The 72,089-nt window shown below is 41.7% G+C and overlaps 3 protein-coding genes across 5 annotated transcripts; 2 read left to right on the top strand and 1 right to left on the bottom strand.

Annotated features, from left to right (window-relative positions):
- The first annotated feature begins 8,650 nt into the window (after positions 1-8,650).
- Positions 8,651-15,549, top strand: LOC110499943 (uncharacterized). Of its 2 annotated transcripts, none has more exons than XM_021577000.3 (8): positions 8,651-8,937; positions 9,181-9,377; positions 9,499-9,603; positions 9,712-9,807; positions 10,542-10,652; positions 10,830-10,950; positions 11,531-11,788; positions 14,047-15,549. In XM_021577000.3, the coding sequence occupies exons 1-8, from the start codon at positions 8,904-8,906 to the stop codon at positions 15,024-15,026; spliced, it is 1,902 nt and encodes a 633-aa protein (XP_021432675.3). In that variant the 5' UTR covers positions 8,651-8,903; the 3' UTR covers positions 15,027-15,549. The 2 variants fall into 2 exon arrangements, with proteins under 2 accessions (XP_021432675.3, XP_021432674.3); XM_021576999.3 differs by having other exon boundaries at positions 8,661-8,937; positions 11,531-11,806.
- Positions 15,550-23,245: 7,696 nt separating this feature from the next.
- On the top strand, positions 23,246-27,984 carry LOC110499944 (uncharacterized). Its single transcript, XM_021577001.3, has 8 exons — positions 23,246-23,598; positions 23,738-23,934; positions 24,734-24,838; positions 24,947-25,042; positions 25,362-25,472; positions 25,651-25,771; positions 25,882-26,181; positions 26,791-27,984. The coding sequence occupies exons 1-8, from the start codon at positions 23,565-23,567 to the stop codon at positions 27,852-27,854; spliced, it is 2,028 nt and encodes a 675-aa protein (XP_021432676.3). The 5' UTR covers positions 23,246-23,564; the 3' UTR covers positions 27,855-27,984.
- Positions 27,985-28,817: 833 nt separating this feature from the next.
- Positions 28,818-67,577, bottom strand: LOC110499947 (ras association domain-containing protein 8). Of its 2 annotated transcripts, none has more exons than XM_021577005.3 (5): positions 67,307-67,577; positions 43,942-44,115; positions 41,195-42,126; positions 32,943-33,072; positions 28,818-32,662 (listed from the first exon to the last, which is right to left on the bottom strand). In XM_021577005.3, exons 2-5 carry the CDS (start codon positions 44,051-44,053, stop codon positions 32,547-32,549), a joined length of 1,290 nt encoding a protein of 429 aa, XP_021432680.1. In that variant the 5' UTR covers positions 44,054-44,115; positions 67,307-67,577; the 3' UTR covers positions 28,818-32,546. The 2 variants fall into 2 exon arrangements, with proteins under 2 accessions (XP_021432680.1, XP_021432681.1); XM_021577006.3 differs by having other exon boundaries at positions 43,942-44,131; positions 67,307-67,572.
- Positions 67,578-72,089: the final 4,512 nt, after the last annotated feature.

The following is a 72,089-nucleotide window of genomic DNA, read 5'->3' as shown; positions in this document are numbered from 1 at the left end:
AACCAGAGACAGAGAGCGACATAGAGAGAGAGAGTGCTAGGGTATATCAATTCAATTACATTCTGGAGGGGTTTTCATGTTGATGGAAAGAGAAATGCTTTGGCTCCCTCTGAGGAAACAACCATGCATCAGCTCTCTTCTAAGATAAAAGCCCTGAGGGAACAACCATGCACCAGCTCTCTGCTAAGATAAAAGCCCTGAGGAAACAACCATGCACCAGCTCTCTGCTAAGGTAAAAGCCCTGAGGAAACAACCATGCACCAGCTCTCTGCTAAGATAAAAGCCCTGAGGAAACAACCATGCACCAGCTCTCTGCTAAGATAAAAGCCCAGAGGAAACAACCATGCTACAGTTATTCCAACTGAGCCTAAAGGGAAATAGATAGCCTTTAATGAGTCTTGCTGAGCCATTGCCTTTGGGAGACCTACTGCTATGGTCAAATGTATGTGTAGGGTGTCTACTAAGTTAAATCCTCATGCAGCAACACAGATATACAGCACCTATGTTTATTCCTGATAAACCCAAACTCTAGAGTATAGCTGTGTCTTTGACACTTTTATTTGAATGTTCAACTTGTCCTCATGTCTATACACAAGGTTGTCCTAAACAACAGTTGAAATTTGATGACAACTGTAATGACAATTTACATTGTATGACATTGTTACGGCAATGTTTGTCACATCTCCCCCATAAACCTGCTAGATGCTTTGGAACCGTGTCTAAACTCTATAGAAATGGTCTGGCTGTACCATAGCACTTCATTAAACTCTCCACCCCATTACTTCCCTGTTCTCATTAAACTGCACAGACCAATCAATAGACCCATGTCCCCTGACTATAGGGTCATCTCAGTCATTTTGTCTGCAACAGACCTGTGTTTGAAGGCTATTGTGTTTCAGGGGACCCTAGTCAACCTTTACCTGTTTTCATTTAGCTATCCCAAAACCAGGGATTAGAGACAATCCCAACACCAGGGATTAGAGACTATCCCAAAACCAGGGATTAGAGACAATCCCAACACCAGGGATTCGAGACAATCCCAACATCAGGGATTAGAGACTATCCCAACACCAGGAATTCGAGACTATCACAACACCAGGGATTAGAGACTATCCCAACACCAGGAATTCGAGACTATCACAACACCAGGAATTGAGACTATCTCAACACCAGGGATTAGAGACTATCCCAACACCAGAGTTTAGAGACTATCCCAACACCAGGGTTTAGAGATCATCCCAACACCAGGGTTTAGAGACCATCCCAACACCAGGGTTTAGAGATCATCCCAACACCAGGGATTAGAGACTATCCCAACACTAGGGATTAGAGACAATCCCAACACCAGGGATTAGAGACTATCCCAACACCATGGATTAGAGACTATCCCAACACCAGGGATTAGAGACTATCCCAACACCAGGGATTAGAGACTATTCCAACACCAGGGATTAGAGACTATCCCAACACCAGAGTTTAGAGACTATCCCAACACCAGGGTTTAGAGATCATCCCAACACCAGGGTTTAGAGACCATCCCAACACCAGGGTTTAGAGATCATCCCAACACCAGGGATTAGAGACTATCCCAACACTAGGGATTAGAGACAATCCCAACACCAGGGATTAGAGACTATCCCAACACCATGGATTAGAGACTATCCCAACACCAGGGATTAGAGACTATCCCAACACCAGGGATTAGAGACTATCCCAACACCATGGATTAGAGACTATCCCAACACCATGGATTAGAGACTATCCCAACACCAGGGATTATAGACTATCCCAACACCAGGGATTAGAGACTATCCCAACACCTGGGATTAGAGACTATCCCAACACCTGGGATTAGAGACTATCCCAACACTAGGGATTAGAGACAATCCCAACACCAGGGATTAGAGACTATCCCAACACCAGGGATTAGAGACTATCCCAACACCATGGATTAGAGACTATCCCAACACCATGGATTAGAGACTATCCCAACACCAGGGATTAGAGACTATCCCAACACCAGGGATTAGAGAATATCCCAACACCAGGGATTAGAGACTATCCCAACACCAGGGATTAGAGACTATCCCAACACCATGGATTAGAGACTATCCCAACACCATGGATTAGAGACTATCCAAACACCAGGGATTAGAGACTATCCCAACACCAGGGATTAGAGACTATCCCAACACCATGGATTAGAGACTATCCCAACACCAGGGATTATAGACTATCCCAACACCAGGGATTATAGACTATCCCAACACCTGGGATTAGAGACTATCCCAACACCTGGGATTAGAGACTATCCCAACACCTGGGATTAGAGACTATCCCAACACCAGGGATTAGAGACTATCCCAACACCTGGGATTATAGACTATCCCAACAGCAGAGTTTAGAGATGTGAAATTGTTTTCCTGTTTGGGGACTTTTAACTTCAGGTAGAGAAAGTCCACCTTGAAGTAAAAATGGTGGTACAGTATATGTATATGGTATTGGCATAGTTTATTGTGTGTGCCTATGCTGGGCCAGCCTGCCCCCTAGAGGATGAACTAGGTAGGACCAGAAATCTGGATCTCTTTCAGCTCCCTATGAGGCAATATTCTCACAAAATGGGTTGACTGGGTTTGTGGGGTATGATAGCATTCCTGTTGTAATGCAAGAGTGCATGTTTGTATTCATGTGATCACTTAAACCATGTATATTGACTCTGAAAATGCTAACTTTGTCACAGTATGACAGTGCTTACTTCCCTTCCTATAATAATGTCCAAATACCAATCCTGTATTGTTAAAAAAAATAACATAGGATCTATTTTCGATTGATATATGCTGACTGTCACTCTTTTTGTGTCACAGGATTCTTACCAAAAGCCGAAACTACTTTTGTGACTAAAACTCACAGCCTATAGTGCCGGATGCTATTTCCATCTATGCATGGTACTACTGAATGCACAGTATATCTTCCCGCCAATCAAGTAGTGAGATGAAGATAGCAGCCAGGCTGTTGTTCCACTCTGTTCCCCTGAGGTGTGCGGGATCATTAGATTGAGACCTCTATTAGAGAAGCAGTATACTCATTAGATGGAAAGGAAGACTGCCATCATATATAAATTCCCTATCTCTTTCACAAGCAATTACACATGCAGCTCACACACATATACATGCTCACGCGTACATACACACACATACACACACACTTGCAAACTCAGTTTCTCCTTCACACAAAAAGCACGTTCCCACCTAGACACACAAACACCAAATAATCCCATTCTAATGGAATGTGTTCACAGGCACAGTTCTCTGTCAATGTAAATATATATATATATATATATATATATATATATATATCTGAAACACACAAACACTTTCTCACAAGCTCTCTCTCCCTCATACACACACACCCACCCACCCACTCACATAAATCTCATTATAACTTGACAGGGGATTGGCTTGACGTCCACATCTCCAGTTGATTAATTTGCCTATTATTATTAAAGATCCTTTAATAAAACACTCACTCTAAAGAAAGATGACCGGCAGCTCCTCCCCCACCCCCCAACTGTGGACATCATTGTAAAACTTCAAACACTTAGAAGGAAAACTTCCTCCAGTGTGAACAGTGTGCTACAAGGACAGTTTATATTTCATTCCCATTGTTTTAGACTTTTTCCAACTCTGATCGTTTATCCTATCCATCCAGATTTTCAATGGCTTTGGAAGTTGCCAAGGCCACAGACAGTCCCTGAGCAAAGTGAGGAGTTCACTTGAGGAGATCTACTCAGCAGGCTTGAGGAAGAGGACTGTGTCGGGTTATCTGTAGTCCAGTGAGATGGACACCTTGGACCGCATTTTCTATTAGAAAGTCGTTTCACATCCAATTGTCACGCCGACGGCCATTCAGCTCTCCTGAGGAAACCATTTCTTCGGCGAGAGGGTAGCCCCATAACCATGGTTACTGGTGTGTCCCATTCAAAAGAACTGGGCAGGATCGATAACATTTTATTTAAGAGATCCTTTGACTCAAGGGAATCAGACACTATTATCCTACCTGCCTCCTGTTCTCTGCAAATTGCAATCCAGGAAACATGATTTAACTTTGCAAACTGCAAACCGCCAAGATAAAAAAAAATGCAGTGACAAGCTGTCAATTAGGACCTCTCTAACTCCATCTCCATCTCTCTCCCTCCCTCTATCTGTCTGTCTGTCTGTCTTTCTTTCTGTCTGCCCCTGTTCCCCTTTCTTTCTGTCTCTCTGTGTAATTCATCAGCAAGCAGTGTTCACTCTCAGAACAAATAAAGAAACATTTTATAAAGGAATAGTTGAATCCATACAGGTATGGAGGAAGTGGTTGGGGGTCAAAACATGGCAGCCAGATTATTAATAGATGCACCAAGATAAGCATTTCAACTGCAGGCTTTGTTTATGAGGTTTCCAAGTTAATAATAGTTTGAATTCATGGAGATCAAAATGTTTTATTGTGAGAAAAGGCCTCCTGACTCAAACATGTCTGTGGAGGATAAAAATACATGTGCTTTAATAACCAGATTTAACCAGTAGCTGGACACCAGTTGTTACTGACTAAGGCCTTGACGTTGTCGTCACACCAAACTTTCTGACTGTTGATTAGAATATGCAGAGATACTGTATGGGCTATGGGCACTTCAATGAGCAGAGGAATACTTTGATATTCAAATGTCCAGATGTCTTGCCAGAGGCTGTCCTTCTTGGTGTTGACACACACCCTTTTCATAGAGTCTGAAATGTATTTCACTGTACTGAGTTCTGAGGCATGTTTTGAATAAAGCCCAAAAATATCAATACCCAAGAAAATAACTTGAAATATATCAACTGCAGCAGGGAATCTTGTAAAGCAGCAGTCAAAAGAGGACAAACCAACCATATTCATGTTCATGTAAACATATAATTTAAAACACTGCCAGCTTTTGATCCTCTGTTCCACCATAGTGCAGGTTTGATTGAATCTCAGCCTTATATTTCCATTAAGTTGTTTTTACTTACAGTACTACATTTACATTAAGACATAGTTAACATAGAGAGTTAAGTGGTCCGCTGTGGTACCCTAAAAATGCTGGAGCTGTGGCCAAATCTAGCAGAGACTTTACCGGGGGATCAGTGACCCGTGGTTTTCCATCTATCTCTTGCAATTGTGGGGGGTGGGGGTAGGAGGGGGCTCAGTTGATGAGTTTCGGCTTCCCTGTAGGGACTTGATTAAAGTCACTGCCCTTTGAAAGGAAGGGGGTTGATTTCACTGAGATTCATTCTAAACCCAATTTTTTCATTAGATGATCAATATATCCTGACAGCAGATGGTGGTGGTAGCAGCTGCACTGGTCCTAAACTGCCAATCAGAGACCAGGCCAGCAGCAACCAGCTTCCCTTCTGCTAAACCCAATAACCACCTGGACATGGTTCCATAGGTCTGTCATAGCTCTCAGTCGAGAACTGTATTAGGCAGGTCAAAATGGAAAGATGGAGCAATTGATTTAGTAGGTTAAAGGAAAATAAGAAGGCACAAGTTGCAGAGAGGAAAGATCTGGAGGATTTACACAGGCTTGGGTTTGGATTTAGGCTATGAACATGGTTCTGTTTGGTAGACCCTCCACACACACAAAATCTCTCATTCTCTCTCTTCTCTCTCCCCCCTCTCTCTCTTATTATCTTTATCTCTGTCTCTCTCTCTCTCTCTCTCTCTCTCTCTCTCTCTCTCTCTCTCACACACACATGCACGCAAGCACGAACACATACACATACACACACACCCATCACCCCCTCCTCTCTGAGACACACAGCGTCCCTTCCCACTCCAAAAGAAGAGGCTATAGGGATGCTGGGCTGCCAGTCCAGCTGTCTCCATCTGGCCAGCTCACTTGGCAGCATGTGACACCACACAACTCCTGCCAAACTGTGTCCCAGCAGCTGGAGGCCCACAGCAAAAACCAATCAACAAACAGAACAGCATCGGTCTCACTGTTGCTGGGCCAGCTTCTATACGCTCTGAGAAAATGTTCACGCTACAGTATACTATAGGCCTATCCTACCAAAACAAAAGTCCCTGTTCCATTCATTCATTCATTTATTTTCCTATCCACTACAGGGATGCTCCCAAACAGCAGACATTGTTTGGGACATTACTATGTGCTATCTATCAGTGTTGATTACAGCACATACCTGTGCTTGGGTATGCAGGGGAGAGCACATCTATGGTGGCTTGTTGCCTCATTCATTTACATAATAATACATTGCTTGTATGCCTAGCTAGGTTATTGAATATTTCCATTGTGGCAAGTTACCACATACTATTAAAAGAATTAGCTCGGAAGTTGCTTACCCACTCACGTGTGTGCCCACTGTTCATTATTCATTTGCGTAACAGACTGCTGTATGATCATTCTCCATTTGCCAAGAGACAGCATATCTAAATGTCATTGAGAACATTAATCAGCTGCTGAAATATGAGGGACCCTGTTTTCTCTCGGCTTGAGGGTATAATAGGCAGATGTCGCCGCAGGTCAGACATTATCATCCCTATTAATTAATGTTGATGGTTGAGAGACAGCTCCCCTATTGTGTCCCCAGAAAATTGCAGATGACTTTGACCTCTGTCTGACAAGGTAAGCAGTCTGGACAAGCCTATAGCACAATGATGAGCACTCTAACTTTCTTGGTAAGATGGCAGGATGAGAGTAATGGTACTTTTGTTGACATTTGAGAAGTAAACATGAATATTTAATTTGTTATAAATATTTTTGAATTACTGAAGTAGAGCTGTCCAACAGTTAGGAAACCATTGTTTGTCTCTTACATTTCTTATGTCTGTAATGTGTCATTTCTTATTGTGATTTGTCTGTGCAATATTATAAACTCTCAATTAAATTAAATTATATATTGGAATGACTAGATCCAAAGAGATTCATATTTGAGGTTCGCATCTTTCTCTTTATTGTGAACAAAGTACATTTTTCCTTTATCCGTAATTCAAAATTCATAAGGCACTCGCATATCTCGCACATCAGCAATCTTTTTTGCAGTTGCATGGTAACAGTTGGACAAGATGAGGGAAAAAGGAAACTGCACACTGCTCTCGATAGCATCACTGATCTTTAATAAGCTTACGTATCGGCCTCACGGCCTTCGTCAGAGCTTTTTTTCCTTCATCCGTAATGGAATTGACCTTTTTTGTATATTTATTTCACCCCCGTTCAATTGGTGGCTGCAATACAACATCAGTTGTGGTAGGCCATAAAAGCGTCTGACAAAAAAAACATTTCAGTTACATGCTAGTTGTCACAAAGCTTACGATTTCCTCATCCAATAAACCACTTCCTTAACTTTCTGTCTCTAAGTGGTAGTATTCATTCCCAATATCTTGGGTGTCTGAGATTTGATTGAGCTGCACCACTGACACTTCCTCATATGAACTCTTGGCTACATCGGGATGAAAATTAGAACCATGTTCTTTATCCTCAAAAGTATGTCTGAGGGTCTTTGCTGAGCAGTTGTTATTCCCTCATTTAAACTCTCCAGAGGCCAGAGGTTTTGAACCTGAGCCTCATTTACATTCTCTGTTTGTACCATTTTGTTTAATTTCACCTTGTTGTCCCTAGCAATACAAAGTATAAATGTGTCAGTCATACAGGTATGACACTCGATCGTTGTTGCAGTCGGCTTCTTAACTAATCACCTGCTAATAATTGGTATTTGGCATATCCATTAGCGCAAAGCAAGAGTGCATGAAAGTCATGTATGGAATTATTTTATTTCACACCAGGGTAAGAAAAAACGAATTGTTGAGGTTAATATAGCATGCAGCATTGAATGTAGGCATTACAAGAAAGACAGAGAAATAACCAGCAGGCTGTTTGACACATCCCCCCTCAAAAACGGAACATATTTGGTTAGTAGAATCCCAACTAAGTATTTTCCACCCCAGTTTATTTGACACCAGTAGTAACGTTTTTTCTTAACCAGTGTGTGGTCTTGCACTGACTAAAATATTAAATTATATTCATATGCTTTTGGGACACATGTTTGCCAGATGTTTGGAGCTAGGCTGACAGTGACAACATAACATTCTAAAAGGGTAGCTGTCCATGGTGCTGATATGTGTATCACTGTTCAAATGTCAACATAAAGCTTCCTATGACCTAGCTTTTTGTTCAAACTCACCTGTTTTGTATTCTAGGGACTCTAGTGAGTAGTCTGGACCCTGGTAGTATGGACACACAATAAATCGTTTTTCCTGTACAGTGCTATATTTGTACAATATATATTGTCCAGGCAACCCACTTTAAGCTGTTTGACCACAGTAAAAAGCCAACAACACTCCGTATTATACCGAGTCTCATGAAATACACTGTACAGACCCTACGGGGTATTTCCTATAATACTTTTACTGTGGCACCCAGAATAGTTTTTGTTATGTAAGCCAATGTGTATTCCTTATACAGGTATCAGCAATGTTTTAAACCCCACTTTTAATCAAAATGTCCCTTAATTATGAAAAAAATGTTAATCATTGTTCATGTTCAGACAACTATTTTTCATATATCATTAATAATCACTGGTTATTGACGCATTTATACTATTACGTAACGTGGGGGACTTTTATTTAGAAATGTTTTCGAAATCCATGACCTGGAAGTACCTTTTTAGTGTTGCTGTCGAGACACTGGATCTAGCAACCTCTATACAAAACGGTTTTATTTATCTTAGCTAACTAGGGTATTGTTAGCTTGAGTACATATGTCAACTTTTTTATTTACGTTGCAATCGCTTTAATATAACGTATATTCTAGGCTTGGTCGCACTATCTAACGTTAACATCAAACTTTTTAGCTAGCTTGTTTCGAGGGCTTTTTGCTTTGCAAACTAGCCATGGATAACATTATTGATCCAACATCAGAACAAGGTTAGTTTGCTGCTTTGTCATGCATTGCTTATCACATAGCAGTAGTTAAATGTAGAAAATGATATGTCATGACTCATTACATTTTTGTTTTGTTTTTACATGGATCATTCAAATATGTCCTATAGTCTACCTACGCATAGCTTGTAATATTCCTAACTAGCTGAATTATGGGATCAGTCGATTTTGAATTTATTATTTGTTTATCTGTTTAATTGTTAATTGCTCTTTTCAATTCGGTGACAGGTCTCCCTCTGTTCTCCTTGCGTCTCCTGGTTCCACCTCTACGCCTGATGTGCGCTTTCATGTGGCAAGTGACTCAACAGCGTAATGTGATGCAGTATGGAAAGCTGGAGGAATTTGTGACTTTGGTGACAGAGATGGTTCCAGAGCTGCTGAACTCCAGGCAGAGGACCCAACTCATCCTGGGACTGAGAGCAAGGGTGAGAGGTGTAAATATTGAGGGTTGGGAGGGGAAGAGTCTTATGATGGAACGAACGATGGGCTTCAATTACTGTACATATGTCCCTAGTCCTGATTTTCACATATCCACCTCTGTTCCAGATGGTTTTAGAGTTGTGTCGCAGTAAGGGCACAGCTGACCTGCTGACCATCCAGGCCCACCTGGACATAATCCACACATTGACAGAAACATCTTTACACAAAGAGGTAGTTTAAATTGGCAACACTTTATGAATGAGACACTGGGAAGAACTTTATTTCTGAAAGATGGACTCCTGTACATTTGTCTGATGTTTTGTTTGCGCCTAATGACAGAGTCATGGTGATGAATTGGAGGCTTCAGATTCTAACTTTGTGGAGCTAGTCCAAACCCTGCTGGAAGACCCTTCTGAGAGGGAGCATTTCTTCCAGGTGAGGAACTTTCTCTCTAGAGTTCTTTATGATCCGTTTGCTTGAATATATTTATTAAATAGACTAGTTGAACATCATCTACTTAGATTAAAGGTAAGTATCCTTCTTCTGCATTCAGAATACGCCAGTCTCCTTTTCACATCATTTATCACCTAATTAACTTAACAAAAGGCACAGGTGATCCGGGTATGACATAGTACAAGTGGGGGGGTGCGGTCAGGGCCTTTTTATTTGATGTTTTTGCTCCTCCATTGTTCCCACAAGCAAGGGAGGAGGTTGACGACATCAGACCAACTCAACTGCTTGAATGGCCTCCATTTTTATTTATTTATTTTTTTTACCTTTATTTAACTAGGCAAGTCAGTTAAGAACAAATTTAATTTTCAATGACGGCCTAGGACAGTGGGAACAGTAGCAACTGCCTGTTCAGGGGCAGAACGACAGATTTGTACCTAGTCAGCTCGGGGATTTGAACTTGCAACCTTCCGGTTACTAGTCCAACACTCTAACCACTAGACTGCCACACTCCATGAAGTTTTGTAGTTGTGTAAAAAACACTATTTTGCTCAATAGATTTTTGTTGTTTTGTTTTTACCCTTAAGTGTGTGTAAATTACCATACTTATACTTGGGATATTGTTTCTCAACAGGAAAAGTTCCAAAAAAGCTGGAGTGCGTCTTTAATGGAGACGTTTGGCACTAGACCCATTTCATGCTAAATTGTCTATTTCACAGGAGGTGTTCCCAGTCCACTATGGCCCTCGGTATGACACAGCGCTGCAGACACTGGTGTGGGAGTTCCTCTCCAGACTGGAGGAGCTGCTGCCTATACCAGACCTCACGCAGGTACTGAGGAAAACATCTCAGTTCTAAAAGATTGACGGAACATCACGTCATATGGCTCTACAGATGAATTGAATGGTGTTTTTGGTCATTTCAAAACTTGTCTAAAACCTCAAGTGGCTGGTAAAACACTTTTGAACTTTTTAATGTACTGTGTTCCCCCTGCCCTGCTCCTCTTAGACAACAGCATGGCTCGGTGCTGCCCCCTCTGTCCTGGAGGAATGTGGGCAGACTGTCTTTGACCCTGAACAACTGAAGACAGTGTTGCAGCACCATCAGCGTCATGGAAACCTGAACAATAGTAAGGCCTAGATTCAATCAGATCAACCGTTAACACCCACATAGTGGACATTTTGGCGGTATCGGAGGTGTAACTGTGTTGGAGCCATCAAATCGGTGAGAAGCTGCTCTTCCGATCATGGTCATGAAGCTACACCTGCCAAGCGTTAGAAGTTCTGAGCGAGAAAGTGCAGCCTATATAGAAATAATTATGCTCAAATTGAGAAATCATTCAACTAAATGATGAGGATTTCTGTCTTCCTAATCGAGGTATAGATTACATCTCACATTCCAGTGTTCAAACTTGTAAACAAGGTTGCATGGGATTTTTGTTAATGCGACTCCGTGAACCCAATGGCAATGTCCGTTTTAGGTGTAATGCCGGGAGCCACTTGTGGATTTGACAGCTCTAACGCAGTTCTACCTCCGACACTGCCAAAAGGAAGCACTATGTGGATGTTGGCTAAAGTGGATCGGATTAAATCGAGCCCTTTGTCTTCATCCAGATGATGGATATGAAGAACACAGTCATAGGATACCACTTGTCTTTTTAACTTGGCAATATACAGTAGGTGAATTTAATGATGTTCTCTCCTACCCAGGTCATGTCTCTAATTACACCACAGATACCATCCTGTCCACACTGTCCCTCCCTCCAATAATCAGAGTTGTTATTAACTACGAACCAGACAACTCTGACAATGTGAGGCCATTCTCAGATGACGATGAAGACCACAATGAAATCCTGGATGAAGGCACTGGTAGATGTTTGGAGGATCTAGGACTGTCAACATCACAGGAACAGGAGGGTCTGTCACCTGCAGAGACCTCAGTGTTGGTTACTCCAGGACCCTGTGATGGTAAGGAAAATAAAAAAGGTGAAACACTCATCCATTGTTAGACTAATATAGCATCTAAATTCTAATTTATATACTGAACAAAAATGTTAACGCAACATGCAACAATTTCAACGATTTTACTGAGTTCCAGTTCATATAAGGAAATCAGTCAATTGAAATAAATTCATCAGGCCCTAATCTATGGATTTCACATGACTGGGCAGGGGCGCAGCCATGAGTGGCCACCCACTTGGGAGCCAGGCCCAGCCAATCAGAATTAGTTTTTCCCCACAAATGGGATTCATTACAGACAGAAATAAACTCTTCAGTTTCATAACTTCAGTTTCATCAGCTGTCTGGGTGGCTGGTCTCAGATGATCCCACAGGTGAAGAAGCCGGATGTCAAAACATTAGACATCTTTGGCATTATGTTATGTGACAAAAATGCACATTTTAGAGTGGCATTTTATGTTTAAGCAGCTTCTTGATATGCCACCCCTTTCAGGTCGATGGATGATCTTGGCAAAGGATGCATGCTCACTAAAAGGGATGTAAACAAATGTGTGCACAACATTTGAGAGAAATAAGCTTTTTGTGTATATGGAACATTTCTGGGATCTTTTAATTCAGCTCATGAAACATGAGACCAACCCTTTACAATATATATAGATGTATATGGTGATTTATATATACAGTGAGGGAAAAAAAGTATTTGCTCCCCTGCTGATTTTGTACATTTGCCCACTGACAAAGAAAAGATCAGTCTATAATTTTAATGGTAGGTTTATTTGAACAGTGAGAGACAGAATAACAACAAAGAAATCCAGAAAAACGCATGTCAAAAATGTTATACATTTATTTGCATTTTAATGAGGGAAATAAGTATTTGACCCCCTCTCAATCAGAAAGATTTCTGGCTTCCAGGTGTCTTTTATACAGGTAACGAGCTGAGATTAGTTTCTCAGTCCACAGAAGCAATCAATCAATCAGATTCCAAACTCTCCCCCATGGCCAAGACCAAAGAGCTCTCCAAGGATGTCAGGGACAAGATTGTAGACCTACACAAAGCTGGAATGGGCTACAAGACCATCGCCAAGCAGCTTGGTGAGAAGGTGACAACAGTTGGTGTGATTATTCGCAAATGGAAGAAACACAAAAGAACTGTCAATATCCCTCGACCTGCAAGATCTCACCTTGTGGATTTGCAATGATCATGAGAACGGTGAGGAATCAGCCCTTAACTACACGGGAGGATCTTGTCAATGGTCTCAAGGCAGCTGAGACCATAGTCACCAAGAAAACAATTGGTAACACACTACGCCGTGAAGGACTGAAATCCTGCTGCGCCTGCAAGGTCCCCCTGCTCAGGAAAGCACATATACATGCCCATCTGAAGTTTGCCAATGAACATCTGAATGATTCAGAGGACAACTGAGTGAAAGTGTTGTGGTCAGATGAGACCAAAATGGAACTCTTTGGCATCAACTCAACTCACCGTGTTTGGAGGAGGAGGAATGCTGCCTATGACCCCAAGAACACCATCCCCACTGTCAAATATGGAGGTGGAAACATTATGCTTTGGGGGTGTTTTTCTGCTAAGGGAACAGGACAACTTCACCGCATCAAAGGGATGATGGACGGGGCCATGTACTGTCAAATCTTGGGTGAGAACCTCCTTCCCTCAGCCAGGGCATTGAAAATGGGTCGTGGATGGGTATTCCAGCATGACAATGACCCAAAACACACGGCCAAGGCAACAAAGGAGTGGCTCAAGAATAAGCACATTAAGGTCCTGGAGTGGCCTAGCCAGTCTCCAGACCTTAATCCCATAGAAAATCTGTGGATGGAGCTGACGGTTCGAGTTGCCAAACGTCAGCCTCAACCTTAATGAATTGGAGAAGATCTGCAAAGAGGGACAAAATCCCTCCTGAGATGTGTGCAAACCTGGTGGCCAACTACAAGAAACGTCTGACCTCTTTGATTGCCAACAGGGGTTTTGCCACCAAGTACTAAGTCATGTTTTACAGGGGGGTCAAATACTTGTTTCCCTCATTAAAATGCAAATCAATTTTTATTTGACATGTGTTTTTGACATGTGTTTTTCTGGATTTTGTTTGTTGTTATTCTGTCTCTCACTGTTCAGATAAATCTACCATTAAAATTATAGACTGATCATTTCTTTGTCAGTGGGCAAACGTACAAAATCAGCAGGGGATCAAACACTTTTTTCCCTCACTGTACGGTGGTTATATAATCTGTTCTCCTGTATTTTCTCACAGAATTGAACTTGGATCATTCTCTCAACGTGATGGTGAATGCTGACGAGCCATCCCAGGTTCTTACCTGCACTCTGCCGCCATTCTCTCACAGTGAAATGGCCAACCTCTGCAAGACCGACCAAGTAGAAAAGGACAGAAAGCAGGTTGACAAGAAAGAAGAGGTGGTCAGAAAAGGGGACAAAAAGAATGTGATCAAACCGGTTGACAAGAAAAAAGAGGGATCCCCTGCACCCCAGAACAGGACTCATGTTTGTGAGTGTGGGAAGGTTTTCAAAAAACCATCACTGTTGACGCTACATATGGGAGTTCACACAATGCCACATCATTGTGACCAGTGTCCCAAACGATATGCTACTCCTGGGGCACTGAAAAAGCACCAGCTACTTCACACAGAAGAAAGACCATTCGCATGTGAACACTGTGACCGGAGGTACAGGAGTGCTTATGATCTCAAAGTGCATGTACGCATTCACTCTGGGGAGCGCCGTCACATGTGTACTATTTGTAAGAAGAGGTTTGCCCATCCAAGTACACTAGTGAGACACACGCGAATGCATGCTGGGGAGAAGAATTATTTATGTAGCATATGTGGTAAGGCATTCCTTAGCTCAGGAGAAGTGCGACTGCATACACGAACGCACACAGGAGAAAACCCCCACACCTGTAAACATTGTGGAAAGGGTTTCAAAGCATCTTGCCATCTTACGGTTCATCTGCGATCTCACACAGGCGAGCGTCCTTACACCTGCACCCAATGCCCCAAATCTTTCACTACCTCAGACTCTCTTAGAACGCACATATATATTCACACTGGGGAGAAACCTCACCAATGCTCAGAGTGTGGGAAAACATTTACTCAAAGGTGTAATATGGTAAATCATATGAGAAGAATTCACCGGTTAAGATTCTCCAAAAGCAGTCCAACAGAAAGAAACACAAAGTCTCGTAAAAATGCTTTGAGTTCGAAAGAAACTATGTAATAGGTCATTCCAATCAGAATATTGATTGGAATTATTGAGACAAGAAATTCCATGTATAATCCTGTTTTAAATACATGGTTTTACAGGTCCTCTTTTGTATATCAGATTATCATATCAAAATATGTTTTTTAATAAACTTCAAATCAAGGTTCTTCATCTACACATGATATTTACACTGCAAATAATGATTTTAGAAGTGGGATGATGATGATGACATTTACCCAATTTAAACTGTTTGACCAACCAGATTCCTTAATAACACCTGTAAGATATACATATACAAAGTGTCCCGACCACCTAGAGGTCTTCAGGAAGATTTGATCACACTCTGTTCACTATGCGTCAATTGAATTGGCTACATGAGTTTATTTCCAAAATGCTATATCCACCAATTTTTCACATTGGTGTTTTTTCACCTGAAATTATTGCATGTGGGTACCTTCATGTGTGTGCCAAATACTAATGTTCTAATTTTTTTAATTCATTGATTTTAGGTGTATATTAAAACTATTTTTAAGCAAAACTTTATATATCCATTGTTTAGTTGAAATGGAATGTTTGAATACGGTATTTTACTGTGATATGTGGTGGTTGTCTCACCTAGCCATCTTAATAAGGGCGCTTTAACCTCTACGGGATTGGTGTCCCTCAACCAAGACAGTTGTTGCTCAAAATGCGATAATGTGACTAGAATTATATTGTAAACAACAGCCAACTTTCCTGGACATAGACTTGTTTTATATGGGCAGTGTCCAATTTACAGTAGCTCTTACAGCAAAAAAAATACCATGCAATTGTTTGAGGATAGTGCACAACAACAAAACACTGGTTTGATACATTCACCTATGAAGGTAAATCATGTACTTACATTCAGTAATCTTGCTCTGATTTGTCATCCTGAGGGTCCCAGAGATAAAAATGTAGCATAATTTTTCTTTGATAAAATCACATTTTATATTCAAATGTAGGAACTGGGTTTTACAGTTTGACCCCACTGCTGTCTCTGGCTCCACATCCACCCCGCCCTGCCATCGAGATGTGAAGGTTAGTGTATTTTCTGTAGGGAAGCTAATGATCCATCATTTATGACATTCCTGGGAGTGTGTAAACTAAAAACAATTATTACCATAGCATTTTTGTATGTTCTCTAAAGTTATGTATTTGAAAATGTATACATTGACCAATTCGTCACATTTGGGCAAACTCCTGGCAAACTTGATACAAAATATTGTGTTGTGATTCTTCACTGGATCAGTCAAACTTTGCACACACTGCTGTCATCTGGTGGACAATATCTAAATTACACCTAGAATCCTATCTCAATGTATGGCCTTTCTCTTGCATTTCTCAAAGATGATGAAATATAGAAAATGCATGTTTTTTTGTTTGTACCAGATCTAATGTGTTATATTCTACATTAATTTCACATTTCCACAAACTTCAAAGTGTTTCCTTTCAAATGGTATCAATAAAATGCATATCCTTGCTTCAGGTCCTGAGCTACAGGCAGTTAAATTTGAGTATGCCATTTTAGGTGGATTTTTTTTTTAAATGTCCGGATCCTGGAGTGTTTGGTAACCTTATCCACACTATAAGTCATATGTGAAATTCAAATTAACCCTGGTTGAAACGAATCCTAGACCTGCGTGAGTAGCTGACCCAGGACCAGAATGCCAGGTATTGTGACGCAGCAGTGCGAGTCGCGTGGAACTTCTTTGCCAGGTGTAAACAAGCTAGCTAGCTAGCTCACTAACATGTAGAATGTGCGTCTTGTGTACTAATTGTAAATCGCTCTGGATAAGAGCATATGCTTAAATGACTAAAATGCCAAATGTAAATGTTTTTAATACATCTCATTATGGTATTGATTCATTTTTAAAAATATTGATGTCACAAATGTATCATTTGTACAGTTAAAATGTAGTTAGGCTTTGTTACATTCGACTACATAGCAGTAATCTAGGCCTACTGTTTATTTTATGAGATTACGGCGATATAGTGTTTTGCAAAAATATATACTATTTGTCTCTGAAATGACACCAAGCGATAGATTTCAAACAAATATATGTCATTCAACAACCCCATGCCATGATTAGATAGCCTAGTGAAAAAACACCAATGTATTTCATAAGTTCTTTAAACAATAAAAGTTAATTTACCAACATTTATGAAAATGGATATTGGCCTATAGCGTTTTGAAAATAAAAATGGGAATGTCAAATGTGGGCACAGTCTGAATGTTGCCAAAATCAGGGCAGGATTTACAGTATGTTAGCGCAAGATATAAATGGCACTTAGGAATGGGGGAGCTTCGTGCTTTTTCAATTTCAGTCAAGGGGATATTGGTTTAGTATTTGTTTAAATCTAGTCCAGGTGATGGTCATGTAATTGACTAAATGTAGTCCAGTGTTTTAGAATTAGTTGCTTATTAGGCTATATATCGATGTACGCGATGGAGCCCATCTATGATTCTCCACTGGGCGCGCAATATCATGTGCGCCTATAGGCTATTTGTGTGGTCTCAATCAAATTATTCTTAGCCTATAGTCAAAGAAGTGCATGTTCAGAGAAGAACAGAGCAAAGTTATATTTCAAACAGTGGCTACGCGTCATTCAGGGCAGTAGTATTTTACTGGGTGACTTTTACTTGAGTCATTTTCCATTAAGTTATCTTTTACTCAATTATGACAATTAAATACTTTTTCCACAACCAACTCAATGATTATTCTTTTTTTTTTTACATTGTTTGCAAACTGATATGTGACACGTAGTAATGCCAAAATAACATGCAAAACAGGCACACAAAAAAAACAGGTGGTGTTAAATATACTTAAGTATCAAAAGTAAGTGGAATTGGTCAAATGTACTTAAGTATAAAAAGTAAAAGTATAAATCATTTCAAATTTCTTATATTAATAACCTCTACAGGATCGGTGTTTCCCCCCCTGCGGGACGGTTGAGCTAACTTGCGCTAATGTGATTAGCATGATGTTGTAAGTAACAACAACATTTCCCAGGACATAGACATGTCTTATATGGGCAGAAAACTTACATTCTTGTTAATCTAACTGCCCTGGCCAATTTACAGTAGCTCTTACAGTGAAAAAAATATCATGCCATTGTTTGCGCCGTGATTGGCTCAGTGTTCTGTCACTCATGGGGACACCACGCCACCACAAAATCTATGGGTAAAATCTAGCCCCTTGGGTGCTGCTATAGACTTACATTATAATTGCCTATCCAAGAAGGCTCAAGGTCATTGGCCACGGACAAAATTACGTCAAATCATGTTATATCTACCGTAGCATTGATTGGACTGATCATGTCAACATCATACTTTTAAAATCTTAGCTAGCAAGCTAGACAAGCAGTCATCTACATGCATCAAGTCGGAAAACTACTGGCAAATTCTTTACAATCCTTGTCATATGAAAATCAATTATAGATAAAACGTGGCCGTGCTTATCAGACATTGGACATAAACATTACACATCTCAAATTCAACAATGAGTGCTAAGGCACCACTGCAGCCTCGGGTTCGATTCCAGGCTGTGTCACAGCCGGCTGTGACCGGAAGACCCGTGAGGCGGCGTACAATTGGCCCAGCGTCGTCCGGGTTAGGAGAAGGTTTGGCCAGCCGGGATGTCCTTGTGTCATCGTGCTCTAGCGACTCCTTGTGGCGGGCCGGGCGCTTGCAAGCTGACTCTGGTCGTCAGTTCAACAGTGTTTCCTCCGACACAATGGTGCGGCTGGCTTGGGGTTAAATTAGTGCGGCTTGGCTCTCGACCGTCGCTGAGTCCGATGGGGAGTTGCAACGATGAGACTAGATCATAACTACCAATTGGATATTAAGAAAAATGGGGTAACACCATGGGCCAGAAGAGTTTGAATACATTGGCCATGCTGATAATTCAGCATGACTTCTGCCGCGTTCCAAAGAACTGGAAACGGTGAACATGGAAATCTCAGACTTCAGTGAGTTCAAGACAATTGGGAACTCGGATAAAACTAGTTCAGAATGGGAAAATACGGAAAATTCCAAGTCGGGATTTTGTGCCTCTTTCTAGAGCCCACAAGAAGGACTGCCACGCCACCTTCCTGTTCAAGTGAGCATAGCACAACAAGGTGAGTCCAAAAATGTCTTGTATGCTGTTGTATAATGTAATATGCCAGGGAGATATGTGTACTGTATCCAAGAAAGTAATAATACGTATATGTTGTCCATCCATTAATGTCTTAATTGAAATTATGGAATTACGGATTGCCTCTTATCCACACGTTGTTCCCTTATGCCATAATTTGTACATCTCAATTGTGAATAGAAGCCACATTTGTAAGCAAGTCAGTCATATCAGCTATGTTTTTTTAAAAAGGCAGTAAACGAGACTGAATGAACTGTTTCGTTGCCAGACAAGGCTCCGCTGACACCCAGGTGTAGCAGTGGTAAGAATTCACTATGGTGCGGTTGGGACAGCTTTATGTAGGCCCTAACAGTTTGTGGGCACCGTTTGTCACCGTTATAGTGCAATGAATGTATTGTTTAGTGTAGTGGTTTTGCTGGCATGCATATCTTTTATTTTTTTGCCCCACCAACATTGACATGCTCAAATCGCCACTGATTTCTAAGATGGCTGCTGGGATGGTGTAAGTAAAACTGGGTTGCATTATACACTGCAATGAATATTCCAAACCTGAAGCCCAGCCGGCTCTGCTGTCACTGATCAAAAACGTTTTTATTTGCTGCCTAACCCAATGGTTGTGTTGTGTATAGGCCTACAGTGGCTGTTCAGGAGGAGAGTCTTGTATATTGAACAATACTGTACGATGCCACTTGAGGATCGGCAGATTTGGTGAGTCATTGTGTATCTCAGTAACCCAATACAAGATAAGAAGACAAGGATTTGAACCCTGGACATCAAATTGTATTTATGTGCTGAATACAACTGGTGTAGACTTTACCATGAAATGCTTACTAACCAACCATGCAGAGTTTAAAAATAAAATTGTATTAAGGAATAAACAAAAATACACAAGTAGAGTACCAGTACCAGATCAATGTGTAGAAGTACGAGGTATTTGAGGTAGATATGTACATGAAGGCATGGTAAAGTGACTTGCATTGAAGGTCCCCAAGAATGTCTGCAGCATTGAAGGTGGCCCCCATCACAGTGGCCCCCATCATTCTTAAATGGAAGAAGTTTGGAACCACCAAGACTCTTCCTAGAGCTGGCTGCCCAGCCAAACTGAGCAATCGGGGGAGAAGGGCCTTGGTCAAGGAGGTGACCAAGACGCCAATGGTCACTCTGACAGAGCTCTAGAGTTCTTCTGTGGAAATGGGAGAACCTTCCAGAAGAACAACCATCTCTGCAGCACTCCACCAATCAGGCCTTTATGGTAGAGTGGCCAGATGGAAGCCACTCCTCAGTAAAAGGCACATGTGACAGCCTGCTTGGAGTTTGCCAAAAGGAACCTAAAGACTCTCAGACCATGAGAAACAGAATTCTCTGGTCTGATGAAGCCAAGATTGAACTCTTTGGCCTGAATGGCAAGCGTCACGTCTGGAGGAGAACTTGCCCCATCCCTACGGTGAAGCATCATCCTGTGAGGATGTTTTTCAGCGGCAGGGACTGGGAGACTAGTCAGGATCGTAGGGAAAGATGAACGGAGCAAAGTACAGAGTGATCCCTGATGAAAACCTGCTCTGGAGCACTCAGAACCTCAGAATGGGGCGAAGGTTCACCTTCCAACAGGACAATGACCTTAAGCACACAGCCAAGACAATGCAGGAGTGACTTCGGGACAGGTCTCTCAATGTCCTTGAGTGGCCCTTCCAGAGACTGGACTTGAGTCTGATCGAACATCTCTGGAGAAACCTGAAAATAGCTGTGCAGCGACGCTCCCCATCCAACCTGACAGAGCTTGAGAGGATCTGCAGAGAAGAATGGGAGAAACTCCCCCAATACAGGTGTGCCAAGCTAGTAGCGGCATACCCAAGAAGACTCGAAGCATTAATCGCTGCGAAAGGTGTTTCAACAAAGTATTGAGTAAAGGGTCTGAATACTAATGTAAATGTGATATTTCATTTATTTTATTTTTTATAAATTAGCAAACATTTCTACAAACCTGTTTTTGCCTTTTCATTATGGGATATTGTAGATTGTAGATTGATGAGAGGGGAAAACAATTCAATCAATTATAGAATAAGGCTGTAACTTAACAAAATGTGGAAAAAGTCAAGGGGTCTGAATATTTTCTGAAGGCACTGTATATACAAACCCTATAGACACTCACTCACCACTACATTGACACTCCCACACACATTCACATACACTACATAAGCACACACACACACACACACAGACCGACACAACACAAACACACATACATACACATTACACACACATGCACATTCACACACACTTTAAAACTCATCAATTGCTGCTGCTCTGTTATTTATTGTACCCGTATTATTATCTATCCTGATGCCTAGTCACTTTACCCTGCCTTCATGTACATATCTACCTCAAATACCTTATTATTATCTATCCTGATGCCTAGTCACTTTACCCTGCCTTCATGTACATATCTACCTCAAATACCTTATTATTATCTATCCTGATGCCTAGTCACTTTACCATGCCTTCATGTACATATTTACCTCAAATACCTCGTACTTCTACACATTGATCTGGTACTGGTACTCCACTCGTTTTTATTCCTTGTGTTACTATTTTATTTTTATTTTTAAACTCTGTTGGTTAATAAGCATTTCATGGTAAAGTCTACACCAGTTGTATTCAGCACATAAATACAATTTGATGTCCAGGGTTCAAATCCTTGTCTTCTTATCTTGTATTGGGTTACTGAGATACACAATAACTCAACAAATCTGCCAATCCTCAAGTGGCATAGTACAGTAGGGTTGTTCAAGATACAAAATCATGTGTGGACAGACAAGATTGTAGCTTAATCTGATCCTGTCAGTTCCTAATTTCTTTACATTAGGTAATATCATTCATTGAATGAGTCAGCTATGTCTTAATATTATTGCTGCAGGTCAACAAAATGACTTCTTGCAGTCCAAAAGTTCAAATATTGTCTTTTCATATTTTGAGATGAAATGCGCTACAATAGTAACAAACACAAGAAAGGGCACATTTTCAACACTGGTCTAAATGTACTAATTAAGCATTTCATATAACATCAGCTTATTACAATGTTGCCATAGTTGTGGCAAAGTCATTTCTCTCAGATGTTTGTGGGGAAAAGGAAGTAGATCATGTCATTCTCATCCACGACAGCTCCGACATAGAGAGCAGTAGCAATGGTGCATTTTTGTAGGCACTAACTCAGCCATGGTTCGTTGGACGAAGCTTGTGGGGAAATTAGTGGAATTTTTGCAGGGTTTTTGGATAAACTGCAAAAATTTGTTCTGCGGTAATCACAGGCTTGGGAGATCTTATACGTTTTGTTCTATGAGATCATCTTCATCAGCTTTTTGTGAATTTTTAAGTATTTATGTCATTTAAAAAATCACAGAGCACATAAAGGCTTCATAATTCATTAAGGTCATGTTAAATGACTGATGTTATCTCATAGAACAAAACGTTCAAGATCTCCTAAGCCTGTGTTAACCTCTGACCTTATTTTTGGCGTTTATCCCAAAACCCTATTCTTTCCCCATCCATTTCCCCCATGGGAATGGCTGAACGTATGAGAGTTAACTAATTTTCGGCTTTTAGTTGGCGAGCTTTATTATCATCCCTATTAATTAATGTTGATGGTTAAGAGGCAGCTCCCAAGAAAACTGCAGATGACTTTGACCTCCATCTGACAAGGCAAGTACGCTGGACAAGCCTTTTCCACAATGATGAGAGCTCAAATTTTCTTTATTAGATGGCAGGACAGTAACGGCAATTTTGTTGACATTTGAAACAAAAATATGAACCATTTAATAATATTTCATTCATTTTAATTACAGAAGTGGAGCTGTGTCTCAGTCAGGGTTTTGACTAGGTGGTATACAGGATTTGTATGTAGCAGGTTAGGAGAACTTACACAGCAGGTTAGGAGAATTAGGATATTTTTGTGGGAAATATTATAAACCCTCAATTAAACTAAATGATATATTGCAATGACTAAATACAAAGATAATAATATTTTGTGGTATGCATCTTTCTTTTTAAAAATGAGGACCTTTATTCTGAAGGATTGTTTTTAAACATCACCCGGAAGTACAGTACTTCGTCGAGGTCAATGATTTGTTTGTTGTTCGTCAAAGCACAGATAGATGAGTAGAACATCTTTGGTAAAAGTAGTGGGATGTGCAAATGTTGGCTATCTATAGAAAATGGGTTTAGTTTGCTAGCTAACTAGTATAGTATTAGCTAGCTTGCATAAAGATATCAACCTTTTTTAGCTACGTTGTAAACCCTCAGTGTATATTCTAGGCTCGGTCACTCCTAACATTAGCATCAAACTCTTTAGGTAGCTAACAGTAGCTTGTTTCAGTGGCTTCTTTTTCTTTGCAAACTAGCTATGGATATCATTATTGATCCAGCATCAGAACAAGGTTAGTTTGTGTTAAATGTAGAAAAGTGATTTCCATTCAAATATGTCCTATAGCCTACCCATAGCTTGTAATAATAGTAACTAGCTGAGTTATGGAGTGTATTTGTTTATCTGTTAATTGCTCTTCTCTTCGGCGACAGATCTCCCTCTGTTCTCCTTGCGTCTCCTGGTTCCACCTCTACGACTGATGTCAGCTTTCATGTGGCAAGTGGCTCAAGAGCGTAATGTGATGCAGTATGGGAAGCTGGAGGAGTTTGTGACTTTGGTGACAGAGATGGTTCCAGAGCTGCTGAGCTCCAGGCAGAGGACCCAACTCATCCTGGGACTGAGGGCAAGGGTGAGAGAGGTGGAAATGTTGAGGGTTGGTATGGGAAGGGTCTTATGATGGAACAAACTATGGGCAGCTACTAGCTGCATTTACTGTACGTCTGCCCTGCTCTGATTAATCAGGCTGTAATACACAATTCATTGGTACATACAGACAGCAACTAATGCCTGAAAAATCGTATGAATGTTCATTACAAGCCAGAATGTTGAATAAAATTACATTTAAACTTACTCTACTGGTTGTCTGGCGGATTGTCCTTCAGCATTTGCGACATTTCCACAGGAAATGAGATATGGTTCGGCACCTAGGTAAAATTAGTTTTATATTGGATATTTGTTTTTCTCTTCAATAGCTATAGAACCAATATTCTGAATCGGGGGAGGATGGAGAACAATCCACACCTTTTTTGTGTGTGAATATTTTTCAATATTTCTTTCCCCTACAATTCCACACAAAAAAATTCTCTATCCTCCCGATTCAGAAAATACAATTTTCATTGTCATGGCAAGCTTGGAGAGAGAGAAAAAAATCCAATATATAATTACCTTCACCTTAGTAAGGCCCTAGACAATACTTTCCTGTGGATATTTTATCGAGTTTCAAGCATCTGAAGGACAAACCACACAGACAACTGGTAGAGTAAGTTTACATTTAACTTTATTCAACATTCTGGCTTGTAAGGAACACTTACACAATGTTGCAGGCATTCATTTCATGCTGTATGTACCAATAAATTATGTATTACAGCCTGATTAATCAGACTACCCTGGCCCTAGTCCTGCTTTTCACATATCCACCTCTGTTCCAGATGGTTTTAGAGTTGTGTTGCAGTGTGGGCGGAGCTGACCTCCTGACCATCCAGGCCCACCTGGACATAATCCACACGTTGACAGAAAAATCCTTACACAAAGAGGTAGTTTAAATTGGCAACACTTTATGAATGAGACACTGGGAAGAACTTTATTTCTGAAAGATGGACTCCTGTACATTTGTCTGATGTTTTGTTTGCGCCTAATGACAGAGTCATGGTGATGAATTGGAGGCTTCAGATTCTAACTTTGTGGAGCTAGTCCAAACCCTGCTGGAAGACCCTTCTGAGAGGGAGCATTTCTTCCAGGTGAGGAACTTTCTCTCTAGAGTTCTTTATGATCCGTTTGCTTGAATATATTTCTGAAATAGGCTACTAGTTGAACATCTACTTAGATCAACTGCTCCATTGTTCCCACAAGTAAGGGAGGAGGATAATGACATCACATCAGACCAACTCCTTGAATGGCCTACTGCTTGTAGTTTGTACCCTTACATGTGTGTACATTACTGTACTTATACTTGGGATATTGTTTCTTAACAGGAAAAGTTCCAAAATAGCTGGAGTGCATCTTAAATGGAGACATTTGGCACTAGACCCATTTCATGCGACATTGTCTATTTCACAGGAGGTGTTCCCAGTCCACTATGGCCCTCGGTATGACACAGCGCTGCAGACACTGGTGTGGGAGTTCCTCTCCAGACTGGAGGAGCTGCTGCCTATACCAGACCTCACGCAGGTACTGAGGAAAACATCTCAGTTCTAAAAGATTGACGGAACATCACGTCATGTGGCTCTACAGATGAATTGAATGGTGTTTTTGGTCATGTCCAAACTTGTACCAGCCACTTGAGGTTTTGTATTTCAACTCTTTATTATCCTGTATTGCCCTGCTCCCCTTGCCCTGCCCCTCTTAGACAACAGCATGGCTCAGTGCTGCCCCCTCTGTCCTGGAGGGATGTGGACAGACTGTCTTTGACCCTGAACAACTGAAGACAGTGCTGCAGCACCATCAGCGTCATGGAAACCTGAACAAGAGTAAGTCTCCAACCAGATAATGGCTATGAAGTAAATAGTCCAATTGGACACCTCTTGTATTTTTTACTTGCCAATGTAGGTGAGTTTAACTGATGTTCTCTCCTACTCAGGTCATGTCTCTAAATACACTGCAGATACCATCCTGTCCACACTGTCCATCCCTCCGAAAATGAGAGTTATTATTAACTACGAGCCAGACAACTCTGACAATGTGAGGCCATACTCAGATGACAATGAATGCATAGATAAGGGGTTAGAGGTCAGTGAATATGAAGATCACAATGAAATCCTGGATGAAGACACTGATAGATGTTTGGAGGATCTAGGGCTGTCAACATCAGAAGAACAGGAACAGGAGGGTCTGTCACCTGCAGAGACCTCAGTGTTGGTTACTCCAGTACCCTGTGATGGTAAGGAAAATAAAAAAGTTAGAACACTCATCCATTGTTTATGAATTATAATGTGCAAGTAACTGCCAAAATAATAAAAACATTTGAGTAAATGAGGCATACGAAGTCTATTCTATGTGCTTCCACACAGGTGTGGTTCTTGACTTAATTAAACAATTAAAGTCACATGCTTAGGGTCATGTATAGAAATGCTGGGCAGGCTATTATTTTGCCTACCATGGCTATGCCTCCATAGGATGGCGATGCCCCCATCCACGAGTGGTAACTGAATGGTTTGAGCATGAAAACTATGTTAACTATGTGCCATGGCAGTCAGTCACAGATCTCAACCCAATTGAACAATTATGGGAAATTATGGAGAGGTGCCTGAGAGAGCATTTTCCACCACCATCAACAAAGCACAAAATGATGGAATTTATTGTCGAAGAATGGTGTCGCATCCCTCCAATATAGTTCCAGACACTTGTAGAATCTATGCCAAGGTGCCCAACGCCCTTTGAAAACATTTTATATTGTTGTTTCCTTTAGTTTGGCATTTACCTGTGTAAAAATATGAATCTATATATATGGTGGTTATGTAATCTTATCTCCTGTATTTTCTCTTTACAGAATTGGACTTGGATCATTCTCTCAACGTAATGGTGAATGCTGACGAGCCATGCCAGGTTCTTACCTGCACTCTGCCTCCGTTCTCTCACAGTGAAATTGCCAACCTCTGCAAGACCGACCAAGTAGAAAAGGACAGAAAGCAGGTTGACAAGAAAGAAGAGGTGGTCAGAAAGGGGGACAAAAAGAATGAGATCAAAGCAGTTGACAAGAAAACAAAGGTGGTCAGAAAGGGAGACAAAAAGAGGGTGATCAAAGCGGTTGACAAGAAAAAAAAGGTGGTCAAAAAGAGGGTGATCAAACCGGTTGACACGAAAAAAGAGGGATCCCCTGCACCCCAAAACAGGACTCATACATGTGAGTGTGGGAAGGTTTTCAAAAAACCATCACTGTTGACGCTACATATGGGAGTTCACACGATGCCATATCATTGTGACCAGTGTCCCAAACGATATGCTACTCCTGGGGCACTGAAAAAGCACCAGCTACTTCACACAGAAGAAAGACCATTCGCATGTGAACACTGTGACCGGAGGTACAGGAGTGCTTATGATCTCAAAGTGCACGTGCGCATTCACTCTGGGGAGCGACGTCACATGTGTACTGTCTGTGGCAAGAGGTTTACCCAGCAGTGTGCACTAGTGAGACACACGCGAATGCATGCTGGGGAAAAGAATTATTTATGTAGCATATGTGGTAAGGCATTCCTTACCTCAGGAGAACTGCGGTTGCATACACGAACGCACACAGGAGAAAACCCCCACACCTGTAAACATTGTGGAAAGGGTTTCAAAGTATCTTGCCATCTTACGGTTCATCTGCGATCTCACACAGGCGAGCGTCCTTACACCTGCACCCAATGCCCCAAATCTTTCACTACCTCAGACTCTCTTAGAACGCACATATATACACACACTGGGGAGAAACCTCACCGGTGCTCAGAGTGTGGGAAAGCATTTACTCAAAGGGGTAATATGGTAAATCATATGAGAAGAGTTCATAGACCGGTTAAGATTCTCCAAAAGTACTCCCAACACAGACAAAGTCTCGTAAAAAAAAAAAATTGAGAACAAAATAAACTATGTAGGAGTTAATTCCAATGTAAACACTAGCAGTATACACATGATTTTACAGGTCCTCTTTTGTATATCAGATTATCATACCAAAACATGTTTTTCAATAAACTTCTTCCGATTTTTCATGTCTACACATGATATTCGAGACGACAAATAACGATAATGATTTTAGAAGCGGGATTATGATTTACATTGACCCAATTTAAAATGGTTTAAACCTCCAGATTCCTTTACACTTGTAAAATATGCAGAAACAATGCATCCCCAACTACCTCCCGTGTTGTTCAGGGAGATCTGAAAACTTTCGGTTCAAGATGTCTTTTTAATTGTGTACAATTAATTGTGTAAAAAATGTGGGCACAATCAGAATGTTGAAGATCAGAATTTATGTTAGAGCAAGGTATAAACGGGCTTGATTCAATCTGTATTGCAGAATGATCGCAGAAGATTTGCGTTATAGCGCGATTAAAATTGAAAGGCACTGTTCCTGTGTTTGCGGAGACTGTGTTCATGGTAAACACTGCATATGTCGACTCAATCGGAAATAACCTTTAAATTTGAACACAGATCTTCTGTGATACGGATTGAATCCAGCCATAGTCTATACATTTCTCTCCCAGATCTGCAAAACCAGTGGTCCAGGGTTCAAATCCATATTTTCTTATGTGTTGGATTATTGAGATACATACACACTATGACTCAACAAATCTGCCAATCCTCAAGTGGCGCATTGGGATTGTTCCAAGACACAAAATCATTTGTGGACAGACAAGATTGTAGCGTCTAATCCTCTCAATTCCTAATTTCTTTACATTTGGTAATATCATTAATTGAACGAGTCAGCTGTGACACAATATTAGTGCTGCAGGACAACAAAATTAGTTCAAATATTGTCTTTTCATTTGAGTTGAAGTCCGCTACAACACAAGGACAAACTTTCAACACTGGTCTAAATGTATTAAGCATTTCATATATCAGTTTATTACAATGATGTCATGGATGTGGCAAAGTCATTTCTCTCAGATGTTTGTGGGGGAAAAGAAGTAGAACATGTCATTCTCATACATGACAGCTCCGTCCGAAATGTTGGCAGAACTTCCTTCCAATCATTTACTCTTTGGGCTGGTTTCCCGGACATATCGTCAGCCTAGTCCTAGACTAAAAAGTGTGTTCACGGGAGATTCTCTATTGAACGTCCTTCTCAATCCAAAACTAGGTTTAAGGCTGGATTTAATCCGTACCGTTGAAGAGCTGCGCCACAGTTTCTAAACCCAGAGACTTCCGGGAAAGCTTGTGAAACAGACCAAGCAAACCAGGCTGTGGTTTGAGAAGTCAATGAGAGAAGTGAAAAAATATGAATTAGTTATAAATTTAAAGGCACAACCTAGCTTCGAGACAATATTTTAAGAAATTAAACATGTTATTACTCCAACCTCGTGAAAGTGACACACTAACGTTTTAATTTTTGCGCCTTTGGAAACATGCGCATGCGCAGTACGGTGCGAGATGACCGTTAGACCCGATGACGTGTTTCCAACGTTGCCATGACATCGCCTACAAGTCTGGGCAGGTATTTCTTTTGGAGAAGCAGTTTATGCCTTCGTTACTGTCTTTTGCTGCACAATAGAAATGTAAAGGCAATGTTCCCGCATTCGTGGAGACAGCATTCATGGTAAACGCTGCATATGTCGGCTCAATCAAAAATTATATAAACATTTCAATTGCGCTAGAGCGCTACAGATTGAATCCAGCCCTTAATCTGTGTCTAGAAAACCGTTGATTATAGACATGTTTACGAAGACAGGCCCAAAAGACTTCTGAGAACACCATACTCAGTTGGTGCAACATTTAAGAACAGTCCTAAAATATTTCAGCGAGCAATGACACCCACCATCTCAGATTGTTCAGAAATAGTTTGTTAGAAACAGGTAAGATTGGCATTCCTAAAACATTATTTTATTGAAATAGAATTTAATCAAAATAATGTTTCAGGAATGCTAATCGTATCTGTTACTCACTACAGAAACAATTTCAGAAAAACCTGAGATAGTGGGTGTCGAAATCCTCATGTGCTTTTTGATGTGAAACGACCCTGCAACTTTGGGCCTTTATTCGTAAGCTGTGTCTAATAACCACCAAAAGATGGGGCACTTTTTAGGGTTTAAAAACCCTATTTGTTTACAGTTTGAATTTCAGTGTCCTCTGACATATTCGAGTGAATGCACTGGTCTGGGACCAAGACATGCCACTGTAGAAGACAGAGCCATGCAGTCCGTAACATACACTGTGATAAACATTATACTTCCAGACTTATAACTCCACTATCAACGTAAGCCTCTGGTCATTTCAACAATACAAAAACATCAATGAAACCAAGCCATCAGTGCATGCACCAAGCTGTCCACAGAGTAGCAGGATAAAACCAAAGTTAATTCATATTATGTACAACTATTGTCTTTGTCAGCATTATGCATTATTTTAAATATTGTAAAAATATTCCAATACTATGTAGTGATTATTTACAATTCAGTAAGGCATGCTAATAGTCTATGCTGTGTACGTTGTTAAGCGCCATTGTTCTTGTGTTAGTGGGTTACATTTTGGCGACACAGCTCAACCCTTCATGATCCAAACTAGGACATCAATAATACTGAATGGAACGAGCTTTAGGTCCGTCTAATGACCTTGACGTGCGCCCACCGGCTTTGCTGTTGGTGGGGTTCCCTGGTATCAACTAGTCCACAACCAAATAACAACCTTTTATCTCACACAGTCCTCTCCACCGGCTTTGCTGTTGGTGGGGTTCCCTGGTATCAACTAGTCCACAACCAAATAACAACCTTTTATCTCACACAGTCCTCTCCACCGGCTTTGCTGTTGGTGGGTTTCCCTGGTATCAACTAGTCCACAACCAAATAACAACCTTTTATCTCACACAGTCCTCTCCACCGGCTTTGCTGTTGGTGGGTTTCCCTGGTATCAACTAGTCCACAACCAAATAACAACCTTTTATCTCACACAGTCCTCTCTCCACGAGGCTGAAGAGCCACAGAGTGGAGTTCGATCTATTGACAGATACATTCACAGTCCAATAACTCTCTCCATTACAAATGCATCACTTTTAAAGTGGAGGCAGATACAGTGGCCCCTGTAAAGGTATTTACAGAGCACGTTATGTTTTAACAAATTAAGTACATTCAGGTTGACCACTACCAATCACATTGTCTAACTTGCTTTGGTTCATGTGAGACATATTTTTAACTTCAGAAAAATTATTAGCCATGTAAGACAATAGACAAACCAACAATTATTCAAGAGGTTACAAATGATAAAAGAAAACCATAACACAAACAAGACATTATCTCTAAAAACTAAGTGGTAAGTACAAATTCTACAGGCCCTTCCAAAGTAAAAGTACAACAGTAAACTTACAGCATACTAAAAGATACCAACGATGAAAGTGAGTAACCACATAAATTGCATAATATAATATTTTTGCAAGTATAATCAATATGAAATGACCAATATTAAGATCCTAGCGAAAACTTTTATGAGATGTATTCTGCCACCCAGTGGCAGACCAGATTATACAGCTATTGACATCAGTCACAAAAAAAAAAAAAAAATCACAAAACTGATCAACAATTAGTCACTAGACTGCTGTGTTGACCATAAATGGTGCATCAGATCTCTGGAGCATAGCTGCCATGACTATAAGTATCTGTTATAACAGCCTTTACTGTTCTTAAAGTCTTTAAGGCAGTCAGATATGGCTCTGCTACACACCACAGGTCTCACACAAGGTGGCCTAGCTGTGTAAAATATGGTTTTCTGACCCATTCTGTTTCTGTAACAAATGGCCATTAGACTTTTGAGACCTCTGTCTTTGTAAATCATGGTTGTCTGAAGATATTTTAAATTTCCTCTATATCGCATGATCTCCAAGGAACTTTCTTTAGTCTCAACCCCTACAAACAGCTGGATTTCCTCATGGTTGGCCAGGGCCAGGGGCAGCAGTGGACTCTTTAGTTAAGTCATCACATGACTGTGATTGTGCACTTTACTAGTCCATTAGCTTGCTATATGAAGGTAACAGAGTGCTAGGTGGTGTTAATACCATATTTCTCGCATCTACTCAGTCCTTGTAGGTCTTCGAGAGGAAATAGAGAAGTGCACAGAGGTGAGGCTAAAACGTTCTGTTTGAAATTGGGCCTTCTGTACCTCAAAAGATGCATGACTGTTTGAAAAGCATAGCAAGAACATGGTCGAGCTCTCCAGCTATCTACCAGTGGCAGAACAGCCAAAACGAGGCAAACATTCTAAATCCTATAGTCTTGACAAAACTGTTGGGGGTCTCTGTGTGTTCTCATGGAAGATGGAGGAAACGCAGCAGAGAGAAGGGGAAGGATGGCATTGTGGGAGGACTGGGTGGAGATCAGAGGAGGCTAGGGGATGAGCTGCCAGCGCAAGTGCTCATTGTAATGGTTGTTTCCATGTGTTTGGTACCATTCCATTTATTCCATTCCAGCCATTACATTGAGCCCTTCCTCCTATAGCTCCTCCCACCAGCTTCCTCTGGTGGAGCTCCAATGGAGATAAGAGATGGCTCCTCCCAGGGGAGAAGCCGACTCAACTCCAGCAGAGGGTCACTGATGGTAGGCAGCAGAAGGTAAAGGTCAGGGGTCAGACATAGATGCCCTCAGGGTTGAGGCCTGAAGACACTGGACTCTGCAGAGCTCGGAGGTCGCTAGGGAGGAGGCGGGAGGAGCCCAGACGTTTCAGCAAGGCTGATTGGAGGTCTGAAGAGAGAGGGGAGGAGAAAGTCATCAAGAAGTCTATGTTGTGTTATTTTAATTTTAAATTATACTTCTTTACTTTCAGGTTGAGCATTTAGTGTGTAGATTAGACTGTGGCGTGACAAAATGTAACATTACTATCCAAATAAAGAGCTTTACAAAAACCTGACATGGTGTACTAACTTCCAGTAGGGGGTAGTGTTGGATAATACAATGTTTGAAATGTCTGAGCCCAGATTGGGAAGAAAATCTGATGAGGAAACTTTGTAATGCTTGTGTGTACCTGTGTTATTCTCCTGGTCATTGGGCTGGGCTGGTAGAACGCTGACCTTGGTGCCAGTCTGATGGATGAACTGCTGAAGGTTCACTTGTCTCAGCTCCCTGGTCAACTGCTCCAACTCCTGCTCCTTCTCCTGCAACAAACAACCATTCAACTAGTCATTTACTTCCCCTGCAGTTTCTACTGTCAGTTCCACTTCCCTGTAAACTCGGTTTGTCAACTGATGGCGCCCACCTGGCCACTCGTGCCTAACAAGCAACTTTATAGATTCATACGATGTTTAAAATATATTTTTATCTTGTGGAATTGTATTCCTTTACATTTAAGGCTATTTGCAGGTGGAATTGTTGCATTGAGAAGAACCTTGAAAATCAGACAGTTTACGGTTACATACATATTGCAGGTGGTTAAACCCAATAAAGGAGCAGTCATTCTAGGGCCCAGCTAGGGAAGAGTTGGTTCTAGGGAAAGAGTAATGTAAGTCTGGTGGAGTAGATCTGAAGTTCTTTTCAGGCCCCAAAATCACCAGTAGTATATAACTCACCACCCGAATCTTTAAAATAACTGTTTTACCTCACGCCCACACTATTGCTGCATTTAGACAGGCAGCCCAATCAGGCAGATTATTTCCACTAATTTGTCTTTTGACCAATCACAAAATATATTTTCACATCAGCTCTTTTTCAGAGCTGATCTGATTGGTCAAAAGACCAATTAGTGAAAATAAGATCAGTATTGGGCTACCTGTCTAAATGTAGCCTGTGTGGTGTACTCCACCCTGTAAGTAAACGTTACATCATGAGGACTAATAAGAGGCCTCCAAAATGTTCCTACTAAAAACACAGGGCCCTTTTCAATCAAACACAGTAACTTCAAAAATATTCTTCCCAAGCAGTGAGAAACCATGCTTAAATTAATAAACAGTTATGTTGCATTTTAACATGGTTTTGTCAAGGACATGAATCCAAACTAATATAAATTCAGCGCCAGACGAATGTAAAATATATATATGTGGTACCAGTCAAAGGTTTGGACACCTACTCATTCCAAAGTTTTTTGTTATTTTTACTGTTTTCTATATTGTAGAATAATAGAGAAGATATCAAAACTATGAAATAACACATATGGAATCATGTAGTAACCAAAGAAAAGTGTTAAACAAATCACATTTTATTTTTGAGATTCTTCATTGAAGCCACCCTTTGCACACTCTTGGCATTCTCTCAACCAGCTTCATGTGGTAGTCACCTGGAATGCATTTCAATTAACAGGTGTCCCTTTTTAAAAGTTAGTTTGTGGAATTTTTTTAATTAATAATGTGTCAGTTGTGTTGTGACAAGGTAGGGGTGGTACACAGAAAATAGCCCTATTTGGTAAAATACCAAGGCCATATTACAGCAAGAACAGCTCAAATAAGCAAAGAGAAATGACAGTCCATCATTACTTTAAGACATGAAGTTCAGTCAATCCGGAAAAGTTCAAGAACTTTGAAAGTTTCTTCAAGTGCCGTCGCAAAAACTGCCACCTTTATTTAACCAGGTAGGCCAGTTGAGAACAAGTTCTCATTTACAACTGCGACCTGGCCAAGATAGAGCAAAGCAGTGTGACACAAACAACAACACAGTTACACATGCGATAAACAAACGTACCGTCAATAATACAATAGAAAAGTCTATATACAGTGTGTGCAAATGTAGTAAGATAAGGGAGGTAAGGCAATAAATAGGCCATAGTGGCGAAATAATTACAATTTAGCAATTAAACACTGGAGTGATAGATGTGCAGAAGATGAATGTGCAAGTAGAGATACTGGGGTGCAAAGGGGCAAAACAATAAATAGCAATATGGGGATGAGGTAGTTGGGTGGGCTATTTACAGACGTATAGGTGCAATGATCGGTAAGCTGCTCTGACAGCTGACGCTTAAAATTAGTGAGGGAGATATGAGTCTCCAGCTTCAGTGATTTTTTTCAAATAGTTCCAGTCATTGGCAGCAGAGAACTGGAAGGAAAGGCGGCCAAAGGGGGAGTTGGCTTTGGGGGTGATCAGTGAAATATACCTGCTGGAGCACGTGCTTCGGGTGGGTGCTGCCATGGTGACCAGTGAGCTGAGATAAGGCGGGGTTTTACCTAGCAAAGACTTATAGATGACCTGGAGTCAGAGAGTTTGGCAACGAATATGAAGCGAGGGCCAGCCAATGAGAGCATACAGGTCGCAGTGGTGGGTAGTATATGGGACTTTGGTGACAAAAAGGATGGCACTGTAATAGACTACATCCAATTTGCTGAGTAGAGTGTTGGAAGCTATTTTGTAAATGACATCGCCGATGTCAATGATCTGTCATTTTTACGAGGGTATGTTTGGAAGCATGAGTGAAGGATGCGTTGTTGCGAAATAGGAAGCCGATTCTAGATTTAATTTTGGATTGGAGATGCTTAATGTAAGGCTGGAAGGGGAGTTTACAGTCTAACCAGACACCTAGATATTTGTAGTTGTCAACATATTCTAACACGGAACCCAAAATGGCTGCGCACGTGCGCCATCGTGCATAAATGTATTTTGTCCACCCACACCAAACATGATCATGACACGCAGGTTAAAATATCAAAACGAACTCTGAACCAATTACATTAATTTGGGGACAGGTCGAAAAGTATTAAACATTTATGGCAATTTAGCTAGCTAGCTTGCACTTGCTAGCTAATTTGTCCTATTTAGCTAGCTTGCTGTTGCTAGCTAATTTGTCCTGGGATATAAACATTGAGTTGTTATTTTACCTGAAATGCACAAGGTCCTCTACTCCCACAATTAATCCACACATAAAACGGTCAAACAAATTGTTTCTAGCCATCTCTCCTCCTTCCAGGCTTTTTCTTCTCTGGACTTTATATTGCAATTGGCAACTTTCATAAATTAGGTGCATTACCGCCACTGACCTCGTTCGTCTTTCAGCCACCCATGTAGGTATAACCAATGAGGAGATGGCATGTGGGTATCTGCTTCTATAAACCAATGAGGAGATGGGAGAGGCCGGACTTGCAGCGTGATTTGCATCACAAATAGAACTGACTTGTATTTTATCCCTTGGCAACGCAGATGCTCGTTGGCGCGCGCGAGCAGTGTGGGTGCAATAATTGAATAATATAGATTTCTAAATTTATTTTGTAACGCTCGAACAGAGTAGTGAAGCTAGACGGGCGGGGTCCAGAGTAGTGATGCTAGACGGGCGGGCGGTCGCGGGCAGCGATTGGTTGAAGAGCATGCATTTAGTTTTGCTTGCATTTAAGAGCAGTTGGAGGCCATGGAAGGAGTGTTGTATGGCATTGAAGCTCGTCTGGAGGTTTGTTAACACAGTCTCCAAAGAAGTAACAAGAGTGTCATCATTGATTTACACAGAGAAAAGAGTCAGCCCAATAATTTTTATTTAAACCAGGTAGGCAAGTTGAGAACAAGTTCTCATTTACAATTGCGACCTGGCCATGATAAAATAAAGCAGTTCGACACATACAACAACAGAGAGTTACACATGGAGTAAAACAAACATACAGTCAATAATACAGTAGAAAAATAAGTCTATATACAATGTGAGCAAGTGAGGTGAGATGAGGGAGGTAAAGGCAAAAAAAAGGCCATGGTGGCGAAGTAAATACAATATTGCAAGTAAAACACTGGAATGGTTGATTTGCAGTGGAAGAATGTGCAAAGTAGAGATAGAAAAAATGGGGTGCAAAGGAGCAAAATAAATAAATACAGTAGGGAAAGAGATAGTTGTTTGGGCTAAATTATAGATGGGCTATGTACAGGTGCAGGATCTGTGAGCTTTTCTGACAGCTGGTGCTTAAAGCTAGTGAGGGAGATAAGTGTTTCCAGTTTCAGAGATTTTTGTAGTACGTTGCAGTCATTGGTAGCAGAGAACTGGAAGGAGAGGCGGCCAAAGGAAGAATTGGTTTTGGGGGTGACCAGAGAGATATACCTGCTGGAGCACGTGATACAGGTGGGTGCTGCTATGGTGACCAGTGAGCTGAGATAAGGGGGGACTTTACCTAGCAGGATCTTGTAGATGACCTAGAGCCAGGGGGTTTGGCGACGAGTATGAAGCGAGGGCCAGCCAACGAGAGAGTACAGGTCGCAGTGGTGGGTAGTATATGGGGCTTTGGTGACAAAATGGATGGCACTGTGATAGACTGCATAACAATTTATTGAGTAGGGTATTGGAGGCTATTTTATAAATGACATCGCCGAAGTCGAGGATTGGTAGGATGGTCAGTTTTACAAGGGTATGTTTGGCAGCATAAGTGAAGGATGCTTTGTTGTGAAATAGGAAGCCAATTCTAGAGGAGAGTTTACAGTCTAACCATGTACCTAGGTATTTGTAGTTGTCCACATATTCTAAGTCAGAGCCGTCCAGAGTAGTGATGTTGGACAGGTGGGCAGGTGCAGGCAGCGATCGGTTGAAGAGCATGCATTTAGTTGAACTTGTATTTAAGAGCAATTGGAGGCCACGGAAGGAGAGTTGTAATGGCATTGAAGCTCGCCTAGAGGCTTGTTAACACAGTATCCAAAGAAGGGCCAGAAGTATTCAGAATGGTGTCGTCTGCGTAGAGGTGGATCAAAGACTCACCAGCAGCAAGAGCGACATCATTGATGTATCTGATCTGTCGTTCTGCCCCTGAACAGGCAGTTAACCCACTGTTCCTAGGCCGTCATTGAAAATAAGAATTTGTTTTTAACTGACTTGCCTAGTTAAATAAAGGTTAAAAAAAAAAAATTTAAAAAAATGTATACAGAGAAGAGAGTCGGTCCAAGAATTGAACCCTGTGGCACCCCCATAGAAACTGCCAGAGGCCCGGACAACAGACCCTCCGATTTGACACACTGAACTCGATCAGAGAAGTAGTTGGTGCACCAGGCGAGGCAATCATTTGAGAAACCAAGGCTATCGAGTCTGCCGATGAGGATGTGGTGATTGACAGAGTCGAAAGCCTTGGCCAGGTCAATGAATACGGCTGCACAGTATTGTTTCTTATCGATGGAGGCTAAGATATTGTTTAAGACCTTGAGCGTGGCTGAGGTGCACCCATGACCAGCTCTGAAACCAGATTGCATAGCGGAGAAGGTATGGTGGGATTCTAAATGGTCGGTAATCTGTTTGTTGACTTGGCTTTCGAAGACCTTAGAAAGGCAGGGTAGGATAGATATAGGTCTGTAGCAGTTTGGGTCAAGAGTGCCCCCCTCCTTTGAAGAGGGGGATGACCACAGCTGATTTCCAATCTTTGGGAATCGCAAACGACATGAAAGAGAGGTTGAACAGGCTAGTAATAGGGGTGGCAACAATTTTGTCAGATAATTTTTAGAAAGAAAGGGTCCAGATTGTCTAGCCCGGCTAATTTGTAGGGGTCCAGATTTTGCAGCTCTTTCAGAACATCAGCTGAATGGATTTGGGAGAAGGAGAAATGGGGAAGGCTTGGGCGAGTTGCTGTGGGGGGTGCAGTGCTGTTGACCGGGGTAGGGGTAGCCAGGTGGAAAGCATGGCCAGCCGTAGAAAAATGCTTATTGAAATTCTCAATTATAGTGGATTTATCGGTGGTGACATTGTTTCCTATCTTCAGTGCAGTAGACAGCTGGGAGGAGGTGTTCTTATTCTCCATGGACTTTACAGTGTTCCAGAACTTTTTTGAGTTTGTGTTGCAGGAAGCAAATTTCTGCTTGAAAAAGCTAGCCTTGGCTTTTCTAACTGCCTGTGTATATTGGTTTCTAGCTTCCCTGAAAAGTTGCATATCACAGGGGCTGTTCGATGCTAATGCAGAACGCCATAGAATGTTTTTGTGTTGGTTAAGGGCAGTCAGGTCTGGAGAGAACCAAGGGCTATATCTGTTCCTGGTTCTAAATTTCTTAAATGGGGCATGCTTATTTAAGATGGTGAGGAAGGCATTTAAAAAAAATAATAACCAGCCATCCTCTACTGACGGGATGAGATCAATATCCTTCCAGGACACCCTGGCCAGGTCGATTTGAAAGGCCTGCTTGCTGAAGTGTTTCAGGGAGCGTTTGACAGTGATGAGTGCAGGTCGTTTGACCACTGACCCATTACGGATGCAGGCAATGAGGCAGTGATCTCTGAGATCTTAGTTGAAAACAGCAGAGGTGTATTTAGAGGGCAGGTTGGTCAGGATGATATCTATGAGGGTGCCCGTGTTTACGGATTTAGGGTTGTACCTGGTAGGTTCCTTGATCATTTGTGTGAGATTGGGGGCATCTAGTTTAGATTGTAGGACATCCAGGGTGTTAAGCATATCTCAGTTTAGGTCACCTAACAGTACAAACTCTGAAGATAAATGAGGGACAATTAATTCACATATGGTGTAGTTGGGGATGGAAATTTCTATATTTTTGGTGGCCTTCCTAAACCAGGATTCAGACATGGCTAGGACATCCGGGTTATGCTAAAGCAGTGAATAAAACAAACTTAGAGAGGAAGCTTTGGACGTTATCATGCATGAAACCAAGGCTTTTACGGTTACAGAAGTCAAATGATAGTGCTTGGGGAATAGGAGTGGAACTAGGGGCTACAGGGCCTGAGTTAACCTTTACATCACCATTGGAACAGAGGAGGAGTAGGATAAGGCTAAAGGCTATATGGCTAAAGGCTATAGGAACTGGTCATCTACTGCGTTGGGGACAGAGAATAAAAGGAGCAGATTTCTGGGCGTGGTAGAATAGATTCAAGGCATAATGTACAGACAAGGGTATGGTAGGATGTGAGTACAGTGGAGGTAAACCTAGGTGTTGAGTGACGATGAGAGAGGTTTTGTCTCTGGAGGGACAAGTTAAGCCAGGTGAGGTCTCCGCATGTGTCGGGTGGGACGAAAGAGCTATCTAACGGGGGCATTTTGAGTGGGACTGAAGGCTCTACAGTGAAATAAAACAGTAAAAAAGGATAAGTTCATTAAAGTTATCTGCACCTCAGATTGCAGCCCAAATAAATGCTTCAGAGTTTAACTAACAGACATCTCAACATAAACTGTTCAGAGGAGACTGCATGAATCAGGCCTTCATGGTCGAATTTCTTTAAAGAAACCACTTCTGAAGGACACCAATAAGAGCAAGAGACTTGCTTGGGCCAAGAAACACGAGCAATGGACATTAGACTGATGGACATCTGTCCTTTGGTCTGATGAGTCCAAATTTGAGATTTTTGGTTCCAACCGCTGTGTCTTTGTGAGACGCAGAGTAGGTGAATGGATGATCTCCGCATGTGTGGTTCCCACTGTGAAGCATGGAGGAGGTGTGATGATGTGGGGGTACTTTGCTGGTGACACGGTCTGTGATTTTATTTAGAACTCAAGGCACACTTAACCAGCATGGCTACCACAGCATTCTGCAGCGATACGCCATTCCATCTGGTATGCACTTAGTGAGACTATCATTCGTTTTTCAACAGAACAATGACCCAACACACCGCCAGGCTGTTAGGGCTATTTGACCAAGAAGGAGAGTGATGGTGCTGCATCAGATTACCTGACCTCCACAATCACCCAACCTCAACCCAACTGAAATGGTTTGGGATGAGTTGGACCGCAAAGTAAAGGAAAAGCAGCCAACAAGTGCTCAGCATATGTGGGAACTCCTTCAAGACTGTTGGAAAAGCATTCCAGGTGAAGCTGGTTGAGAGGATGCCAAGAGTGTGCAAAGCTGTCATCAACATTTTTGGTTACTACATGATTCCATGTGTTATTTCATAGTTTTGATGTCTTCACTATTATTCTACAATGTACAAAAAAGTAAAAATAAAGAAAAACCCTTGCATGAGTAGCTGTGTCCAAACGTTTGACTGGTCCTGTATATGTTCCAGATAATATGCAGCCCTGTAAAATGGGCTTACGTGTCTTACTTCATTATAATGTTTTCTGCAAAAGGTATCATCACAGTATAATCACCATCATCCATTTTACATAAGGTGTTTGTGTGTCTTCCAATCAATGATACATGTTGTATTCAACCCTATTTTACAAAAGGTGTTTGTTTATGTACATCATGTGTTGTTTTCAAAACCATTAGGAATCTATGGAAAATGTTAGTGTGGCACTTCTCTCTCTACTGCTTCTGAACATGTTTCATCCCTTAGGTCTTCATCAGTCAAAGCACATAGGAGCATAGATTGCAGTGTTCAGAGTCTCCAGCACCTCCCTAAAATGCTGAATTTGTGTATGTACAATCACTGTTTTCCTATACATTTTTCCTTCTACCAAAGCTGACCTGTAGTTTCTTGCTGGACTGTCCCAGTGAGCGGTCCACAGCCCTGCTGCTGCTCTCCAGCTGCACTCTGTGTTGAACCTGCTGCTCCAGCTCCGCCCTGACCTTCCTCAGCTGGGCCCAGGCCTCCTCCTCGTCCACCTGCCTGCTCTGCTCAGTCTCCTGCTCCAGGCCAGCCTCCATGCCCTGGATACGGGTCAGGTACTCCCCCAGTCGGGCTTCACACTCCCGCACCCGTCCAATCAGCTCCTGGAGCTGCTCCCTCAGCTGCCGCTCGCTCTCCTGCTCGATCTGCAGCTCGTTCTGCCAGAACTCCTCCTCGGACATCTCCACCTCATTCCTCCGCAGCTGCTGCTCCAGACGCACCAGCTCCTCCTCCAGCACGCCAATGCCCTCCTGACCCTCGATGCACATGCCAACATCACCGCTCTCACAGCCGTGTAGCTCTGCCTCGGAGCCCTGCAGCCTGCTCTCCAGTAGCTGGAGCTTGTCCTTCTGCAGCTGGACCAGGCACACCAGCTCCCGGGCTGGACTGAGGGGCACAGACACCACCCCCCTGCCCTGGTTCAGTGCTCTCTGCTGCTGCTTGGCCTCGGCATCTCTGCCCTTCCCAAAAATATCCCTCAAGCCCTTGGCCGTGAAGGTGAGGGACTTACGCTTGGGCTCCCGACGCTTGAGCGAGCGGTCATTGGCCGATGGGCGCAGCTTGGCCAGAGGAGGCAGGCTCTGGCGGTAGAGGCCGCGCTCGGGCACACGGGATGCACCGTCGGAGTTGGGACATTCGCTGAGGGAGGGGCCGGTGCGCTGGAGAACCAGCTGCACGTCGCTGGCATACTGGCCCCACATGTTGAGGGACACCACAGGGTTTTCATGCGGGGCCAAGTGACGTTCCGTCTCCCGCCATCTCTCGATCAATGTGTACCTGCCAGTACGCCCTGCAAAAAGAGTGAGATAATGATTTGATCAGATTAATTAATTGGAGCTTTACTAAGTAATTGGGCTTAGCTGACCAATGTACAGTAGTCACACAGCAACTTTATTTGCTATTTCTTGCCACATACCAGCCGGTGACCAGTTACATACAGACCAGTAGCTAGACTACACTCTGCAGTAGCAGCAGATTACAGAGATCATCTACCATTGACTTTGTCATTGTTATCCCCTCCTGCATTCAGAAACACAGCCACAACCCTAATCTGAACTCTTTACCTCTGCTAAGAACAGGGAAACTCTATGGAAGAACCATTCACAATTACCCCACTTGCTTTCAGACACAGTTTATTGGGTGGGCACTGTGCAGAGTTTTCAGAGTAATGGGTTGTTTTTTCTAGGAAGAACCCAACAGGGATTTCTCTATTCAAATATAGGAGCAGTTGTTCAGTTCCCATTCATGCTAGGGTTGGAGTAAGGTTCAATAAAATTGTGTGTGTGTGTGTGTGTGTGTATATATGTGTGTGTGTGTGTGTGTGTGTGTGTGTGTGTGTGTGTGTGTGTGTGTGTGTGTGTGTGTGTTCTGCTGCAGTTAAGAGCACAAGCCACAGTCTTCCCCCTCTCAACAGCAGAACCTCTATGAAAGGAACACAGTTGTCACTACAGCTGAATCTGGCTGAAGGCCTTTCACATCAAAGTACCCTGGGCCAGACAAAAGACTGAACACATACAAAAGAGGCCCTGGACCATAACTCCTGTACTGTTGATGAAAAGAAACAGCATTTAGCTGTTAGTCCTACAATCATGTATCTGTGCATGGATCACAATGGAATAGCGTGTACAAATCCAATGGATTCATTTAACCCTTACATGCTACCTCTAGGACCTCCAAGTATTCTCTCTATAATAAAAATGACCTATGTAAACCATGACATCTCCACAGAATTTTGGTTCTAAGCAGTGCAAAGTGCAAGTGCAAAACTGTGCCAGTATGAACTGAAAACAGTATGAAATGATAGCAGTATGAAATGACAGCAGTATGAAATCAAAACAGTATGGTATGAGCAGGGTATTGTCGGGCTGAGCCATACTCACACAGTTCAGTACAGGTCTGTACAGTACTCTGTATCTCCATAATGCAAAACATTTAAAAAAGTGGCTCCATGCTCCATGCCATAAAAGTGGCTCCCCGCTGGTTCTACAGCTATTTGGGGTAATAGCTTCATATACATAAATGCGGTTTCATTATGGGAATACAATCCAGTCATCATGTAGTTCTCTCTTCTCCTCTGCGAGCATCTCAATGACATCTATGAATCCTCCCAACACAGCTCATCTTGATTCTCACAATCTCTGTTCACTCCCAGTCAACGCTCATCTTGATTCTCACAATCTCTGTTCACTCCCAGTCAACGCTCATCTTGATTCTCACAATCTCTGTTCACTCCCAGTCAACGCTCATCTTGATTCTCACAATCTCTGTTCACTCCCAGTCAACACTCATTTTGATTCTCACAATCTCTGTTTACTCCCAGGTTAACGCTCATCTTGATTCTCTGTTCACTCCCAGTCAACTCTAATCTTGGTGCACTCCATCGTCTTTAGCATCTCTCAGAAACGGACTGTCAAATATGCTGCATGCACTGTGGATGCGTGTCCTGCAAAAGGATCCATTCTCACACATGGTAAGGCTTAAAGGTGTACAGTAGTTCGCATTAGTTTAATCTTATTTTCAATTTATCCCTTGAACTATCACTTTAATTTTAAAAAATGGGGGGGGGGGGGGGGGTTGGACAATATTGCAGGATGGATTGACTCACCAATGGCCTGGGCCAGGGCAATGACCACCTCCTGGCATGTGGTGTGCTCTGTGACGCCACATACGATCCGCTGCACTCCATCCACCCACACTTTCAGCTCCATGGCTCTCATCGAAGGGGCGTCGTCATTCCTCCTCCACACAAGGGGGCGCTACACAGAATCTCTCCAGCATTCTATAGAACAGAGAGACTGTCAAATGCTGGGTTTACTATGTAGCTCTGTGAGTTTACTGTGTTCCAAAATGCACACACACAAACACTGAAATACAGAGACTCACAAACAATGCTAAATTATCCATCTTGCTCAGTAGGCCTAGCTTAAAAATGTACACATCAGAGGTTCTGGGAAATTGCAACTTTCTTGGTGACTACAAGTGAGATGAGACAGCAAAGAAGATGCCAGTTCATTGATGTGAATTAAACCACTCAATATCTCCCCGTATCTCTATCAAAAAGGGGGGCAGGACTAAGTTTGAGAAACCTTGCTCTCGTGTCTTACTGCTTTGTCATATTCCTCTCCCATTACTGCTACAGTCAATATTGGCAGCCGTAGAGTCCCATAGAATCAGAGCATTGCATTTCCAAACTGATGCGGGTTACATGGATAGAAAAATACTTATAAATCAAAAATTAGGAATCTGTTGCTGCACTACATGCACTTTAAAGCTACTTTAGGAGTCCCTCTGTAGCTACTACCAAGGACGAAGGAGAAACTTCAGCAGAAGTTCAGTTACTGTTTCTGGTTTCGAGGTACACATTTAATCATTGGAATAATGGGTTTAATGCAGTGTCTGACAGTCTGTCTCGAAGGCCCTATCTGACGATGGTGGTTCTATTTGGTAATGCCTACGGGAAAGCTTTCTCTGGTCGCTTGCATGAGGAACCCTTTAAACTGCCGACACAAGCACCTTAGCTGAAAGGCAATCATTACAGACCTGGCAAGGCATCAGGCAGATGCAACAGTGCAGATCTGAACCACCAGCCTCCCGGGCCTGGGAAAACGCAGATGCCCGGAGTTTAAGCATCATTTTTTATCCCTCTCTCGGAACGGCCATCCATTTTCCCGTTTCGTCCCATTATCCACTTTCTGATCCTTAACTCCCTAATGACACGTGAGGCGGGAACAGCTCCCTTGCCTCTTTAAGCATCTTCATCACACCTGCTGCCAGCTTCACAACAATTCCCTGTCACGTTCCCTCTGGTTCGACACCATCCTGCCGCGGGTATCCCTCCGAGACGCCTCTGGTTACTGAGGCCTTCCCTGACTGAGCTATCTGTTCAGGGGCACCACGCTACGTATACAGGCCTTTGGAATCCCGAAGGCAGTGTTGTGTTGCACTGGGAACTGGCAGAGTGATTTGTAACTGTAGACAGTTACTGCAGAATCTCCAGGCCAGAGCCGCCTGTTAACTGGCTGTAAATAGGGCCATTCCCATGCTGCACACAGCTCAGGGGTAGGAGAAAGAGGTGCAGGCTGCCAGGTGTTAAGTGTTCACATGGAAATTGTATTTTGGGAGGCAGAGGAGGCGGCAAGGATATGGGATTATATGATACAATGTAGAAGTATGGTGTTTTTCCAATCTAATAAATTCCATCCCTCAAGCATTTGATAAGATCATAAAAATACCCTTTGTGGAATACTGAGAAATATGGATTGGGGTATAGAATCTTGACCACAGGACCTCTGAAGGCGGGGCCTGGGTGTCAGACTGAGGAGCTCCCTGTGAGATTCTCTCTCCATCCTCTATTCTCAACATCTGTCACATGTTAAGTATAACTGAAACCACCCTTCTTCGACTGAGAGCCTCAAGGGAAAAATAAGCTTGACTACTAAGGATGAAGGATGTCATTACTTCACAAGGGCGAAATTGTGGTGTACATATTGGGCAGGGGAAGTAGACGGGGGGTCCGGGGCATCCTCCCAAAAACGCAAAACAAAGAGCAAATGTATCCAACAAATGTGTACAGTCACAAGCTTGATGTAGTCATTGTGTGCTATGAATATGGGAACAAATACTTAACTTGCTACGACTTTAATACACATAAGTGAATTTGTCGCAATAGTTTTGCTCCCCTAAAATGGGATAATGTACAAAAAGTGCTGTAATTTCTAAACGGTTCACCCGATATGGATTCAAATACTCTCAAATGAAAGCTGACAGTCTGCACATATGGAATTCCATAAGTGTCATTTCATAGTTTTGATGTCTTCACTATTATTCGACAATGTAGAAAATAGTACAAATAAACCCTTGAATGAGTATGTGTCCAAACTTTTGACTGATGCTGTATATATATATATATATATATATATATACAGCATTTTTTTTTTTTTATGCTCTGATTCTATGGGATTGGCTGGCTGCCAATATTGACTGTAGCAGTAATGGGAGAGGAATATGACAAAGAAATTAGATACAGAGTTTCTCAAACTCGGTCCTGTGGCCCCCTCTGGGTGCAAATGTTTCTCTCCTTTGGCAATTTTGCCTATGTTAACTCATCCTGTAAGGCTCAAACTCACATCTGACATGATCAGCACCGTACACAGGCACTACAAAATGTATGAATTAGCACTTAGATCAAAGTTATTTCTTCAATGTCAAAGTATTTGTTTGGGGTGAATATCAACAGTCATGGTTCTTTGGTGGATCATGTATAAATGTCATCCGACTCAGAAAACTCTCTTCAAATTGGCTTTGTAGAAAACATCTGTCTTTCATCAGAATATTGATGTAACTTTGGATGCCTAATGCCTTAATAGATGTTATTGAACAATGTGAAATACATAATCAATTATCATCAATGTGGAAAACACGCTGTAACGATGACACAACATCGCTAATCAAGCACAGTACTACTGTTACTGTCTTAATGCCAACTGACACTCAATCATAGTTCTGACCCGAGTTGAACTAACAAAGACCACATACACACAATATTGTGTGTTCCTAATTACCAAGAGGACATGGTATGGACACATCTATGAGAATATTTGTGCTGAAGTGCTGCACCTCCATCGTAAGACTTTCACTTAGTACTGGGTATTAGGCAACCAGATGCAAGCACAGCCTCAGAATTGGCAGTGGAGAAACTTAAGCCCTTGAGCGTCATTTAGCCTACTTACAGTGTTTGAATGCTTCACAGACAAATTAGTATAGCTGCATGCATAAAACATTTGATAGTGTGTTTACCTTAATACCTAAATTCTGGTGGTACCAAATCCACTTTCAGTCAGGAGTGGGGAAATCTGGACCTTTCTTCAGTACAGACCTACCTTGACTAATAACTAAAACTACCTATAACTAAATCATGGCGCCAGTCTAAAGGGCAAGAGATTGTGAAGCACGATGACCTAAATATGGCAGGTCTCCTTGGTCTTTTGTGGTTCCCTGCTCAGGGTCAGAGCACATGGCTGAAGCCTGCTTTCCCTGACAGGTGAGGGGCTACAGTATCTACAGTTTACCCAGGAAGGGTGGCTGTCTGGCCTGGCCTCCACTGAAAACCTGGAGCTAAACTTAGGGTTCCCTTTAGCCTGGCCCTCCATTCAACCTACATTCTCTCCATGCCTTGAAGATGGGGGGAGGGGAAGGACTCTACTGCACAGTAAGATCACAGAAGAGTGAAAGGTGGGCAGTTTTGCACAGCTCTGCAGGAGAGAAAATGTGAGAATAGAAGTGGCTGTGGTTGAGCCACAATAAATTGTTATTTGATATCATGATGTTGCCTGTTATTAAGTTGAGTTATTTCTTTAGTAAATAGGATATCCAAATACTATACTAATCCATTAAAAGTACAGTTGATAAAATAAACAGATATAGTTCCAGATTTTCCACTGGTAAAACCAAAGATGAACCTGAGTGATAGACCAATGCACTACGGAGAGAACTTTAAAGGGTCCAAGGATGTGTTCACAGAGGAGGTTGGTTGTTCCGACAAGTGGTACACAAACAAAGAAGCATGCTGACGAGGGGACCGCCCACATTGGCAGCGCTGGCATGACTGGATGCAAACAATATCTTGCCATGGCAACTAGCCCCTGGATTTGTAAGGCCCCAACCACGCTGACCGGATTGGTTGGCTCAGCCCTGGGAAAGAACAAACATTCACTGGCAATTAGGAAATAATCCATGTTTTTCTGTCACTCCACATTTTTTTCTACAATATGGTCAGAGTGGAGTGGACTAGACTGTGGATAAGCATAAACTCTCTTTATCAAAAGGTAAGAGTGTTCCTCTGTGCAGGTTTTGTCTGGGTAAAATAAAAACACAATTTAAATACAAGGAGAGGAAAAGTGGTACAGCGGATGACATTGAACATAATGATATCATTCAGCATTTTTACTCCATGTCAGCAATTGATGACCGTCACAGTCACACACACACACACACACACACTTGAAGAATCATAGACAAAAACACAGCCCCAGCAACGGACAATAAAAACAGAAGCCACATTTTCTGGGCTGGCTTGGTGGGGTCTTGGTGTGAGTCTTATCACCCAGTGGATATTTTTTGTAAGGGGCCGAACAGAGCCCTCTTAAAGCTAGAATCCGCAGTTGAAACAATTAAGTGTCACACCGCCTCGGTTTTGGTAAAAAGCTGAGGGATGGGCCTGGACAAAATGTAACCACTCTCAAATTCATAGGGTTATGGATGCAAGGACTGACCACCCATGATATAAACATTATAGTTTTAACCGTGTTGAGGCTATACAGCACATATGTCAGAGTCAAGGCCCGCGGGCCACATCCGGCCCGCAAGAAGGTTTTTTACGGCCCCTGGGATGATCTTGATTTATTATTAGAACCGGCCCGCAGCAAGCCGGCAGCCCGCAGATCTTTTACACGCACCAATACTACATTTCCCACAATGCAAAGGTGACGCACCGAGCAGTAGGCTGCTTCATTTCAATATTTATTGGCACAGCAGTCGTCAGCATCACAGTAAAATTAACTTTCAGATACCCATCAAAAATGGCAAAACGGAAGGTGGATACTGAGAACCGGGGGTTTCAAACAAGGTGGGAGTCGGAGTATATGTTCACGAAGGTAGCTGGAAAACCTGTGTGTCTTCTGTGTGGAGAAAGTGTGGCGGTACTGAAAGAGTATAATCTGAGACGACATTATGAAACGAAACACGCGGACAAAAACAAGAATATGGACATGGAACAAAGGCTACAAAAGGCAGAGGAATTAAAACGAGGCCTCAAATCTCGACAGGCTCTGTTCAAAAAAGCCAAATCACAAGGCCAGGCTGCTGTCAAGGCCAGTTTTATTTTGGCAGAAGAGATCGCTAAATCAGCCCGGCCATTTACGGAGGGGGATTTCATCAAAAACTGCATGATTAAAGTTTGTGACGAAGTTTGCCCAGAAAAAAGGCAACTCTTTTTAAATGTGAGTCTGAGCAGAAACACCATTGCCGAGAGAGTAGACCAGTTGTCCATCAATCTAAAAGAGCAGCTTGTGAAAAAGGGAAAAGATTTTATTGCATATTCCTTGGCTGTGGATGAGAGCACCGACATTTCTGACATTGCCCAGTTGTCAATTTTCATCCGCGGAGTGGACTCCAACCTAAGCGTGACAGAGGAGTTTTTGGCTTTACGTCCTATGCATGGCACAACTACGGGGCATGATTTGTATGAAGAGGTGTCAAGATGTGTAAATGAGATGGAGCTGCCTTGGGAAAAACTCGTGGGTTTGACAACCGACGGAGCACCTGCGATGTGTGGACACAGGAGCGGACTGGTGGCGAAGATACGGGAAAAGATGCAAGAGGAAAACGCGACAGGTGAGCTGACAGCTTATCATTGTATCATACACCAGGAAGCGTTGTGCGGTAAAGCCTTGAAAATGGAGCATGTAATGAGCATCATCACGCGCACAGTTAACTTTATCAGAGCCAAAGGTTTGAATCACCGCCAGTTCAAGGCATTTCTGACGGAGTTAGAAACGGAGCATGGTGATTTGCCTTATCACACAGAGGTGCGATGGCTAAGCCAGGGAAAGGTGCTTCAAAGATGTTTCGAGCTTCGTGAGGAGATTTGTCTGTTCTTGGACAGCAAAGGGAAAGACACAACACAACTCCGAGACTAAATGTTTCTGTGTGAAATGGCTTTTCTGTGTGACATTACGAGTCATCTGAATGCAATAAACTTGCAGCTGCAGGGTCGGGATCGTGTCATCTCTGATATGTACAGTACAGTGAAGGCATTTAAAACCAAACTGACTCTGTGGGAGACGCAGATGCGGAAAGAAAATTTGAGCCACTTTCCCAGCTGCCAGACCATGAAAGAGAAGCTCTCTACCAGTGCGTTCCCGAGCACACAGTTGGCTGATAAAATAGGTATGCTTGCCGCTGACTTTCGACGCCGATTTGCTGACTTTGAAGCACAAAAAAGCAGGTTGGAACTGCTCGGTAACCCATTTGCTGTTGACGTGGAAAGCTCACCACCAAACCTCCAAATGGAGTTGATTGACCTCCAATGCAATGATGCACTGAGGGCAAAATATGCGGCAGTGGGTGCTGCGGAGTTCGCCCGTTTCCTCCCCGGCACAATGCCCCAGCTGCGCATCCAGGCTGCTCAAACGTTGTCTATGTTTGGCAGCACATACCTGTGTGAACAACTGTTTTCTTTGATGAACCTGAACAAAACATCACACAGAAGTCGACTTACTGCTGAACACCTCCACTCAATTCTGAGGATTTCTTCAGCTCAGAGCCTTACCCCGAACATTGATGAACTTGTGGAAAAGATGGGACACCACCAAGTATCACCCTCAACCTCAAACAAGTGAACATTACTGTGCAATCACATATTTAGAGTTTTTACTCAGTTCAAGTTTAAAAGTTAAAATTTAATATTTGTTTTCACTGCATGTTACTTCTCCTTAAACAAAGTGTTGTTTTTGATTAATAGATTTTTGCACTTTATTTTTTTGTATTTCAATCCAATTATATTTTAAAAATATTTCAGTTGAGTGGATGATAGAAAATTGCTATTATTGTTTTTTCTTTGAAGTAAATTTAGCCCACTTTTGCTAAAATAGAAAATATAGTCTACTGATGGTGCCTTGAATACCGGTTTCTTTCATTTAATGTTCATGTTATGGGGATATTTATATAAAGGAAATTTGTCTTTTGTGTCTGTTGAAAATTAAAGATTACTGACAGAGCCATAAGAAAATATTGCTTTATTTATCTGATCATATTGTAATATATTTGTTAGGTTTTCAGTAGGTTCAATTAGGTTCACTAGACTATATGCGTCATTTAAAAAATTTTCAATGAACATTCGAACAGTCCGGCCCTCGTCTTGTAGCTGATTTTTTTATTTGGCCCTCCGTCCATTTGACTTTGACACCCCTGCTATACAGTGTTTGTTTACATTTACATTGGAGCAAAAAAGTGTATATCTTTGGTTATGATGGGGTAGGACAATTGAACTAAGCTCATGAGGCACTTCTAAGTTAGATTCTTCAGGGATCAATGGGTGCCTTCAGAAAGTATTCATTCCCCTTGACTTATTCCACATTTTGTTCTTACAGCCTGAATTGAAAATGGTTTAAATAGATTTTTTCTCTCACCCATCTAAACACAGTATCCTATAATGACAAAGTAAAAACGTGTTTTCAGAAATGTTTGCAAATGTATTGAATATGAAATAAAGAAATATAACATTTACACAAGTATCAATACGTGTTAGAATCACCGTTAGAAGTGATTACAGCAGTGAATCTTTCTGAGTAAGTCTATAAGAGCATTGCACACCTGGATTGTACAACATTTGCAATTTTTTCCATCCTGAAAAACTCCCTTGTCCTTAACGATTACAAGCAACCCATAACATGATACAGCCACCACTATGCTTGAAAATATGGAGAGTGGTACTCAGTAATGTGTTGTATTGGATTTACCCCAAACATAACACTTTGTATTCAGAACATAAAGTTAATTGCAGTGTTAATTTACTGCCTTTTTTCCAAACAGGATGCATGTTTTGGAATATTTCCTTCTTTTCAATGTCAATTAAGTTAGTATTGTGGACAGTGGCATGTATTCATGGATGCCAAGGGAAGCCAGGATTCCCCCCAAAAATGAACCTATTAAAAAAACATAAAATAATATAGATTTTCTCTCTCTGTGTTTCATACTTTTTCTATAATTCACAAGAGGCTGAATGTATCTCACCGGAGAAAGGATCCGAGCGAGTGAAACAGCACCCCTCTGCCTGTGTATGTGTAGGCCATCTGTCTGATGCGGTCTGGTCAAAAATAGTATGACATTGTTGCCGCCCATAGCATTGAATGCAAGCCTCCCTTGATATAAAAAAAGTATAAAATAATAGTCAATCAGCGTTGAGCTAAACTGCACCAAAAAAAAAAAGTGTGAAGGGAAGCCAGTTTGGATTTGACTTCACGCCTACACTCTTAGAAAAAAAAGGTGCTATCTAGAACCAAAAAGCATTCTTCGGCTGTCCCCATAGGAGAACCGTTTGAAGAGCCCCTTTTTTATATTTATTTACATTTATTTTTTATTTCACCTTTATTTAACCAGGTAGGCAAGTCGAGAACAAGTTCTCATTTACAGTTGCGACCTGGCCAAGATAAAGCAAAGCAGTTCGACACATACAACAACAACACAGAGTTACACATGGAGTAAAAACATACAGTCAATAATACAGTAAAAAAATAAGTCTGCATAGAATGTGAGCAAATGAGGTGAGATAAGGGAGGTAAAGGCAAAATATGTTTTTTTTTAAAGGCCATGGTGGCAAAGTAAATACAATATAGCAAGTAAAACACTGGAATGGTAGATTTGCAGTGGAAGAATGTGCAAAGTAGAGATAGAAATAATTGGGTGCAAAGGAGCAAAATAAATAAATAAATACAGTAGGGGGAGAGGTAGTTGTTTGGGCTAAATTATAGATGGGCTATGTTCAGGTGCAGTAATCTGTGAGCTGCTCTGACAGCTGGTACATATACAGTGCCTTGCGAAAGTATTCGGCCCCATTGAACTTTGCAACCTTTTGCCACATTTCAGGCTTCAAACATATAGATATAAAACTGTATTTTTTTGTGAAGAATCAACAACAAGTGGGACACAATCATGAAGTGGAACGACATTTATTGGATATTTCAAACTTTTTTAACAAATCAAAAACTGAAAAATTGGGCGTGCAAAATTATTCAGCCCCTTTACTTTCAGTGCAGCAAACTCTCTCCAGAAGTTCAGTGAGGATCTCTGAATGATCCAATGTTGACCTAAATGACTAATGATGATAAATACAATCCACCTGTGTGTAATCAAGTCTCAGTATAAATGCACCTGCACTGTGATAGTCTCAGAGGTCCGTTAAAAGCGCAGAGAGCATCATGAAGAACAAGGAACACACCAGGCAGGTCCGAGATACTGTTGTGAAGAAGTTTAAAGCCGGATTTGGATACAAAAAGATTACCCAAGCTTTAAACATCCCAAGGAGCACTGTGCAAGCGATAATATTGACATGGAAGGAGTATCAGACCACTGCAAATCTACCAAGACCTGGCCGTCCCTCTAAACTTTCAGCTCATACAAGGAGAAGACTGATCAGAGATGCAGCCAAGAGGCCCATGATCACTCTGGATGAATTGCAGAGATCTACAGCTGAGGTGGGAGACTCTGTCCATAGGACAACAATCAGTCGTATATTGCACAAATCTGGCCTTTATGGAAGAGTGGCAAGAAGAAAGCCATTTCTTAAAGATATCCATAAAAAGTGTCGGTTAAAGTTTGCCACAAGCCACCTGGGAGACACACCAAACATGTGGAAGAAGGTGCTCTGGTCAGATGAAACCAAAATTGAACTTTTTGGCAACAATACAAAACGTTATGTTTGGCGTAAAAGCAACACAGCTGAACACACCATCCCCACTGTCAAACATGGTGGTGGCAGCATCATGGTTTGGGCCTGCTTTTCTTCAGCAGGGACAGGGAAGATGGTTAAAATTGATGGGAAGATGGATGGAGCAAAATACAGGACCATTCTGGAAGAAAACCTGATGGAGTCTGCAAAAGACCTGAGACTGTGACGGAGATTTGTCTTCCAACAAGACAATGATCCAAAACATAAAGCAAAATCTACAATGGAATGGTTCAAAAATAAACATATCCAGGTGTTAGAATGGCCAAGTCAAAGTCCAGACCTGAATCCAATCGAGAATCTGTGGAAAGAACTGAAAACTGCTGTTCACAAATGCTCTCCATCCAACCTCACTGAGCTCGAGCTGTTTTGCAAGGAGGAATGGGAAAAAATGTCATTCTCTCGATGTGCAAAACTGATAGAGACATACCCCAAGCGACTTACAGCTGTAATCGCAGCAAAAGGTGGCGCTACAAAGTATTAACTTAAGGGGGCTGAATAATTTTGCACGCCCAATTTTTCAGTTTTTGATTTGTTAAAAAAGTTTGAAATATCCAATAAATGTCGTTCCACTTCATGATTGTGTCCCACTTGTTGTTGATTCTTCACAAAAAAATACAGTTTTATATCTATATGTTTGAAGCCTGAAATGTGGCAAAAGGTCGCAAAGTTCAAGGGGGCCGAATACTTTCGCAAGGCACTGTAGCTAGTGAGGGAGATGAGTGTTTCCAGTTTCAGAGATTTTTGTAGTTCATTCCAGTCACTGGCAGCAGAGAACTGGAAGGAGAGACGGCCAAAGGAATAATTGGTTTTGGGGGTGACCAGAGAGATATACCTGCTGGAGCACGTGCTACAGGTTTGGGTTTTGGGTCCAGGTATAACCATTTTTGTTCCAGGTAGAACCTTTTTGGGTTCCACATAGAACCTTTTCCACAGAGGGTGGAAAAGGGGTCAATGTGGAGGAGTGTATCACATCGCATCGAGAGAAATTCGTCATTGACAGAAACAACTTGAATTGTTGCATCTTGTGTTATTTTCCTAAATTAGCCATGGATGGAGGTAGGAATTTGGACTTGTGGTTTTACTTAATTCTCCCTAATGGCCAATGATTATAATGCCGATTCTGATTCAACCATAAATGTATACATTGTGCCCCTGGACTGAGAGGATGGAAGTTCAATATGTAGCTAGATGAAGAAGGCTAATGTTAACTAGCTAACGTTGCCCATGAAAGGAAGTTAGGCTGGCGAGCAATCATTTTAGCAAGGTAACCTAGGACAACAAAAAATAAAAGCATGTACTGTATGACAGAGCCATAGACAGGATGACATTAGTGTTTCTCTACAAGTGGGGTGAGTCAGCATGTTTTTTCTACTTGCACGATCGCACACACACCACAAAAATCTGAACCATGGACAACCACATCAGATTTATCTTTTGTTGATTGGACTAAATAGTTTTGAGTATCTTTGAGTTGTCACTGTATTAGACTAAGCATACAGTAGGTGATTTGATGATGTTGAAATGTTGAAGATGATGGTTCTGGAATAGTGGAGGCAGCTCCTGTTTTCTTTGCTACTTTCGGTAACTCTCCGTGGTTCCCAAATCAATAGTTGTTAAGTAGTCTGAACATTTCGGAAACAACTTGCTTGACGATGCTGTAGTTCATGTAACTGTTGGTTACATTCAATATGCTTTGTGGACTTCACCAGACAGAGGTTGCTCCCCGGTTTTGTGATGAAACAAAAGTGTGGTTGAATTTATTCTGCCACTGTGTCTTCTGTTGTCTGGGCCTTAGGCCTATATATCAATATATCACGGTCACAATGCATATGAACTAACAGGTCATAAAGCAAACCAAACAATTATCACAACACATAGGTCGCAATATGGCATTTTTTTCTGGCTTGGCTTCCCCAGTGATTTTCCCCACACACCGCTACAGACTGTGGAGTAACTACAATGTTGTTGATCCATCCTCCGTTTTCTCTGATCACACTCATTAAACTCTGTAGCTGTTTTAAAGTAACCATTGGCCTCATGGTGAAATCTCTGAGCAGTTTCCTTCCTCTCCAGCAACTGAGTTAGGAAGGACGCCTGTATCTTTGTAGTGACTGGGTGTATTGATACACCTTCCAAAGTATATTTCTCTCTATACGATTTGTATTTCATACACCTTTGACTATTGGATGTTCTTATAGGCACTAGTGTTGCCAATGTAGCAGTATAGCTTCCGTCCCTCTCCTTGCCCCTACCTGGGCTCGAACCAGGAACACATCGACAACAGCCACACTCGAAGCAGCGTACCCATCGCTCCACAAAAGCTGCGGCCCTTGCAGAGCAAGTGGAATAACTACTCCAAGTCTCAGAGCGAGTGACGTTTGAAACACTATTAGCGCGCACCCCGCTAACTAGCTAGGCATTTCACATCGGTTACACCAGCCATTAGGCTGATAAGCTTGAATTCATAAACAGAGCTGTGCTTGCGAAGAGCTGCTGGCAAAACACACAAAAGTGCTGTTTGAATGAATGCTTACGAGCCTGCTGCTGCCTACCACCGCTCAGTCAGACTGCTCTATCAAATCATAGACTTAATTATAACATAACACACAGAAATACGAGCCTTTGGTCATTAATATGGTCAAATCCGGAAACTATAATTTCAAAAACAAAACGTTTATTATTTCAGTGAAATACGGAACCATTCGGTATTTTATCTAACGGGTGGAATCCCTAAGTCTAAATATTCTTGTAACATTGCACAACCTTCAATGTTATGTCATAATTACGTAAAGTCTGGCAAATTAGTTCGCAATGAGCCAGGCTGCCCAAACTGTTGCATATACCCCGACTCTGCATGCAATGACACAATTTCATCTGATCAATATTGCCTGCTAACCTGGATTTATTTTAGCTAAATATGCAGGTTTAAAAATATATACTTCTGTGTATTGATTTTAAGAAAGGCATTGGTGTTTATGGTTAGGTACAGTCGTGCAACGATTGTGCTTTTTTCGCAAATGTGCTTTTGTTAAATCATCCCCCAGCGTTGCATCGATTATATGCAACGCAGGACACGCTAGATAAACTAGTAATATCATCAACCATGTGTAGTTAACTAGTGATTATGATAGATTGATTGTTTTTTATAAGATAAGTTTAATGCTGGCTTGTAACTTACCTTGGCTTCTACTGCATTCGCGTAACAGGCAGGCTCCTTGTGGAGTGCAATGAGAGGCAGGTGGTTAGAGCGTTGGACTCGTTAACTGTAAGGTTGCAAGATTGGATCCACCGAGCTGACAAGGTAAAAATCTGTCGTTCTGCCCCTGAACAAGGCAGTTAACCCACCGTTCCTAGGCCTTCATTGAAAATAAGAATGTGTTCTTAACTGACTTGCCTAGTTAAATAAAGGTATAAAAAAAATTACAAATACAAATTCAGCGCCCAAAAATACCGATACCGATTTCCGATTGTTCGGCCATTCCGATTAATCGGTCGACCTCTAGTAGCAAGTAAGGATTCTAAATTTCATTTACCAGCTCTCGTTGCAGAGAGTTTATCAGCCTAATTGTGCTGATTTTTTTTGCCTGTATTTTATACTAATTGTTGGTATGGTGACAATGCCTTCATGCTTCTGAAACCAAGCCAAGGGAACTCTGTCCTTTGAAACAGCTAATAGAAATGTCAAAGTGGGCGGCTAGTCTTTCAAGTGTGAAAAACTGTAAATGTCAAGATTTTACCTCAATTTTACCCTTGGAAAAAGTGACATTTCATTTTGAAGCAAAGATGGTTTGGAATTAAAATGTGTGAAATATCTGACTCAGGGACCTCCCGGGTGGCGCAGTGCTCTAGGGCACTACATCGCAGCGCTAGCTGTGCCACCAGAGACTCTGGGTTCGCGCCCAGGCTCTGTCGCAGCCGGCCGCGACCGGGAGGTGCGTGGGGCGACGCACAATTGGCCAAGTGTCGTCCGGGTTAGGGTGGGCTTGGCCGGTAGGGATATCCTTGTCTCATCGCGCATCAGCGACTCCTGTGGCGTGCCGGGAGCAGTAGCTACTATCTTGTCTCATTGCTACAAGGTCGCCAGGTGCACAGTGTTTTCTTCCGACACATTGGTGCGGCTGGCTTCCGGATTGGATGCGCGCTGTGTTAAGAAGCAGTGCGGCTTGGTTGGGTTGTGTTTCGGAGAACGCATGGCTTTCTTTTTTAATTTTTTTTATTTTACCTCTTTTTCTCCCCAATTTCGTGGTATCCAATTGTTGTAGTAGCTACTATCTTGTCTCATTGCTACAACTCCCGTACGGGCTCGGGAGAGACGAAGGCTGAATGTCATGCGTCCTCCGATATTCATATCCATATTCAACAGGTGAGATTTTTCCAGGTAAGCCCCTCAGCAGGAGGACCACAGACTTGTCCCACTCTCTGCCTGTCTAAAATTACATTTAATTTCACTTAATCTGACGCCAGCTTTACTGAGTACAGACGGATCCCCGAGCAGCCAAAATCACTTCATTTCCTGGTGATATACTGTAGGTTGGAGTAATGAACTAGGCAGAGCTGAACTGCTACTGATCCAGTTCTGAGGCTGGGAGGCTAGCTGCAGATAGCAGACATGGCATCGCAAACAACATGGCATTGGCAGAGGAGTTCCTAGGATGGGCTCGCCTGGAATTATATCACAGAGATTTCCCAAAATGTCCAAAAAACTGGGTGTTTACAACACGTTACAACACCTGTTAACCACGTGACTAACATTTCTTACTCACAATACCTGAAACTTGTGCCTAGACGTACCTTTCCAGCAGCATATTCAGCGAATTTTGTTTTTACTTATATAACAGGGAGCTTCATCTTAGTCAGTCACCAAACAGACAGTTTTGGTCTCTCTGGTGCCCTTTAAGACCGATGGAAGGAAGGGAGAAAGAAATTCAGCTCCTTTGGACCGAATCAGCTAGTCTGATCAGTAGTTCCAAATGCCTCACTGTCATCAGAGTTTAAAAGACGTTCAGTTTATAATGAAGGCAGGCAAGGACGTTAAGCGAGCCTTCACATATGGCCAACTAATGTTAAAGCTGATGCTTAGTTTTAAAATTCATAGTCAGCCAATATGAAAAAAAAAGGAAATAATATGCACTTTGCCACACAGAGAGCTGTCAGTTTTGTTAGAATCAGGGGAGGTTATTATTAGTAGTAGATTGGTAGCCTTACAGTCAGTTAAGAGAAGTTAATTTAAAGTCACCCAGTGAGATTAATGAGGCAATAATTTACTGCGCCGTTGTGGTGACTCACTGGGCACAGCGAGAGTCTATTTCCAGATCTCATTCAGCTGGAAATGACTGAGCAAATGCTGCTCCAAGAACAATTCTATCACTTGGCTGTTCATCTATAGTTGGAAAATATTAACTTTCAAATCAATTCTGTTATATAGGCTTCAAGAGTTTCCAAAAACAAAAGGACCTTCCCTAGTAGGCCTTTTCTTGAAAGACCAGGGGATGCTTGAATGAGCTCACTCAAGTGTTGCGTAGTTGGACTAACAGGGTGGTACTGTTATGTCTTGCTTGGCCAGATTAACTAGATGACTTTACCTGAGATCGGAAGATTTGCCTTTTGTTTTGAAAGGGTTCAGTACATGCTTAGAACATTGTGCTTTGGAAGGGTTCAGTACAAAGAAGAGACACATGGTAGAGCTCCACATGACTGTCATACTAGGGTGGGCATTCTAGTTTCTTTATTTCTATGTTGTTTTCTGTTTGTATGTTTTGGCCGGGTATGGTTCTCAATCAGGGACAGCGGTCTATCGGGGGGGGGGGGGGGGGGGCTACTTCTACAACAGTCTGGTGGTCTACTGTAGTCGGCAGACATGATCAAAACCATATCTTCCACTACTGATGGCAAAACCAGCGTAAAAACAAAATAGATTTTTGAATCCACATGCTTGGTTCATAACGTTGTTTTTTTTTATAAATGCACAGCCGCCTTTTCCAGTTCTAAGGCCAACCTTAACGAATAGTGAACTAAGACACATGGCTAAATCAGCTCACTCTGTTGGTCACATGCTTAAAATCCCATCACTCAGGATGGCGCACCTAATCATCTTCCACTGCATCGCTCCTAGTGAGAAAATGTGGAGCCTCAAAAGGTTGAACGTAAGCAGCTTGGGGAGAGCAATAAGCTGTTAACCCTGTAAGAAGAGGAGCTTATGTCGACAACAGGGGATGGAGAAAGCCAAGTAGTAGTAAACAAGCCACAGCGTGCAATCTGTCATGTGTTTTCACAAGTTCATCTGGGTTCTCAATTGTCCTTTCAGTAACTGGTGTAACAAGGCGCTCAATAGTTAATGGAATGTACAAAACATTAGGAACATCTGCTCTTTCCATTACATAGACTGACTAGGTGAATCCAGGTGAAAGCTATGATCCGTTATTGATGTCACTTGTTAAATGTATTTATATTTTATTTCACCTTTATTTAACCAGGTAGGCTGGTTGAGAACAAGTTCTCATTTACATCTGCGACCTGGCCAAGATAAAGCAAAGCAGTGCGACATAAACAACAACACAGAGTTACACATGAACAAACGTACAGTCAATAACACAAAATAAAAAAAGAAAGTCTATATACAGTGTGTGCAAATAGTGTGAGGAGGTAAGGCCATAGTAGCGAAGTAATTACAATTGAGCAAATTAACACTGGACTGATAGATGTGCAGATGATGATGTGCAAGTAGAAATGCTGGTGTGCAAAAGAGCAGAAAAGTAAATAAAAACAATATGGGGATGAGGTAGGTAGATTGGATGGACTATTTACAATTGGGCTATGTACAGCTACAGGGATCAGTTAGCTTCTCAGATAGCTGATGTTTAAAGTTAGTGAGGGAAATAGAAGTCTCCAGCTTCAGCAATTTTTGCAATTCATTCCAGTCATTGGCAGCAGAGAACTGGAAGGAAAGGCGGCCAAATGAGGTGTTGGCTTTGGGGATGACCAGTGAGATTTTCCACTTCAATCCATGTAGATGAAGGAGGAGAAAGGTTAAAGAAGGATTTTTAAGCTTTGAGACAATTGAGACATGGATTGTGTATGTGTGCCATTCAGAGGCTGAATGGGTAAGGCGCACCGGTTTGAGTGTGTCAAGAACTGCAACGCAGCTGGGGTTTTCATTTTCACACGCAACAGTTTCCTGTGTGTATCAAGAATGGTCCACCACCCATTGGACTTCCAGCCAACTTGACACAACGGTGGGAAGCATTGGAGTAAACACAGGCCACCATCCCTATGGCACGCATTCAACATTTTTGCGAGCCATCGGAAAACCTTCCTGGTCTTTGTGGTTGAATCTGTGTTTGAAATTCACTGCATGACTGGGGGACCTTACATATACTTGTGAATCTAGGCTAACAATTTGAATCAGCTATGTAGTGCTAGGTCAAAAAACAAAATGTGCACCCAGAGGGCTCCAGGACCAAGTTTGGGAAACACTATCCTAGGCCACTATTGTGAGCTTAATGTATGAGGAGTTCATGAGGGAGTTCAAGTAGGCTAGCAATTTGTGCTATTGTATAACAGCATCTAGATCAGAGATTCCATGCATGGGTGAGAGGCAGGGGTACACAACTCCTGTCCGGCTAGAGGACCACAGTATATAGACTAATTAAGACCTGGTGTGTAGACCCTCAAGACACACTAGTTGAAATAATAACTAGCTTAGCTAATAATTACTTGCTATATGGAGTGTGTACCCTTTGTTTTACCTTTAAAAAAAATGGTTTCATCCAAAGACAATGAGCCCTAAACATGTGCAACCTTCCAACACTCCCCCAGGTATGCTCGACAGATAGGAGTTTTAGCCCATGTGCAATTTTCACTTTAAAATGTATGCCAAACAAAAATAAATGACTGCAAAGTTAAACAAAACATACACTTCTATGCACAATGACTACTTTTAACAATTTCCACTGAAAACTTTACAAAAACACATTTACTTGAAGAACAGTGCAGATGCAAAGTTTGGTAACAGAATGACAGACAGCACAAACAGTCATTCTGTTACCAAACTTTGCATCTGCACTGTACTTCAAGTAAATGTGTTTTTGTCACATTTTCCGTGTATGTGGTTAAAAAGTAGTCCTCATTTCTTTGGTTTATTTCAAGGATGAACTTTAATTCCAAATGTGGGTCCTGGTAGGCCACCTGTAATTACAGCCCAGTGTATATACTCTAGCAATGAAATAAGATCCACGACTCTGGAGAAACATGCTCAGTCTCCCCACAGGGGGAAGAGGAGGTCTACAGTGCGGGGGAGTAATAGTCGAATCCTGGGGGTCTCTCTTGATGTCTGAAGCTGCCTGAAAACAACTGTTTCTGCCCCACACACTGTACAACCCTGGTAACCCCTCAAAGATGTTGGACCCTCTGACTATTTAATTGTTTTTATTTAAAACACACACTATAAAAAGTACTTAATCCCCAAAACTGGTCTGTTCTTTTAGGTTTAGCAAAGGACATTTTCTGGTGTTGTTTAATTCCAATTGTACTGTATGCCTCTGTTCAACTCTTATCCAGCATTTTATTGGCAAGCAAATCGACCCGTATAACTCCAACAATGTCTCATTTCCTGTGATGCCACTCATCAGGTATGTCACCATTAACAGGGATTCCATAAAACCTGTGTTTATGTTGTTTGCCGGCTGTGCTACAAGCACGACTACAGTCTCACAGTCCTTTACCTCACAGATTAGTATCAATCCTGAAAGAGCTTTGAACCGTTACACAATGTAAATTCCCGTCTAACACAGCCCCATACATGGACCGTGTATTGATGTGAGGAGATAGGTGCAGAAAAGTGCATGGAAGCTTGTCAGTGACACTACAAACACGTGTTGGCACTTACAGTAGTCTGCTTGACTTCAGTGGGTTGTCTGTGTTTGATTGCACATTGGCATACCATGTAAATCATCCAGTAGCTGGTTGTTCACTCGTGAAGGGCAAAATAACCAAATCAAAATATATTGGACTGTTTTAAATCATAACAGCACACAGCCACAACGTGAAAATATGTGAGAGTTTGCTTTTTCTGAAACTGTTGTCCCTTTTACAACTTGTAGTTCCACTTTCAGTGGTTCTTCACTTTACGATACGCCTATTATTTCCATTGCTTTAATAGGATTAATAGGAAATTACCGGTGTGTATATTCAAATGAATCCCAAAGAAACAAACAATGAATTGGTTATTGCATTGTGCGATTACCATTGTACCCTGTAACGTTTCAGTAAATACCTGGTAACTTATGTACCATGTAATAAAGTGCTACTCTAAATGTCCTTGGCAAGAAGCTCAATAGGGACTCAGACTCCAACTTGTTAGACAAACAGTCAGCAGAAAACAGAACTGCCACATAAAACAAAGAAATGAGACAGAAGGTTCGATTCAAACAAGCAGAATTTATGCTTTGGCCTGAAATAAATATAATAAATCACCACTGTCACATAAAATAGGTAAATGGTGAAATATTGCAGGTATTCAGAATTATTCATACCCCTTGACCTATTCCACAATTTTATGTGATACAGCCTGAATTCAAAATGGACAAGTGAAAACATGTTTTTAGACATTTTTGCAAATGTGTTGAAAATGAAATACAGAACATTTACATAAGTATTCACACCAGATGCAATACTTTTTTAAAAATCACCTTTGGCAGCGATTACAGTCTTTCTCTAAGATCTTTGCACACCTTGATTGTACAATATTCTTCAAGTTCTGTCAAGTTGGTTGTTGATCATTGCTAAACAGCAATTTTCAAGTCTTGCCATAGATCCACAGATTTTTAAGCGCATTTATGTCAAATCTGTCACTAGGCCACTCAGGAACATTCAATGTCATCTTAGTAAACAACCAGTGTATATTTGGCCTTGTTTTTTAGGTTGTTGTCCTGCTGATTAGGTGAATGTGTCTCCCAGTGTCTGTTGGAAAGCAGATGGAACCAGGTTTTCCCTCTAGGATTTTGCCTGAGCTTAGCTATATTCCGTTATTTATTTTTGTATCCTAAAATACTCCCTATTCCTTGCCGATGACAAGCATACCCATAACATGATGCAGCCAACACCATGCTTGACAATATGAAGAGTGGTACTCCCTGATGTGTTGTGTTGCCCCAAACATAACACTTTCTATTCAGGACATAAAGTTAATTTCTTTGCCACATTTTTCGAAGTTTTACTTTAGTGCCTTATTGCAAACAGTATGCATGTTTTGGAATATTTGTATTCTGTACAGTCGTGAACAAAAGTTTTGAGAATGACATAAATATTAATTTTCAAAGTCTGCTGCCAGTGTCTTTAGATATTTTTGTCAGATGTTAGTTACTATGGAATACTGAAGTATAATTATAAGCATTTCATAAGTGTCAAAGGCTTTTATTGATAATTACATGAAGTTGATGCAAAGAGTCAATATTTTTCAAGACCTCTGCAATCCGCCCTGGCATGTTGTCAATTAACTTCTGGGCCACATGGCAGCCTGATGGCAGCCCATTCTTGCGTAATCAATGCTTGGAGTTTGTCAGAATTTGTGTGTGTGTGTGGGGGGGGGGGGGGGGGGGATCTCTTGTGGATTGACCACAAGTTCTCAATGGGATTAAGGTCTGGAGAGTTCCCTGGCCATGGACCCAAAATATCAATGTTTTGTTCCCCGAGACACTTAATTATCACTTTTGTCTTATGGCAAGGTGCTCCATCATGCTGGAAAAGGCATTGTTCGTCACCAAACTGTTCTTGGATGGTTGGGAGAAGTTGCTCTCGGAGGATGTGTTGGTACCATTCTTTGTTCATGGCTGTGTTCTTAGGCAAAATTGTGAGTGAGCCCACACCCTTGGCTGAGAAGCATCCCCACACATGAATGGTCTCAGGATGCTTTACTGTTGCCATGACACAGGACTGATGGTCCTGTCTTCACCGAACAAGCTTTTTTCCGGATGCCCCAAACAATCGGAAAAGGGATTCATCAGAGAAAATGACTTTACCCCAGACCTCAGCAGTCCAATCCCTGTACCTTTTGCAGAATATCAGTCTGTCCCTGATGTTTTTCCTGGAGACAAGTGGCTTTTTTGCTGCCCTTCTTGACACCAGGCCATCCTCCAAAAGTCTTTGCCTCACTGTGCGTGCAGATGCACTCACACCTGCCTGCTGCCATTCCTGAGCAAGCTCTGTACTGGTGGTGCCCCGATCCCGCAGCTGAATCAAATTTAGGAGATGGTCCTGGCGCTTGCTGGACTTTCTTGGGCGCCCTGAAGTCTTCTTCACAACAATTTAACTGTTCTCCTTGAAGTTCTTGATGATCCGATAAATGGCAGCAATATCCTTGCCTGTGAAGCCCTTTTTGTGCAAAGCAATGATGACGGCACGTGTTTCCTTGCAGGTAACCATGTTTGACAGAGGAAGAACAATGATTCCAAGCACCACCCCCCTTTTGAAGCTTCCAGACTGTTATTCAAACTCAATCAGCATGACAGAGTGATCTCCAGCCTTGTCCTCATCAACACTCACACCTGTGTTAACGAGAGAATCACTGACATTATGTCAGCTGGTCCTTTTGTGGCAGGGCTGACACGCAGTGGACTTTTGGGGGGGGGGGGGGGGGGTCAGTTCATTTGCATGGCAAAGAGGGACTTTGCAATTAATTGCAATTTCATCTGATCACTCTTCATAACATCCTGGAGTATGTGCAAATTGCCATCATACAAAATAACTTTTGGCCTCATGGTTTCCTTCCTCCCCAGAAACTGAGTTAGGAAGGACCCCTGCATCTTTGTAGTGACTGGGTGATTGATACACCATCCAAAGTTTCATGAATAACTTCACCATGATCAAAGGAATATTCAATGTCTGCTTTTTAATTATTACCCCTCTACCATTAGGTGCTCTTTATGAGGCATTGGGAAAACCTCCCTGGTCTTTGGTTGAATCTGTGTTTGAAATTCACTGCTCGACTGAGGGTCCTTACAGATGTGTGGGGTACAGAGGTGAGGTAGTCATTCAAGAATCATGACAACCACTATTAAATCGCACACAGAGTGAGTCCATGCAACTTATTATGTGACTTGTTAAGAACATTTTTACTGCTGACATTTCAGCTTTTCATTTTTTATTCATTTGTAAAAAAATTCTAAAAACATAATTCCCCTGACATTATGGGGTATTGCGCATAGGCCAGTGACACACTATCTCAATTTAAGCCATTTTAAATTCAGGCTGTAACAACAAAATGTGGACACGTCAAGGGGTGTGAATACTTTGTGAAGGCTCTGTAGATTCTTTCCAACATAGATGGTTCCAGTCTTGGGAGAGAGCATGAATGCTATGGCACAGTACTGTATCTTAAACAAAGTCTAGTACATGAACATGATGACAGGTTTGATTGAATCCAACCCCTTGTGTCACACAGAACTTTCATATGGGCTGGAGCATTACACAAGATTGCTAGTTGCTGGATACATTTATAAAAAATGTATTTGCTCACCAATGTTTAATATATATATATATATATATATTTGAAATCATTTTCAGGTCCTGTTGACATGTTGAAGCGAGTTACAGTAGTGACCGCACGTACAAATTCCATTGACATTCAAAGTGGGCAAGGTATTCTGCAACCAGTCCAGAGATTTGTTTAGGTCACATCGCCTACTCTTTTATTTTATTTTTATTTCACCTTTATTTAACCAGGTAGGCTAGTTGAGAACAAGTTCTCATTTGCAACTGCGACCTGGCCAAGATAAAGCATAGCAGTGTGAACAGACAACACAGAGTTACACATGGAGTAAACAATTAACAAGTCAATAATACAGTAGAAAAAAAGGAGAGTCTATATACATTGTGTGCAAAAGGCATGAGGAGGTAGGCGAATAATTACAATTTTGCAGATTAACACTGGAGTGATAAATGATCAGATGGTCATGTACAGGTAGAGATATTGGTGTGCAAAAGAGCAGAAAAGAAAATAAATAAAAACAGTATGGGGATGAGGTAGGTAAAAATGGGTGGGCTATTTACCAATATACAGCGATCGGTTAGCTGCTCAGATAGCAGATGTTTGAAGTTGGTGAGGGAGATAAAAGTCTCCAACTTCAGCGATTTTTGCAATTCGTTCCAGTCACAGGCTATTCAATTAGGGAAAATTCCCCTAATCCCATCTGGCAATATTTTTCATGTGATCAGACTTTTTTTTTAGAACCCTAACTTAATATTTGAGGCCACCCAAACTGTATGTGGGTGTGTATTTCTCTTGGTAGAAATAACATAGATGAATTAACTTAGAGAGAATGAAAATGCATTGGCTATACCACAGGCAATTTTACATTTGCAGCTATAGGCACCATCCTACTTGAGATATGGTGGGCTCTTTTTTCGCTCTTAACGCTGTACTGCGAAGTGGCCTTCGCATTGACTGCGCCTATTGCAAAAATCCATTTACCTCTTTCCAGCCGCAGTCCTCCGGCTAAAAGTGTATGAGAAACTCCCCTCTTTCTCTGGTCCCACTCTGAATTCGCTCAGGCATTCAATCGGGTGATAGATAATTGTTCTCTGCGGGATATTTTATCGCATAATCCAAATGTTTATATATTGTGCAAATAGGCTACCTAATTAAAGTTCGCACTCTGCATATCCACGCGTGTTTACTGTGCAATCTGTTGTAGGACATCTGATTCCAGCTCATTTTTGTGTAATGTTGGCAGCTGTAAGGGGACCGCAGAGTATCACTTCTGGGTAAATTCCTTCCGCCTTCACAATAAAGGTCCCTCATATAATATTTAAAAAACGCTATCTTCTCACCAGTCAACTCATCATAGTTAAGCTTAAGTGGAGGAAATAAAGGTAGACTACACTTGCTGATACAGCTATCTGCTTTAGATAGGGCTTCTGGGTTGATCCCTACTTTCATGGACGCACAATTGATTTGTTGCACAGTTCAATATGTTATTGCAATACAACAAAATACAAATGACATTTTAATATGATAATGTAGCAATTAAATTGAGCTTAAACTGCGGCCTGGACTCAAACTCAGGTCCCAGTCTAGTTCTAAGGGTAGGTAGCCTACAGTGGTGGCTGGTGGCACTTAAAATGGGGAGGATGGCTCTTTGTAATGGCTGGAACAGAATAAATGGAATGGTCTCAAACACACCTGGTTTCTGTGTTCTATGTGTTCGTTCACGCCATTCCATTCATGGCAATAAGCCGTCCTCCCCTCATCAGCCTCCTCTGGTAACCTACCCTTAGAACTAGAGGGACCTGAGTTTGAGTCCAGGGCGCAAGCTAGGATCGTTACACTACCCCGCTCCTTTGGTATGTGCACAGACTGTATCAAAGTGAGCATTTATTAAAAACATGGATTTCCTATAATTTACTAAGCAGTTTCACTGGGGACTTTTATTTTGATGGCAGTTATCAGAATAAGAAGTTATATTATTGCCAGTTGTTGGTTATTGCTGCCAGGATTACAGATCTCTCATTGCACAAGCTTGTAAATAACATTGTAATGTAGATGGGAAACTGCAAGGCATTGTGGACAGGTTTAAAGCCACACATACCAATTGGATCCGCAGATCCACTTTTCCTCAGGTTTTGAGCACTTAACAGTCAGCAATGTGCAGGAATGTGCTATGTTTATCAGTAAACTCATTAACTGTCTCATCTGCATCACCCTAAAATTGTTATCTAACACAAAATAAAACGTGTGGTGAACTTTGGTTGATGATGTAAAATGATCTACAACCCTACCAATGTTCTGCTTTTGAGGACACTCGCCTTTAGCTAATAGGCCTTTGTGATTCTCTGCAACCATTTTTGTTAAATAAAAAGCTAACAGGAGGTGTGTGTGTAGGGGGGGGGGGGGGGTTGTTCAAAGCCTAAGATGATACAAATGATGTACATAAGACACTTTGGAGGTACTTAGAAGGCACAACCATATATGCCTTTTTTTAGGAACAACATTCGTCTCTCTCTTTCTGTAAACAGACCAGCCTCCAATCTCCAGTCTACCATCACTGCTCAGGATGGAAGCACTATAATTGCTCCAGTAATCAACAACTCATTGTAGGAGATTCCCTTAACACTAACTCTCTCTCTCTCTCTATCTCTCTCTCTCTCTCCGTCTCTCTCTGTCTCTCTCTGCAGTGTGTTGCGTGAGTTGGTCCATTTTACTTACCCCCAGTGTGCAGAGAAACCCAGAACCCATCTTGTGCTTCATCCAGTACCACTGCAATATGGAGATACATTTAAAGACATACAAAACAAAGACAAAATACATATTTCATTATAAGTGCATATGCATGAAGAATTATAATGCATGGATGCGCTAATAGCTTGTATTGTATTGTGCATTATATTCAATTTTGCATATGCATGAGCTTATAATGCATTATAATGAGAGCACTGATAGGGGATGCTACCATACATACAGTATAAGTAAATGTAGCTGAATGGTTTTGAATTTGTTGCAGAGGATAACACTACTGATATATAAAGTCCATTAAACCACATAGCACTACATTATACCTTATAGTGGCTGAGTAGTTTCACCCATACGAGTGACGAAAGGAAGATTCTGATAAGTTTGTATCTTGTGTTGTATTCTCCCTCCTTACAGACGTCATAGAGAAAGTTAAAGATCAACATAAAGCCCAGCTGAAGGAGAAGACTGAATTTGCGTTTGAAGGTATGTCAGTGGATTAAATTAGATTTACACAGAGCAATACATCACACCGGGAGAGAGTGAAGGGGTTAATAAAGAACATGAGATTCTGCAAATTGAGGATACATACAGAAGAAAAACATCATCAGACACTTCACTCAACTGCAAAGACATCTTGAAACTCTAACCTGTTCAAAGACAAGAGAATAAGACACCCACCAGAGCTTTAATGACGAAGGGCATTGCAGGCATCAGAAAAAACAGTATATATTCAGAAGTTCATCCTTGACTGCGTAAAAGGTCAAGCCAATCAGGAAGTTGATTTCATCTTTGTGCTCGCTTTCAGAGAGCTGAATTTGATTAAAGATGACCAGTAGTCTTCAAGAGCTAAACAACACACAGAAATTCCATGACTATAACATAATGTTCATCTTTGATGGTCTGGATAAAAGCAGACTTCCTTTACATTTTCATCAGAACAACAAGTTGAGTGATTTAACTGAGAAATCTTCAGTGGATGTGTTGCTAACAAACCTCCTCAAGGGGAATCCGCTTCCCAAAACTCTCATCTGGATAACCTCACGGCCAGCAGCAGCCAGTCAGATCCCCCCGTCAGTACATCGACAAGGTGACGGAAGTACGAGAGTTCACTGACAAACACAAAGAAGAATACTTCAGGAAAAGAACACATCATGTGTCACATGCCAGTCCTATTTATTCCATGGTTCTAGAGCAAATTTTGGACATGAGAGTGGAGAGATTTACAACTCTGACTGAGATGTACAATCACCTCCTGCTCATTCAGACAAACCTGAAAAGCAAGAAGTAAATTATCTAGAAATAATCATAGAACCAAACAAATAAATAACTGTTAAACTGGCCCAGCTGGCATTTGAACAGCTGGTCAAGGGCAATATCCTGTTCTATAAGAAAGACCTGGAAGAATGTAGCATGATGTCAGTGATGCTTCAGTGTATTCTGGGTTTTTCACAGAGTAGTATTTAAAGAATACTTTTTGTTTCATCAGAGGAAGGTGTATTGCTTTGTTCATCTAAGCTTTCAGGAGTGCATTGCATCTCTGTATGTGTCCCCCTGCTGTGGGAGCAAGAACACAAGGGGGTTGAGTTTTTCCTGGAAAATGTGCCCATAGAGCTCCGTTTGTTCATGAGTTGCTGAAGATGATAGTGGATATAACCTTGAAAAGTGAGAATGGATATCTGGACTTGTTCCTCCGCTTCCTTCTTGGCATCTCACTGGAATCCAACCACAAACGGTTGCAGTGGTGTGTATTATTGGATTCCAAGGGAAGCCAGGCTTCCCCAAAACATTTACCAAGAAAAAAATATGTATCTTTATATCTTTTAGCTCTTTCAGCTCTCTGTGTTTTATAATTTTCCAACAATTCGCAAGAGGCTGAATGTATATCATGGGAGAAAGCATCAGAGCGAGCGACATAGCACCCCTTTGTCTCTGTATGTGTAGGCATTCTATCTGATGCTGTCTGGTCAGAAAGAGTATGACATTGTTTCCGCCCGTAGCATTTTCCGCCAGCGAGTACTTGGCCTCCCTTGATGAAAAATTAATGAATAAAATATTAGCCAATCATTGTTGAGCTAAACTGTTAATGGTCCTGGAGCACCAAAAAAAGTGTCAAGGGAAGCCAGTTTGGATTTGGCTTCACTCCTATCACATCACATTGAGAGAAATACATCATTGACAGAAACAACTTGAAATGTAGCATTTCATTGTGTTGTTGTCCTCCGGTGGCTAGCTAGCTAGCTAAATTTGGCCCTTTCTAAATTAGCAATGGATGGAGATAGGGATTTGGACTTGTGGTTTTACTGGCCAATGATTGTAACTGTGATTCTGATCCAACCATTAATTCATATATTGTGCCCCTGGACTTAGAGTATGGAAGACCAATATGTAGCTAGATGTAGAAGGCTAAAGTTAACTAGCTAACGTTGCCCATGAAAGGAAGTTAGGCTAGTGAGCAAGCATTTTAGCCAGGTAGCCTAAGACAACAAAAAATCACAAACAAGAAAAGAGCTTTCAGATACACACTGCTCAGCACTGCCCAATGCTGTGGCGATGTCAAAGGGCATGCTGGATGAGTTTGACATGAGAAAATATAACATATCTGGTTGGGGGAGTGAGAGACTGATTCCTGCTGTGAGGAAACGTAGAAAGGCAATGTAAGTACAATAATAACAAAATGGCAAACTCACACATACCACATAACTATAAATAATTATACAATTTTAGACCTTAGGGGCTTGGTGTGTTATTTTTTAAATTCACTTTGACACTTCAATAAGGTGCAAGACACAACAGCATTGGGGACAAACGTATGACACTCTGTGTGAATTATATTTTCTTTGCTTCTATAGATTGTTTAGACATAGTCTTTCAGTTGAGAGCTGTGAATCACTGGCCTTCATACTCCAATCAGCAGACTCACTAAAAAGAGCTGGACCTGAGGAGAGTTATGGTGAGGGCAGACTGTGTTTTCTTAGCGGGACTGAAGCAATCACACTGTAAACTAGGGACATTGAGGTCAGTA

Source organism: Oncorhynchus mykiss, chromosome 21, assembly GCF_057628025.1.
Source record: "Oncorhynchus mykiss isolate SJ-2025 chromosome 21, ASM5762802v1, whole genome shotgun sequence".
NCBI classification, from domain to species: Eukaryota; Metazoa; Chordata; class Actinopteri; order Salmoniformes; family Salmonidae; genus Oncorhynchus; species Oncorhynchus mykiss.
Note: the sequence above shows the minus strand (reverse complement) of the source record. Positions and strands in the feature narration are given on the sequence as shown.

What these genes read in the sequence shown, in the direction of transcription:
- LOC110499943 (XM_021576999.3), top strand. Translation starts at nt 8,904, where the DNA reads ATGGATAACATTATTGATCCAACATCAGAACAAG. An exon ending in TCCTGGGACTGAGAGCAAGG is followed by an intron (nt 9,378 to 9,498) that starts GTGAGAGGTGTA and finishes CCTCTGTTCCAG; the next exon opens with ATGGTTTTAGAGTTGTGTCG. An exon ending in CTATACCAGACCTCACGCAG is followed by an intron (nt 10,653 to 10,829) that starts GTACTGAGGAAA and finishes TGCTCCTCTTAG; the next exon opens with ACAACAGCATGGCTCGGTGC.
- LOC110499944 (XM_021577001.3), top strand. Translation starts at nt 23,565, where the DNA reads ATGGATATCATTATTGATCCAGCATCAGAACAAG. An exon ending in AGAGGGAGCATTTCTTCCAG is followed by an intron (nt 25,043 to 25,361) that starts GTGAGGAACTTT and finishes TCTATTTCACAG; the next exon opens with GAGGTGTTCCCAGTCCACTA. An exon ending in CTATACCAGACCTCACGCAG is followed by an intron (nt 25,473 to 25,650) that starts GTACTGAGGAAA and finishes TGCCCCTCTTAG; the next exon opens with ACAACAGCATGGCTCAGTGC.
- LOC110499947 (XM_021577005.3), bottom strand. Translation starts at nt 44,053, where the DNA reads ATGAGAGCCATGGAGCTGAAAGTGTGGGTGGATGGAGTGCAGCGGATC. An exon ending in TGCCCTGGCCCAGGCCATTG is followed by an intron (nt 42,127 to 43,941) that starts GTGAGTCAATCC and finishes CTCTTTTTGCAG; the next exon opens with GGCGTACTGGCAGGTACACA. An exon ending in TGACCAGGAGAATAACACAG is followed by an intron (nt 32,663 to 32,942) that starts GTACACACAAGC and finishes CTCTCTCTTCAG; the next exon opens with ACCTCCAATCAGCCTTGCTG.